General features: G+C 41.2%; 2 protein-coding genes across 2 annotated transcripts in view; both read right to left on the bottom strand.

The window, feature by feature from the left end:
- Window positions 1–7,477, bottom strand: part of sptlc2b (serine palmitoyltransferase, long chain base subunit 2b) — a 35,624-nt gene extending 28,147 nt beyond the window's left edge. The window contains exon 1 of the mRNA XM_072444792.1: window positions 7,202–7,477. Coding sequence (XP_072300893.1) covers window positions 7,202–7,354 — 153 coding nt within the window. The 5' untranslated portion in view covers window positions 7,355–7,477. The remainder of the gene's footprint in view (window positions 1–7,201) is intronic.
- An 18,125-nt stretch (window positions 7,478–25,602) lies between these two features.
- Window positions 25,603–31,887, bottom strand: snw1 (SNW domain containing 1). The gene is made up of 13 exons (XM_072450322.1): window positions 31,874–31,887; window positions 31,335–31,512; window positions 30,664–30,921; window positions 30,468–30,574; window positions 30,254–30,358; window positions 30,082–30,151; window positions 29,932–29,997; window positions 29,734–29,850; window positions 29,519–29,663; window positions 28,652–28,754; window positions 27,483–27,600; window positions 27,212–27,369; window positions 25,603–25,833 (listed from the first exon to the last, which is right to left on the bottom strand). The coding sequence occupies exons 1-13, from the start codon at window positions 31,885–31,887 to the stop codon at window positions 25,641–25,643; spliced, it is 1,632 nt and encodes a 543-aa protein (XP_072306423.1). The 3' UTR covers window positions 25,603–25,640.
- Between the last annotated feature and the right edge of the window lie 40,202 nt (window positions 31,888–72,089).

The raw sequence follows: 72,089 nt of genomic DNA, 5'->3' as shown, positions 1-72,089 counted from the left end.
AGCTACAGTTAGGCTCTTTGACAATGCCACTGAATTCCACTCCTTAAAGGATGCACTATCCTGTGCAAGCTTTATGATCACCTTACAGTCTCTGCTCTCACCCCGGATATCAATAGCTTCAGCCTCATCCTGCTGCTCATTCCCAGACCTTTTTACGTTTCCGGGCACGTGCAGCCAGAAAAGGCTGCTCCTCCACGCCGTCCAGAACGTCTTCGACCACCGATCCACTCTCCTCCGCCATTTTTGTCTCTACTAAGCCATGATAGTAATCACAAAGCAGAGCGTACAGCATTCCACTGATGATAATGTCAAAGACGACGATGTCACCGGTCGCCAACGTTACGTTCTTTACGATAGGGAAAAATTGCAAATTTGACAATGCATCCCAGAAAAAGACAAGACCGAGGGATACAAAAAGTAACGCCAAGAATCAAACAAAGATCATCTACAAAACAAACTTTAAATGCTTAAAATCGGACAAGAGATACAACCTAACGCATGCCAAAACGAGTTGGTATAAAAAGAGATAAGATCTACAAGAACTGAAAGCTTATTCTCTCTTTTTTTTTTCTTCCTGGTATAGCGTAAAACACATACTTTCATGATGTGAAAAGTATGTGACACATGACACAGTCACTCAATAAGAGATAATAAAGACAAGGACAAACTACAGTTGGTGAATGCACCTTTTCAGTTGGCTGCCAACCGCCATCAAAAGCAACACAACAAGAAATAATAAAGAGAAGAAAAAAAAACAGTAACTAAGAGTTATCAACCAAATACAGGTTAAAATATGGATATACAGATTTTTTACAAATAATTCATTTTTAATAATGTATTTTCGACATCTTGATTTAATAATGCCATGGTGTTTTTATAAAAGGTCTTATCATACGTGTTTTAAAGTCTGTATGGTCCAGATAACGATTACATTTATCAAAATGCCATTACAGTTATTCTTATTATCGACTACTCCGCCCTGAAGGAGATGATATTGCTTTGTCTGGAAAGTTCCACAGTACAGCAATAAACAGGTCCGATCTGTGGAGAGGCGACCTCACTCACAGTAGCAATGCATATATTTTCATAGGTATGTTTGAGCAATAAAAACACCTGTAATTAAATAAATCAAATACAATTTATTTATAAAGCACAATTCATACAAACCGCAATTCAAAGTGCTTTACAATGTTTAAAACATAATTGAAAAAATAAAAACATAATGCAATTTATAAAAATATAAAACAATGTACATCAGAGTGAATAAATAAAATAAAATTAATGTGGTATTTTAAAATATTTAAAACCAGGTAAAATCATGTCAGTCATAGGCGCGGCTAAACAAAACAGTCTTTAGCTTAGATTTAAACACAGCCGGGGTGGGGGCCTGTCTCACAACTTTGGGAAGGCTATTCCAGACGTTTAATGGTACGTTTAATGCCATACTAAGGGATATTCCGGGCAAATACAAGTGATGAGCTCCAGACAAAATGACATGACGTACCTTTAGATGTAGAAACAGCTGATTTTGCAATAACAACAACAGCCCGATGTGGCACCGCCCAGGCTTTAAAAGGTTTTGGGGTAAATTATGAAAGAGCCAACTTCTCACGGTTTATTTTCGGCTTCGTACACACACACACTTTGAATTGAAGAAGGAGGCTCTTTGAACACTTTTGAAAGACGCATTCATGCTCGAACTACCACAGCGGCTAAAAACAACTCTCCTGACGTCATTTGCATCCTTTCCTACCTGCACACAAACCAGACTCGCAGGGTAAAGGACTTGTTGCTATGTGTTTTGGTCATCCGATAGCTGGAAATCTGCCTCCGGCCTCTGCTCTTGAGAACTGAGACGACCTCGCGACGATGATTTTCGTTTGTATTTGCAGACAATCAAGTGGTTTGTAAAAAGGTGCTGAGCTGAGACAAAAAGGAACTCGTTTTCTTAGTCCAGTCGCCGCGGAAACAACCGTGGCGACAAATCTGTAACTTAATAGGCAAGTTTAAACACAGTTCCCACTATGAAGAAGCAGAGACTTTGCAGAAAAAAATGACTTCTTTCAAACAAATCATGCCATAACTGCACAAAGGTCTTAAAAGTATGTAGTACAGAGCAGATTTTAGACTTTATGTGTGTTAAATGGCACTGATAATAAAATAAAAGCTATAATTTATGCTTTATAATACCTGATAATTTATGCTTTATAATACCTGAAAATGCTTTATAATACCTGAAAATATATCAAATCAAAGACGATGACTTTTTAATGCTTCATCTTGGTCTTTTACACTGCAACAGTTCAAATAAAGCTACACAGATATGTTCTAAAAGCGCGGAGGCAACAATAGAGGGGACGACTCGCTGTGCGGAGCCACTCCTCTGTGATTAAATTTCATTTGTGGTTAAACAGCCACATTTACCTGAGCACTGAAAAAGACCTGGGTGTAACTTGCCTCAGTGAACTATACATCAACAAACAACTGACACAATACTAAATCAAGTCATTTTTAAACACCGTGTTCCATTGAAATGTCTTTTCAGTTGGAAAAAGAAAAGCCACAGATACCATTGAATAGTGTATATTTACAGTTGTAGTATTATCGAGAGTACACGCTTGATATAACTGTGCTAAATTCATTCCCGTTTGGAAAACTCTCATGCCTCTTGTGTGTTTGAGTGAACCAGGTTAAACATTGACAGACGCTATAGGTTTAGAACTTTTAGATAGTTGGCCTTTACATTCCGTCTGTCAAAAGTATACTTGTCTTTTTCATTGATGTTTTGCAACCTTGAAAGTTGAATTTATTTTGTTTCCGCCAATGACAGCTACAAACAAGTGCAACATGTTCAAAAGGGACAAGGAAGAAGCACCAGTTTATGCCGCCCCCATTTACAAACCATATGTGTATGTAAACTCATCACCAAAGTATTTCTACACAGCGGTTTTACACAACAGAAAACATGTTTTGTTTGTGCCATTTTAAATGATGAATGTTACAACGTTCATTGCTTTTCTGTAACCACACATCACTGACTGATACACTAAAGCTTGTTTTATTGTTACTAGGGCTGGGCAACGATTACAATTTTTAATTGTGATTAATCACATTATTTCCCTGATTAATCATTAATCGCATTTTTACGTGCAAAATTCAAAATTAATTCAAAAGAAGTGTAAAGTGCATTGGCATTTTTATTCAGTAGCTAGCAGTTAAATAAAATATTAGTGAGTATTCACTTGCCACAAAATCCTGAGCCACAATCATTAAAGATGAACAGGCCACTTCAGAGGTAACGTCAGAAACATTGTAATCTCATTAAACATTAGACACTCAAAACACATTTTAGGAGCAGCAGAACCAGTCTAGTACCAAATGTCCCTAAACCAGAAAACACTTCAGCACAAATTGTAGAATTTGACACTAAAGCACCATAACATTAGTTGTGCAAACAAACACTTAACCAGTTAAATACTAATAAATACATTGTGTACATTTTAACTTAAACAATGTTATCAAACACAAAACTGAAGCTTATTGCCACTGCCAGGGCATTGAAAAGAACCAGAAAAGTTTGTAGATTCCTAAAACTGGGTGTTTTTTTACTCCTCTGCACTAAGCCAGTTGCTAAGGCACCAGATTACTCACGTTTTCATCTGATAAACTGCGCGCCGGGCCCTTCTCGCGGATCTCCCCAGCTACGACGCCCCCGGCGGGACCTGCTCACCAGGGCCCCCGGCGGGACCTGCTCACGCGGGCCCCCGGCGGGACCTGCTCACGCGGGCCGGTGGGTTGCCTCGGCTGGCGCCTATAGCCGCTGACTTTGTAAAGTTAATAAACCAAAGCCATGGTCCAACATTAAAATCCATTTACACCACGAGAAAAGCAGCACAGCACAACTCCTCCACTGAGCATGTGCAGGACGACTCAGACGCACGTCTGCTGCTGATTGTATTCTGCGCGTCCGGTGCGTTTGTCTTTCTAATGTACACGCGCTCAAATTCTGCGTCGGGCGCAGCGGTTTGTACGAGGCTTTAGAACTGGTGCGGACCAGGGGAATCCGACCTGCGTTAATGCGCGTTAAAATAATTGATCGCGTTAAATAAGTGATGAGTTAACGCGATAATAACGCGTTAACTTGCCCAGCCCTAATTGTTACACATTGCATTTTGAAATGTCATTTTCCTCAGGTATTTTCCTTTCTGTCCGAGAAATGTTTAAGATGACAACAAAGTATTTCTCTCTTTGGACAGGACTTAGGCTGTTGTAATATTGCTACTACACATGACTTGTTCTTTATTCTATTATTCTATATTCTATATTGAGTTAACTGTCTGTAATAAAAACTGAAAATTACCTCAAAAATAGACAGAAACATTAAGTGTAATCTCCAAAACAAAGTGATATTTCTGCTCTTTATGGTTAATTTTATGGTCCATTCAAGTTCCATGCGACACATAAACCTATAACTACTACGAGTACCAAATACAAGGTTTACGATTACAAGTCCTCGTACTTCTATTATCCTGTCGCTACCACCACCACTACAACTACTACTACTACAACCGTCACTATAGTTCTATTCCTTATTATAGGGGACCACACCCTAAACAGCCTGGAGACATTCCTTTCCCGCTGAAGTGTTATCATCTCCTCCTCCTCCTCCTCCTCCTCCTCCTCCTCCTCCTCCTCCTCCTCCTCCTCCTCCTCCTCCTCCTCCTCCTCCTCCTCCTCCTCCTCCTCCTCCTCCTCCTCCTCCTCCTCCTCCTCCTCCTCCTCCTCCTCCTCCTCCTCCTCCTCCCAGGAGACAGAGCCTTCCCATTAAAATCACACAAGTGACAATTGATGGCTGGTGCTCCTCCTCAAACTTAAGTCAGTGTAAACAGAGACCGGTCTTACAACCCATTCACACAAACACACGAACACGAGTAAGCAAAGGCCGTGAGGGACGGCAACAGGGTTTAGGGTTACAAGTCAAAAAAGAAAAAAAAACTAAACTAGTCATAACAGGGAACTATAAAAGCAGCAATAACAAGGGCTGCAAACAGTGAATAAAGTAGTGAACCAGTGGATTAATTTTACAAAATGATTTGACATTTTTGTAATTGACCAATACGTTGAAGAATACTTTTTTACTTTGTTGACATTTTGATCCAATAGGGCCACTATATGTGACTGTACAGTCCAGATATAATGATAGCAATTTACTTAAATAGTCGAATAGTCACAATTATTCCGTTAATTTCTGCAGTCCTATTGACCTGCCCACTTTTCCCTCTTTTCCCACGTGATTGTCACTTCTGTTGCAATCGCACATCCGGTCCAGCGGGAATTTGGTTTGAATGGAAAAGTCTTGCCGCTAAAACATGCTATAAAGTAAATATATTTGTGTAAAATTTCCAATGTTCATGTGAAAGTCAACAATACACTGATTCCCTGGGCGGCCCGAAAACGGCTTTTTAGTCTGTGTAGAACTTATTTTCTCTCTAGGTCGGCAGCTCTATATTAGCTAATACAACCAGAAGAAGGGTTAGACTGTAGGGCAGACGTGCTTTCGGAATAAGGTGAATAATGAACCACAACATAAACATGGGTGGTGGCTGTAAAAATTGTGTTGTTTACAATGAGCTTAAGGACAAATCTTCCTAAAATGACTCTAATTCTAACTCCTCTTCTAACTCTAACCTAACTCCTCTTCTAACTCTAACCTAACTCCTCTTCTAACCTAACTCTAATCCTAACCCTGGTAACAAGCTCTGCACAGAGGAATATCAGGGACATCAAGGTCTTAAATCCCTCTTTAGTAAATATCATGAGGAGTAAAGCTGATGGTCTGACACCGGTTTGGACATTAAGTGTTGTTTGAGTTTGTTAAAACATTTAAAAGGAATATTCATGGTTTATAATGTATGGTATTTTTTTTATTTGTGGGTTAGGAGTACAAATTACCCCGATTTTTCCCAGAACAGTTGATTTGACCGAAAATAAGAAGGTTAGAGCTTTCTTTTCATATGTGACATGCCCAGCAGCTTGATAGTTTCCCTTTATCAGATGGTGGACAAAAAGGAATTAATTAACACAAAGTCCACAGGCCCAATAAGACATGTTGTATATTTTCAAAAAACAAATAAAAGTAAACAGATTATTGTCCTCTCATTCATATTAGATTGATTGGTTTTTTTCGAGTTTATAACATAGTGTAGGACACATGGTTTACAGTAATGACATATTTGCATTACCCCTACAACATAAAGAAGAAAGTAGATTTGCAGTTGGCTGCCAGCCGCCATTAATAACACAACAACAAACAGGTGAACAAACAAGTTCATATGAAATACACATATACAATATCCATCATGTGTCCATGATGTGTCCGTGATTCGAGTCAATGAGAGAGAGAAACTAATAATAGCCAATAACAGCTCGAAAGGGAGAAGGAAGTAGAAAAACATATTAGAATCAGTATTTGGATTAGAGGCAGCAAGAATACAGAAGTGCCACACAATCAGCAGAGCAAGTTCCTCTCTCTTTCTCACTCTCCTTAATTATTATCATTCATTAACGTTATAGCGTAAAACACATACTTTGAAGACATACAACTACAGCAGGTGGTGATAAATGCACCTTTTCAGTTGGGTGCCAACCTCCATTAAAAGTAACACCACAACAACAACAACAACAACATAAAGCTAATTGAAGACATGGATTAATTAACTCTACCAATGATCAAATGGAATAAGTGCGACTGGATGAAATTCATTGACTATTTAAATAGTCACTAGTGGGACGATACAGACTCAACAAAAAATAAACAACATTTTAACAAATAGATAGAAATATCATAAAACAATTTGTAATTTTAATCAATAATCCAAAAATAATCTCTATCTAGCAACCTTTAATTGGCATGTAATTGTTAAAAAAAAATAAAAAAAATAGAAATAATCGCAGACTAACGGAAAATAATGACAAATAGTAGATAATTAATCATTAGTTACAGTCCTACATTGAATTAAACTCGTCTCCTCCTCCACTAGTCAAAGCAGAGATCAGCCAGTCAAATTTAGCGCTAGAATATGAAAATAAACCGACGAAGATTATCGTAGTAAACAATGACACGTTTTGTTCGGCTTCGGCCACAACTTTCGCGTTCTGTCACGGCCGTGTCGCGCAGCGGGTTTGACGGATGGGCCTGTACCTTATCCCCGGGGCGACGATACTTCTTGGGAGCATGTTGTTGGCAGAAGCAGTGGGTTTTCTTCAAGAAGCCATTTTTGGTCATTGGTTTCCCGTTCGACGCGCGATGGCAGGCGTCCCCGTTTAATAATTTGTTCGGCGAGCCTTCCGTCATGTCCGAAAGTGTGTGGAGGATGCTCAGGAGGAATTGAACTGAGCCAACTTAATAGTGAAGTCATGTATGAGGAGAAGACGGCTCGCGACGCCTCCTTCACCCGCGTCCAATTTCAGCTCGTGTGCCTCCTCGCGGCGTCGCCTCCTCGATTCCTCGTGTATAAACCCCACCCATAGACAAAAAAAAAAAACAGCCAATCGTGCACAAGATAAAGAACTTTCCATTGGTCTACCTCATCTGTGGGCGTGGTGTACAGCTGAGGGATCGAGGAGCTACAGCGACGAGGAGCTAAGTCTTCAGAAATGGGACGCAGCTCAACAGCGGTGCCAGTACGATCGTACCGGAAGCACACGCCTAGCTTGAATTTGATTGGTCAATACCTTTTTTTTTTAAACATAGATCGCTTCTGTTAACACAACCTCAGGCTCTCAGTCATCTCTGTGTCTTCTTGTGCCCCGTAGTTGTTTTGTTTATCATCGCAAACTGTTTACAACCACTTATTAATCTGTATAAACACAAAATACGGTTTTTAATATGGGATATTTTCTGTTGTTCCGTCAAATTTTCTTATCGGGACTGATGTATACAGTGTCATCACTCTGTCTGGACACCTTCTCTGTTGGACGTCACTCCCTTCTCGGCATGGGACGTCCTACAGACCATACCATGGAAATAACCTGTAATAACCTTTGCACAGGCGTTAGTTGACTGCCCCTATCCGGTGACGCAGTTTCTCACCTGTGTGAGGCGAACCAGGGGTCAAGGCAAGGGTTGTTTCTACTACAAACATTCATTGTACAACCTTATAGGCATTTCCATGACATAAACATGGAAAGTGGTAAGGCAACGCTGCCATTATATATTTGTGCCTCACGCTGTTATATTTTTTCTGTAAAGGAAAAGCCAAAACAAACGGGCTTGTTGTGGCCTCTTGGGAGCTGTGCCTGACTCACCTGGGGAGGGGAGGGGGCTGAAACCACTGATGCAGCCATAGTGACATCACAGTGTTATCTGATAGCAGCCAGCTCATGTAAACACACCTCTTCTTTATTGACATGGGAAACCTTGCTGTCTGCTCATATAGTATGCAACGTGTTTATTGCTTTCAACAAGGATGTAGCCTTTTGATAAAGGATGATTTATTGAGAATAAGCAAGGGGCTTACTCAAAAACACACTACCGAGTATCTGAAATATTAGATTATTTTAGAGCAATTGAATAATTATTAGCTAATTCGTTAATCTTTCAATTAATCAATTAGTTGTTTAGATTGTGAAAGCCTGTGAATGCTGTGAATGAGATTGTTTTTCCTAAATTTGCCCCTGATGAAGTGAAGCAAGTTAACAGTAAGTACCTTAAACCTAATGTATTTGATTCAATGGCAGAAAGTCACAATGCTGTATTAATATTTAATTCAAGTCTACTCCTTTAATAAGAAGCTTGTGCGTTTAGTAGAACAGGACAGTAATGTAGCAGCAGCTGTCAATTGTCTATTTTACAGCAAGATTCAAATCATTTTACATTAATCTGAGCAGTACGTATGCTTTTTGAATTTGCTTTTTCTCCTGCCACTGCTAGCCTGTGTTTTTATAAGCAAAAAGAACATTCAATAATTGTAATCCAACATGCAAGGCCAGTTTGGAAAAGTCTACGTAGAGGCCAAACATATTTACTGTATTTCCTTAGTCATTTAGAACATTGGCTTCGATGCTGGAATGTACTGTACTATGTCTTGTGTTGTGTAATATTTTTCCTTCTTTTTAAAAGAAAGAACTATCAATCAGCTGCTACTGAAAATACTACAACTGCATATGAGGAAAAAAGGAAGTCGGACAAACAATGGTGGAGTTTCCTGGAGCGGCGGCTGGTACTTCTCAGCAGCCCTTGTTCTTCCTGTTCATGTAGTGTGCACTCTAGGGGGACGTGCTTCTTCACACATGGATCTACTACAATGTCAGGCAGAGGTGGAGTAAATCTTACAGGGAACATTGCAAACTTCCCTTTTCACTGGTTTGAATGAAGCCTAATGGGGTGTTGCAGAGGTTCAGTTCAAGTTCAACCTCCTAGATGGCACTGTTGAGCTTTGAAAGGGTGAGGCCCTCTCACACTAACAGAATGAGATCTACAAAAAACACTGACCAAATTATCATTATGTTTTAGTCTATACTTGTTATCCTGTGAATTAGTCAATTGTTGTTGGGTTTCTTTTTTCATAATTGCTCAAACAAACGTTACCTCAAAGAACAACGTTTGTGTTTGAAAACCTCATAAGTTTTATTTTATTTTAACATTTTGTTTGTTTTTGTGTTTGCTGGTTTTAATTATATTTTGGAATATGAAAAAATCACAAGTATATTTTGAACACAAAATAGTCTCATTTTTCTCCTTTTTTCACTCTGTTTTGTATAATATTAGGGTTCCTTTTCTGCTTAACAAAGTCCTTTCAAACAATCCACACAAAAAGATCATTGTTAAATTAACTGTTTACATTTGATCACTCTACAGGCTTAATTTAGTGGTGATTATGTATTTCTTATACATCATGGCATACAAATGATGAGGATTTTGAAGGGCAAGCCCAACTTTCCTTTAGAGTTTGAAATAAGGAAACATGGGCCCCAACCCATGTGCAGCGATGCCACTAAGTTCCCTTCTTTTTCAGACCAGATCGAGCGATAAGGATCCAGTCTTAATGGGATCACAAGCCGGGTCACAGAGAAAGAGGAGCTGCTCCCATTGGAACTGTGAAAAAGCAACACTTTAAACTCAGGCATTTGAGTGGAAGCTATATTCTATATTGTTTAAAGGTACTAACCAAGATCCTGACCCACGTTCTGTGGAAGGGTCACCAATTGAAGAATGGGGTCAAGTGCAGAGGACACTTTTCCTTAAGAACTTTACCAAACATCATAAGTATTCAGATCATCAATGATATTCAGTCACATTATATTCAGTGTTGCTTTCTACAGTGTGTAGAGCAGATTAAACTCATATAAACCTTACTCTACCGCCCCCTGGTGGTGCTCCCATGTTTTCAGTTCAGTTCCAAAGAAAGCATTGAAGAGATGTTTAGCTCTCAGAAGTCACATCTGCAGCCTTAGAGACATACACATGTTTTCAATGGACAAACGGCGTCCAGCAATGCAATGCAACCAAATAGTTCAGTATTTTCCAAAACACTTAGCAAGTTCAGCGTGTTGTGCACTGGATTCACTGACATTCACTCCTCCTGAAGAGAATAATTGAAGACCATAACAGTGCAGCTATAAATATTTTCATATTACCAATCTTTAGCAATATTTGGCCTATCGATTTGCTAATGTATTTATTCATTAACTTTTATTTACAGGTTAAAAAAGACAAACGATGAGATTGAAAGAACTTTTTCTTGGGTGACAAGTGTTGCAGCACACAAATCATAAACAACATTTAAGAACAATTAAAACTACATTTAAACGCACGGACAGTTTTGATAAGATTCTTGCTCTTTGTCTTTTTAAACTCACAGATCTCTGCACAATCACAATTAGTTTTATAGATCAGTTAACGCAGTTTATTTACCTTGCACCATAAATCAAGTACAATATGCTAGTTGCTATAACAAGCAGTTACAGGACACCGGTCTTCTTCATCATTCATCCAGTATAAGTGGATATTCACAACCACAGCTCTCTGCTCCAACTTCCCCACAATAATGTAATTTTAAAAAGTTATCATATATCTCTGACAGAATATCAAAACACAGAGAGGAAGTCAGTCCAAGCAAGCAGCCTTATTTCTGTTCAGCCGTGTCTAAACATAGTAGAAGACATTACAGGACGTAAACATCCACATTGGTATGAATGAGCTTAGATAAATTAAATTACTACATTGACACATTTCAAAAGTGAAAAATAATGACCACTGTTGTCATAGAAATGAACAATTCAAAACAAATATCATTTGAATGGTGAAAAGTACTCAAAGCGCACCGAGTATAAACAGGAAGCTGAAACCATCAATAGGGAACTTTGAACAAAGGGTGAGATGAGAAAGAACCCAGTTGTTATGTAAACTGGGTGTGTTCTTTATAACTTATAGTAACTGTGTTGTTTCCTGTCTTTGCTACAGGCATGTGTCAGGTTATGTTCTTCATAACTTATAGTAACTGTGTTGTTTCCTGTCGTTGTTAAAGGCATGTGTGAGGTTATGTTCTTTATAACTTATAGTAACTGTGTTGTTTCCTGTCGTTGCTAAAGGCATGTGTCAGGTTATGTTCTTTATAACTTATAGTAACTGTGTTGTTTCCTGTCGTTGCTAAAGGCATGTGTCAGGTTATGTTCTTTATAACTTATAGTAACTGTGTTGTTTCCTGTCGTTGTTAAAGGCATGTGTGAGGTTATGTTCTTTATAACTTATAGTAACTGTGTTGTTTCCTGTCGTTGTTAAAGGCATGTGTCAGGTTATGTTCTTTATAACTTATAGTAACTGTGTTGTTTCCTGTCGTTGTTAAAGGCATGTGTCAGGTTATGTTCTTTATAACTTATAGTAACTGTGTTGTTTCCTGTCGTTGTTAAAGGCATGTGTCAGGTTATGTTCTTCATAACTTATAGTAACTGTGTTGTTTCCTGTCGTTGTTAAAGGCATGTGTCAGGTTATGTTCTTTATAACTTATAGTAACTGTGTTGTTTCCTGTCGTTGTTAAAGGCATGTGTCAGGTTATGTTCTTTATAACTTATAGTAACTGTGTTGTTTCCTGTCGTTGTTAAAGGCATGTGTCAGGTTATGTTCTTTATAACTTATAGTAACTGTGTTGTTTCCTGTCGTTGTTAAAGGCATGTGTCAGGTTATGTTCTTTATAACTTATAGTAACTGTGTTGTTTCCTGTCGTTGCTAAAGGCATGTGTCAGGTTATGTTCTTTATAACTTATAGTAACTGTGTTGTTTCCTGTCGTTGTTAAAGGCATGTGTCAGGTTATGTTCTTTACAACTTATAGTAACTGTGTTGTTTCCTGTCGTTGTTAAAGGCATGTGTCAGGTTATGTTCTTTACAACTTATAGTAACTGTGTTGTTTCCTGTCGTTGTTAAAGGCATGTGTCAGGTTATGTTCTTTATAACTTATAGTAACTGTGTTGTTTCCTGTCGTTGTTAAAGGCATGTGTCAGGTTATGTTCTTTATAACTTATAGTAACTGTGTTGTTTCCTGTCGTTGTTAAAGGCATGTGTCAGGTTATGTTCTTTACAACTTATAGTAACTGTGTTGTTTCCTGTCGTTGTTAAAGGCATGTGTCAGGTTATGTTCTTTATAACTTATAGTAACTGTGTTGTTTCCTGTCGTTGTTAAAGGCATGTGTGAGGTTATGTTCTTTATAACTTATAGTAACTGTGTTGTTTCCTGTCGTTGTTAAAGGCATGTGTCAGGTTATGTTCTTTATAACTTATAGTAACTGTGTTGTTTCCTGTCGTTGCTAAAGGCATGTGTCAGGTTATGTTCTTTATAACTTATAGTAACTGTGTTGTTTCCTGTCGTTGTTAAAGGCATGTGTCAGGTTATGTTCTTTACAACTTATAGTAACTGTGTTGTTTCCTGTCGTTGTTAAAGGCATGTGTCAGGTTATGTTCTTTACAACTTATAGTAACTGTGTTGTTTCCTGTCGTTGTTAAAGGCATGTGTCAGGTTATGTTCTTTACAACTTATAGTAACTGTGTTGTTTCCTGTCGTTGTTAAAGGCATGTGTCAGGTTATGTTCTTTATAACTTATAGTAACTGTGTTGTTTCCTGTCGTTGCTAAAGGCATGTGTCAGGTTATGTTCTTCATAACTTATATTAACTGTGTTGTTTCTTGTCGTTGTTAAAGGCATGTGTCAGGTTATGTTCTTTACAACTTATAGTAACTGTGTTGTTTCCTGTCGTTGTTAAAGGCATGTGTCAGGTTATGTTCTTTATAACTTATAGTAACTGTGTTGTTTCCTGTCGTTGTTAAAGGCATGTGTCAGGTTATGTTCTTTACAACTTATAGTAACTGTGTTGTTTCCTGTCGTTGTTAAAGGCATGTGTCAGGTTATGTTCTTTATAACTTATAGTAACTGTGTTGTTTCCTGTCGTTGTTAAAGGCATGTGTCAGGTTATGTTCTTTATAACTTATAGTAACTGTGTTGTTTCCTGTCGTTGTTAAAGGCATGTGTCAGGTTATGTTCTTTACAACTTATAGTAAATGTGTTGTTTCCTGTCTTTGCTACAGGCATGTGTCAGGTTATGTTCTTTATAACTTATAGTAACTGTGTTGTTTCCTGTCGTTGCTAAAGGCATGTGTCAGGTTATGTTCTTTATAACTTATAGTAACTGTGTTGTTTCCTGTCGTTGCTAAAGGCATGTGTCAGGTTATGTTCTTTATAACTTATAGTAACTGTGTTGTTTCCTGTCGTTGTTAAAGGCATGTGTCAGGTTATGTTCTTTATAACTTATAGTAACTGTGTTGTTTCCTGTCGTTGCTAAAGGCATGTGTCAGGTTATGTTCTTTATAACTTATAGTAACTGTGTTGTTTCTTGTCGTTGCTAAAGGCATGTGTCAGGTTATGTTCTTTATAACTTATAGTAACTGTGTTGTTTCCTGTCGTTGTTAAAGGCATGTGTCAGGTTATGTTCTTTATAACTTATAGTAACTGTGTTTCCTGTCGTTGTTAAAGGCATGTGTCAGGTTATGTTCTTTATAACTTATAGTAACTGTGTTGTTTCCTGTCGTTGCTAAAGGCATGTGTCAGGTTATTAGGCCCGAGCCCCAGCAGGGCCGAAGGCAGCGTTGCAACTGTCTTACCAAACATGCGGGCGCAGCCCGCATGTTTGGTGCCCCGTCGCCCCTGGCAAGTAGCCCATTCACTAATTGTTGACAACAGCAGCGCGAAGCGCTGCATTCCTTCAAAAACCCTCCTGGCATCGTCCCGTATGCGAGAATCCATGCCGAAGGCATGGGCCATGCTTGTATCTGCTCAAATCAATGGAAGTCTATGGGGAGTGGGCGGGGCATCCCGACGGAATAGGGAGTGACGAGCGCGTAAGCGCTCGTAATGATGATTCCACCCCATGGCGGCATCGGGAAGGCTTAGAGCTTTCAAACGATGTATAATTTGTTGTTATAGTGGAAACGGCTATATTGTTTTTGCTAAAAATATTATTATTATTTTTATTATTTTTCTTGTTCTTCTTCAGCGCTTTGATCTCTAATTTGACCCCCTGAACATGCTCAAAAACTCACCACACTTTGCCCAAAATTCAGAATCGGCGAAAAATTTTATTTTTTCTGGGCCATTTTTTTATGGTTTGGCCTTGGCTGAAATGGTTATGTTTATGTGACACTGTGTAACTTTCTGATTCCACCAAAATAGAAAGTTGAAACGATATCGTGGAACATTCTTCGTGACATTCACACAATTTATGTCATATACTGTGTAATATTATATCTGGCTGTACAACATATCCATAGAAACAAGCAGGAGGAGCGTATTTTGGCTTGAAATCATAATTCATCATCATTCACATTATTTTGGACACTTACTCGGTCCATAGAGTAAAGATAAAAGACAGCACACGGACAAACAAAACAACAAAGATAAGAGGTGCATTATATTCTGTAGAGGCTCAGACGTCAGTGAGTCCGCATACTGGAAAAGTACCGCACTGAACTTAGTGTCGGATTAGTCAGTGTAAAGATAATACTGATTGTAGATTCTGTACGTGCAGCTGTGCATGAGTCACTGCAGGACGGTGGGCACATCCACATTCACACACATTTGGCTTACACGGCTCCATTCTGGGATGGGACATAAAAATGGTGGTATAACTGTCACGTTCAGTAGATTTCTCATACATTAAATTCACACTCACAATTGGGATCCTAATTTACACTTTCAAACATTTTAGTTTTCTTTTTACACTTTTTAAATTTAGATTCATCCACATTTATCACTTAACCGTTCTAATAACACAACTAGAATACACAATTTTACTCAAATGTTTTAAACTATAGCTCAATTGTTATATACCTTTTGAATTTCATCACATGTTTGTTACTTATTTTTGTATTTTGTATAGGCAATCTGCTTTTTGAATTATGTCTTTGGACTTTGTACATAGTTTGTCGTATATAAAAACAGACAATAGGCAGCTTTATGTAAGTGTAGACTTTGCAATTTTTTTCTTTAAACTGTTTTAGAGCTCCGATCAGTTTTGTAAATGTTAATAGCTGACAAAACTAAAATTGTACTAAACATTTTATCATGCCCCCCCCCCCCCCCCCCCCCCAAAAAAAAAAAATGGTGGTATTTTGGCTGTAATGCAACTCTAACAGTTCTTTCAGAGCAAATATGCTCATGTCTGTTCCATGTCTGGGTTTAAAGCCAAACTGATTGTCAGAAGTCAGATGAAATCTTTTATTGGGAAAAAGTTTGGTTTAGATAATCAGCAAAGACGCAGTAAGCCGTGGCTTCAGCCCACATCTCGTGCTTGACTTAGTTTTATGTAACAATTATGTGTGAATATATTCCCCCACTGCCGTGTAAAATAAAAAAGTATGAGAAACAACTGAAACTGGAACCCTCTTGCTATGAGGCACAAGGCTAACCATATTGCAGCATGTCATGATGATATGTAATAATACATTTTGTACAAACCATATAACAAACCAATGGCGCTAAACCATCAAAATCCTATTTTTTTTCTTCAAAACGTTGTGAAAAAAACATTGAAAGGCTTCAAGACTAATCAGCTTTGTGGTAACTAATGAGCATACGACACATCATTTAATAAACAGTATATTTATCAAACACACTGCAAAATTAGAATGACATTTAGACAATTTTGTATGTTCTAAATTGCCAGGGTCTTTGTTTGGACTAAAACCAACAGCATTTTGGATATTAGAGCGTTACCACATCGCGGCTTGGCTTTTAAATGAGCTTTTCAAAGACGCTATGGGAAAAATGAATGAGAAATGACTTCTGGAACCTGACGGTTGAGCTCCATACTACTTTCTTTCCCCAACATTTCTATCGATGAAGCTGTCAGTTTGTTCGTCCAGTCCGTTTCTGTCACAACAGATCCACTGCTCTCTCCCCGCACAGACGGTCAGGTCGGCGGTGCTCGAGTGCAGCCGCGGTCCCTGCTCGCTGCCTCCTGACTGACACCACCATTAGAGATAGTTATGCCTGTCTACATTCTCACTCGGCATAATGCATCATCTGGTGAGCGGCGAGACGGAATCTACACTTAGGGATCCAGGTATGGAGGGACAGCTAAGACAGTTTGACAGGGACGCCATTTTCCATAGTAGCTGTCTTCCATATCTGGTATAATTGATGATTGGCCTAAATATGCACACACGAGGAACTGATGATAAGAAAGAGAATGAGCGATCGTCTGCGCATCGGTGATGGATGTTACGACGGCGTGTGCGATTTACAACGGCGCTAACTTGTATTCAAGACTTATTTGCGCCGTAAATTTGGCCGTCTTGGCCGTCCGTCACTGACATAAACTGTGTCGTGAGTGACTCGTGAGTTTGAAGTCAAAGTCTGATTTACAACGTCGCAGGGTTTAGTCCATAACCATCGCTGGAATGAACTGTTGTTAAAAGTGTATTAGCGTTTATGAGAGGCTCTTAATTTAGACAGGCCCGTAATAGGCTGTTATAGGCTTGGGTATGATTTATTATTAGACTGTATAAAAGTAGGAATTCTGTTTCATTAAAGAGCGCTGAAAGATTTATTGCAATCGGGGCAAATTTGTCATTTGAACGGTCGCAATTGGCAAAGACTGCAATTATTTCGCTCACATTAGCACCAGTAACAAAATATTACATCTTGTATGGTATAAAACTCACTGACGCTGTAGTTTCGACCTCTACAAGCTTGTTCTCAAATGCATGGGATTCTTATATATATATATATATATATGTCAGTATAAATACAGTTTCTCAATGCACCAATAGAACCTCAACATTTACCTAAAAACAAACCTAACATTCCTTCTGCAAGCAAACCCGTCCTCCATCAGCCCCTCGCTCCTATCAAAACAAATCTCCTGCCGTCTGATAACATCTCTGCGGCCACATCGTAGACAGGTCAACAGTGGCCAGTGTTTATCACCAAACTTATTGCTTTTCTCCCACTGCCGAAAAAAGGAAGGAAGCAAAAATCACATGACAAAAAACAAACCAAGGTCTGGCCCCCAAAGTCCGAGCGGTCGGGAAAAAATCCACACAAACAACTCAATTGTTTATTATTTCTAGTGTATTTTTTCCTCGCGGCGCTAAGATAAGGCGCCGTGTGACCTGCAGATTCCATTACACCGCTGCACAATGTGGTCAGCGTTTACATTGAGCGGGAACACAAAAGCGATGCCAAGGAACCAATTTCCTTTTCCACCTTCATGAATAAGAATCTCGTACATCTTGTGCACATTCATAAAGGGAGACACAGCAAGAGCGGAGCGCCATTATCCAAGTGTCTTTTACACTTTGACAAGAGAGTGGGCCAAAACACAAGCCCTCCTTTCTGTTGTCTCGCTGGACAAGAACGGTTTGCATTGATTGAACTGTTTAAAAAAGAACTGGGTGCGCTTTTTGGAAGGACTTTGTGTGCCTGACGGTGACCTGCTTGGTGTCCCGAAAACAACCTTATGTAGCAGGACGGTCTATTGTCCGCCTGCAGGTAGTGACGGGGGTGAGGGCGCCCTATAAAAGGAGGGTCTGTTACGTTGCCCGACCTCTCACCTCTGACGTCAAACAAAGATGGCAGCTCGCGGAGTCGCAGACTGGGCAGACGAAGGATAGTGGCAAACTAGTGCTACTTTCAGCGTAAAGTGTCGTGGCCTCGAGGTAGTTTAGCTCACACCTGGCTCAGGTGTCGGCTTGTGGTGTCGCTCTGGTCCTAAACTCAGGAGCCTAACATGCCTTTCTCTTCGGGCATAGGACAACATCATGTGGTCCTCCCCTTCTTCTTCTTCTTCTTCTTCTTCTTCTTCTTCTTCTTCTTCTTCTTCTTCTTCTTCTTCTTCTTCTTCTTCTTCTTCTTCTTCTTCTTCTTCTTCTTCTTCTTCTTCTTCTTCTTCTTCTTCTTCTTCTTCTTCTTCTTCTTCTTCTTCTTCTTCTTCTTCTTCTTCTTCTTCTTCTTCTTCTTCTCTCTTCTCTCTTCTCTCTTCTTCTTCTCTTCTTCTCTCTTCTTCTTTTCTTCTTCTCTCTTCTTCTTCTCTCTTCTTCTTTTCTTCTTCTCTCTTCTTCTTCTCTCTTCTTCTTCTTCTCTCTTCTTCTTCTTCTCTCTTCTTCTTCTTCTCTCTTCTTCTTCTCTCTTCTTCTTCTCTCTTCTCTCTTCTTCTTCTCTCTTCTTCTTCTTCTCTCTTCTTCTTCTTCTTCTCTCTTCTTCTTCTCTCTTCTTCTTCTTCTCTCTTCTTCTTCCTCTTCTCTCTTCTTCTTCCTCTTCTCTCTTCTTCTTCTCTCTTCTCTCTTCTCTCTTCTTCTTCTCTCTTCTCTCTTCTTCTTCTTCTTCTTCTTCTTCTTCTTCTTCTTCTTCTTCTTCTTCTTCTTCTTCTTCTTCTTCTCTCTTCTTCTTCTTCTTCGTCTTCTCCTTCCATCTAAGAGTATGTGATTAACAACTGATCTGGGACTATTTAAGTGTCACGTTACAGTGAAGTGGGGACAACGCTGGATGCGAGTGAATTGTCAAAATCTGAAATGTAACGTGCAGCTTAATAAATGTAAACCCTTTTGCATATCGGTCTCTGTCCAATTATTACAGTCCTAACTTACCTGTGTGACCTTTTATGAAGCGGGATTAATTTCATCAATTTGAGGGTTCCCTGTCCCTTGCTCTAAAAACAGGGTGGCGTTGTAATGCCACACTTATAATTCAAATTGATACTGGACTCGTTACTACTACGATGGACAATGGGCAGTTACAGCGCACATCAAAGCCGGGGTACATGAAGAACACGCCATGGAACTGGAAGGAGGTATTTAAGTCTGTCTGGTTCCTAACTCTCCAAAACCCATCGGCAAATTGGTATTATTCACAAGCATTTCACTAGCAAGGACCACGCCACAACAATGAAATACAAAATAATGTTTATTGATAAGTCATGATGGGTCGATGAGATCGATGAGAGAGATCGATGAGGGAGCTCGATGAGGGAGCTCGATGAGGGAGATCTATGAGGGAGATCGATGAGAGCTCGATGAGAGAGCTCGATGAGGGAGATCGATGAGATGACAGAGATAGATGAGAGATCGATGAGATGAGAGAGATCGATGGGATGAGAGAGATCGATGAGAGATCGATGAGATGGCTGGGTAGAGACTCAGGATGGGGGCTCTGTCTCGGGTAATCAGCCCAGCCGATTCAGAACCCCCCCTCCATGGATGGTGATGTGTTAAGGTGACGATGATAGAGACATGGGGTGGGAGGGCGGGGTCGAGAGAGCAGAGACAACAAGAGATGCTGGGATTGGCCTCTGCATATATAGGCCTTCTGGGTAATAAGAGGCGTGGTTAAAGAGTGGAGGTGTGGTTGCTGGGGAAGTAAGAGGTTGAAGCGTGGTCCTGCTCCCGAATCTAAGTTAGCGATTACATCTCCAACTACACTCATTTCAAACGGTGAAGTGAAATGCGGGTGGACCTCCCAAGTACAGCCAATCAGAACGCCCCTTTCGGTTCTTACTGTCTGGCTTGACGAGAAATAGAATGCTTTAGTTATAACCGCACTCAACTCGCGGTGGAGTAATTTTGTCACAAAGTGCTGCTACTTTTACAAGATACTCTTTGGAAAGCACAAAATGTACTCATGCATTAAAACAAAATGTCAGGTTCCCCAACTTTAAAGCTCCACGATAATAATGCCTGGCTCTGTGCTGGTCTCTGCGTTGTGAGCAGGGCCGGCCCAAGCCTTCAGGGGGCCCTAAGCGAAAATAAATTTGGGGGCCCCTCACCACGTCATCAGAATCAGTTTTATTGCCATTGTCAGTAAACAATTCACATATGGGAACTTTCTTCAACGCAAACAAAGTTCACCAAAACTCCAGGGCATCTGTTTACCAGTTAGTTTATTCTCAGCACCTCAACAGCTCAAATATTGCTAACCTAAATCCCACAATGCAACTTGGTATTCCGCTGACATCACCTCTACTCCCTGTACAAATAACACACATCCCAGATATGTTTTTGGGCATATTTGTGGGCGTTAAGGGTCGACAGCCACATTAGCACATTAGCAGTTTAAACTAATGAACAGGGGGGGTCTGGGGGCCCTCCCCCAGAGATTTTCAGACCTTTTTCGTGTATTCTGTTGCATTTTAATGTGGTCCAGCCGGCTAAAGTAAGAGTAAAATGTTGAGGTTGTAATGCTATAAAATGATGATGTGATGAAACTGTGCCAGGAGAAAATGACTAAAGCCAGTTATTAATACAGTAGTGTACTTAATTACTCAATACAATATTGGCTATGAAAAATAATTATGTCAAATTGATTCATTTTAACTGAAAATGTAAAACTAATAGTTATCCTTACTAATTTATCTTTTACAGCTCCCAACTGTTCCTTCTTGCCAAAGTGACAAAACAAGTTATATTAAATTAAACAAATGGCATAAGCATTGCTTGATTAACAATTAACACTGATAAAACAGTGCAAACATGTTATTCCCAGAGAATGAACAGAACGAGAAGTGAAGGTCCAAACCTCGCTTTAGTGAAGAGACTGCGTTTCTGCAACTTTGCCACTTTTGTATAAAAATATATAGTATTATTCTATAACAGACATAATTATAATATGTCTGGTTATTTTTCACTATCAATTTATTATAATTTATAACAAATAGTCTAATGATGCTTTTTAAATAAATTTAAATGTTTTATTGCTCTATCAAAAGTTAATTACAATATAAATGTTTGATCTGATCAGAACATCACACACTGGACTCCTGCATGAAACAATGCTGCGATGTGATTGGCTGATGGACCTTACGTGCATAAACCTTTACGTTCCTCTCATTCCACGTTAAGAAGTAAAACAGACATCACGAGTCACGATTGATCTCACACATGGTGATGTGAGAGAGAGGGACGCAAACTCAAACCCGCTCATCTCTAACTGAGGCTGCACAGGGGCCCGGGACAGGGGCCCGGGACAGGGGCCCGGGACAGGGGCCCGGGACAGGGGCCGCACACTGTTCACTCCAAAGTCTCACGTCAGAGGTTCTGGACGAGACGGCGCTCGTCCGGACCGGATCTCCGCCTCTTAGTGACCCGGGGCATAGACGCCCCTCACCGGCCTCACCTGCAGCTAACACTCCCGGGCTGGTGTAAATGTGAAGCTTATTATCTTTCATTCAGACATATTATTTTGCGCGGGGCAGAGCTCTCGTCGCCTCCAGCCTGAGCGAACTAACGTGACAGAATCGTGTTGTTTCAAACAGCAGCATTAACCGTCTCTTTGTAAGAGAAGTTCAATACCTGGAGAGTGTTGTTGAGTTTGCAGTTTCTTTACATCGTCAAGAAGTTTCTTCTTTCGTTTTTCGGCACCAGGAGATATATTCCTCTGGACATGAGGACCACGCAGGGACCACGTTCTGTTGTGTTTATGTTTTGCTCTCGTTCTGCTCGCGCCCAATCAGCGCAGGTTTGGTGTCTCGGTTGCCAGATTGTCATTACAAATAAATGCAGTTTGTGTGTTATGTGTTTCCGCTGTGTGCGCTGTCGCGCCAGCAGCGCTACTACACTAGTGGCGCACGCTGCGCTTGCACTTCGCATAAAACGGGTTGCCAGATTGGGGGCCCTATTTACGCCTCGGGGCCCTACGCGGCTGCTTAGTTCGCTTATAGGCTGGGCCGGCCCTGGTTGTGAGTCTGATTTGCTGAATGTCGCTCCTAGTCTTCATCCTCTTAAAAACCTAATTTAATTGAATTTTTTTTTACAAATGGATTCAATGGTTAATTGTGTGGTTGCTTTTGAATCAAGTTTAATCAACCGAACATCATTTGCACCAGTGGTTCTCGAACTACAGTTGTTCTGGTGGAACGTGGGCTCTTCTTAAGCTCAAGTCAGCGTTAAACCTTTTCCCCTCCTTTTGAGTTTGACGTTTAGAAACTTCTGATGGAGCTAAAGTGAAAATTCAGAGTGGTAGACTTGAATCGGGTTCTGCAGCGGGCGCTTGTCTCACCTGTTCACGTTTCACAGATGTGTCAACCCTCCTCGTCCCCTTCAATGCCCTAGTTTGGGTTGGGCATAGACTTGGTTTACATGGTGGTACTCGGGGTCTTTCTGTGTAGACTTTGCACATTCTTCTCTTGTTTAGGGGTGGGTCTCTGAGCGCTGCATTGCGGTCCTCCACTGCTCCTGAAGGCTTTGAAGGACCATGAATTGACCATGTTTTAAATGAAAGCGTCTAGGCCCATGTTCTGTAACACAAATGATGCTGCGTGATGTCACGGTTGTGCTTAGTCTGTCCGTTGAGGACACGCTGCTGGGCGACCTGTGTGTGTTTATGGTGTTGGATCAGATTAGAGTGAATGACATTAAGCTCTGCCTGACTGAGCCTAATGTCATTAACTCCATGACTCCGGTGTGTGTGCGGTGAGCGGCTGAAGACTTCACAATGTTCCATTCTCACACTGCAGGATCGGCATCGACTCAGGGATCAATAGCAAAAAGGTCAGAAGCTACTCAGCACTTTTGTGAGGTTAGAATTGTGCAGAAAATTTACTTCAAACAAGTGGATATTCAGGCTATTTGTTTGGATACAATTTACATATAGTAATATGTGTTAAAAGTGTTTTAAATTAAAAATCAATATGAAATACAGCTCAAATATTTGAATATTCAACAGACTCTTCGGGGTTTCTGTCACCTCTCATGATTATAGTATAGTATGAACGTTTAGAAGCATTCTTTTGTCTCAGTTTTGTAATTTACTAGTTTCCTGTTTTGTTTTACCTATACGTCCGGCTGTGAATATGTTTAATTTTTTTTTGTCAAATGCCCATGATCCTTTACTAATTTCCAACCTTGCAAAGTATCAATACCCTGCTCCTAAAACCAAGCATGTAAAAATGTTTAGTAGTCCCTTATAATTGATTATTCAATCTGATAATGAGTAACTGCCATGATTTTCCAATGGTGAAAAAAGAACCAAAATGTGTTACTTAAGTAAAATTATAAGTAAAAGCTTTGAAGTACCTGTTTAAAAATTTTGTTTTTCACACAGATTTGAGTGTTAAAAGTGTTAAATGTGGCGATTTTGATCTTCGGTCAACAACTGTCGATTCGGATAAACGTGGTTTCAAACTTTAAGTGAATTTTATATTTTGTTCGATCAATTCCTAGAATGTCGCCATGAACGTGCTAAAACACCGTTCAACACCGTTCAAACGCGTAACAACCTCAAACCATTAGAAAAGTACTTTCTACCTTTCAGTCCAGTTAAAAAAGATAATAAGAGTATAAAGTACAGATACCAGCTCTCAAATGTAGTGAATTCTAAATAAAGTATCCACTGTACAAGACTTAAGTACAGACTAACATTACAGAACAGTTCTTTGCTCATTTCCAGCACTAGTGAATTCTCTAAACTACAAGCACTCAACACAATCAGAAATTATAATATAATCATCCACGAATCAAGCTCTTTCAGCAGATGTCGCTCTCCTAATCAAACTCAAATCAAAGACGGCTCTCAGTGAATCATTCTGAGTGCTGGGCTGTTTATGATTTTGTTGATGTTTTTTCAACAGAGGCAAATAAAAGTGTCAGCCTGAATTTACCTCTATTAATTGTAATGAATGGAACCACTTTTGTTGCAATCATGGCATTAATCGCGGCGCCTGTTTGGGTTGAAAATGTCACCGCTCACAATGTGGAATTGTTGGCTTGAGCGTTCTAGGGCTCTTTCTCATCTGTGGAAATGAAATACAGCGAGCGATTCTTAACGAGGGGGAACTGGCCTGCTAATGAAGTGCAAAGGGAATCAATCACTGCCACTAGTCGTACTGTGACAAAAATCAGACCCGCAAATACTCGAAATGTGTGTAATAATTCAGAAAATAAAAATCCTGGAGAATAAAAAGTGGAGATATTATTGCATTTCCTGAAACATTTCATAACACGGTGTAACATACAACTGCAGTTGACTGGACTTTTGATGTGCATGAATTAATCCACTAAGAACTATGACGAATCTGTATCTATGGCGATCTGAGTCACAAGATCACAGGATGCAAAAACCATTTATACAGAAACATACTCAAACTAAATACCGTATTTCCTGGACTACAAGGCGCACCTTTTTTCATTGTTTTGGCCAGGGTGCGACTTATACTTATGTGATATTTATTGTCACACTTGCAACCACATTTCATACTCCAGTGCAACTTGTTTTTTCTTCTCTATTATGCATTTTTTGGCTGGAAAATATGGTAATTACATGCAATAGACTCACAATTTACTCCCAAATCTTTATACCACTAAAATAATGACTTAAAATATACAGCCCTTGTTTTAAATGTATCCATATTGCATTTTTTTTAAAGACAGTCATTTTTTACACTTCTACCAATCTGATCTGTAACTTTGCTTATTGGCGTCGGCCGGTCGTCTCTATGAAGATATGAAAATACAAAAGACATGACATGATGTTTATTCCACTGGTGATATTGTACGAGTATCATAAAGCGTGTGATCTTTCGTCTGTTACAGGGGAGAATGCACACATTCAGGAATAATTACAGAAAACTTAGAATCCATGCAGTAGTGGCATAATTTGTCCAATCGATTTCAAATCAAGAATGCAACAATTTGTGAAGAAAACCTCAATTGTTATTAACTTAATGGGTAGAAAGAAGGCGGCGTCGACAACAGCGTCTTAAGTTTTGTGCCTGGTAGAAACATTGAATTTACTTGAGAGGTAGTTAAAGTTGCATTTGACCGTTTATCTCCAATGTAAGTGTGACAAAGGACTTCAATTACTTTAATTTATAGAGCAAATCAAGCCGCTTATTCTCAATTCAAAATCCAATGAACAAATCAAAGACGACACCAGTGGTTTCATATCTACATTTTACATTTACTGTCTGCATCCTTAACACATGTACCGGGAATGACACAAGGAAAAAAAATACTAAATGAAAAAGGTAAAATAGGCTTCACAAATGACAATAAGAGGACTCATTTCTGATGAGAATATTAAAACTTTTCCAGAGTGGAGAGAGAACGCCTCCCGTCTTCTCACGGCCCCCCCACAGGCCGAACAGGACCCCGAGTGTGGAGGTCCTCACTCCTTCCGGCGTTTTTTGTCGTGGTAGTCGTCTTTGGAGCGGCCGCTGGTGGAGGGCCTCTTGGAGCCTCCGTGCTGCTTGGCCTCCTCCAAGAACTTGTCCAGACCGAAGGGATCCTCCTCGAACTGGACCGGCCCCCCCGGTCGGCTCTGGCTGTCCGCTCCGGTGAAGCCTCTGTCTGGTACAAACCTGAGGAGACAACGGTCCCATTTTAATGACTAAATCACTTTCAGATTTTCATGTCTAAAACAATGATGTGAATGCTAACTGGTAAGAGCCGCGTTAGCACTGCCTGTTAAACAGTTCCAATTTTCATTTATTAATTTCCGATAGATTTTTATGTCATGAACTACAAGTCCCAGAATCCTTTGCAGCAGCAAAATTACTGACATCTCTGCTCTACTTCAATATCAAAATGGTGATAAAAATATTTATGTCAATAGAATGCAACTTTCAAGACAAAGTATTTGTAGTTTCTTCGGATTACGCTAAAACTACCAATATTCAGGAAAGGCCCATACTTTTCAGGATCAAGACCTGTTCAAATCAGTATCTAGTTTAGTATCACGATATCCATTTTTTGATAAACATACAACACATTGAAGTGAAGAAAAGCCCCGGGTGACTCCAAAATGGTGAGTTTAGGATATGTGGTGATTAGCTTTAGTTTGCTCAGACAGTTCAGTTCTGACATTAAATTCTTGTTTTTACAGTTTGAGTCCTGGGTTTGTATAACAGAGGTTATAACCTGCAGCAGAGTGGCTTAAACATATGGGACAGGCCTGCTCTGCTGCTAGAGCACAGGAGCTCCTGCTGGGACCTGCTGTGTCCCAAAAAGCTGGAGTGACCTAAAATCTTTCAGGATATACAAGTAGTTCAACAAAAGGTTCGAACAAGGGCATTTTTATTATTATATTCGTCATTTGTTTTAATGTTTTTATAGTCAATATAGTGTCCAGATTCAAGAGCAGCATACTCTCAAAAGTTCTGACATTTTGGGGAAATCTTGTCAAATTTACACAATGTGATCTAAAAGAGTACATTTAATTCTAATTCTGCAGAAAACATCTTTGGAAATGTATCTGAACCCCAGCGAAGGCATCTGTAGGTGTGACTGACACGTTAGAGTTTAGATTCTTGGCCCAAGCCCGATATAACGCGTTTCCTTGCTCTGGGTGCAAAGCCGTACTGAGCAGGTGTATTTGCATGTGTGTTTTGCGCGGGCTCTTCCTCTCTATACAAAACCTTTAACTCCCAAGTCAATGAAGTGACCAAATATGTGACATGAGAGCGGGGCTGATACACTGAGCAAGGAGACACACAGATGCCCTCCCCGAAAGAGCAAAAGGAAGGGACGAGAAACACAACACGCCCTCTCAGAATGTAAAACTCTGCATACAGACTCGGTTTAGCCAAATAACATAACTCCAGGTCTGTGTGTGTGTGTAAGTCAGGCTGTGCCCAGTCATGCAGGGAATGAAGCAGGTTCTGGGTCTAACAGTACGTGCAGGGGCAATCCAAACTAATACACAAATTCTAGTGAGCACAGGGTATTGAAAAGTGTTACCTGTTGCTGCGCATGAGTGAGTCCAGGTCATCTGCGTACGCATCCTTGTCGATGTTCTTGCTCGGCCTGTAGATGTTGGACGCCATGTTTTTGTTGCTGCGGAATGGCTGGTCGTAAACATTGTTCGCGTCATCCTCGCCAAAACCACTGTCCATGCCCTGCAATTATATGTGAATAAAACGAGTTACAAATACAGTAAAGGGATAGCAGGCAGTCAAATGTTTAGTCCCGACTTGATTATGCTTAAGTTGAGCGTTTGAAGTGTTCTGACCTTGCTCTGGTTGAAGAGGCGCTGGTCGTACTGGACGTCATTGGTGGTGCGCGGGTTGGGAACTCCCAGAGCGATGAGCTCACTGATGTCTCTTTCCTGGTCTCGCTGAAGCTTTGACCTGATTAAAACAAAATCAAATGTAATTAGCCTTGACCAAAAATGATAAAGAATAGTACATTTCTTTACTGCACTTCTTGCCCTCGCTGGCCAGGACACTGGTAAGAGCCGCGTTAGCACTGCCTCTAACCTCTTTCAAACACTACTTCTCAAAGCTGAGCACAGTTGGAAAAAAGACCAGATTTTAAGAAGCCCGTAATGTCCCCATTTCAAAACGATATCAGTACAAACAAAGGGAAAAAAATATTTCAGGAGAACTGCAGATTTGGGGCATTCTCAGCAGAGTAACAATCTAAAGTACATTTGAGTTATATTTAAATAAATAAAAAAAATCTCCACAACAACATAAAGTTATACAAGTCAGGATTGCAACCGTAGTTTTTATTTTGTAGTAGTCTGGGAATCATCCAATTTCTGGACCGTAAAAGATTATAATTGCAAAACGGCAAAATCATCAAAGACTTCTTTCTCAATCCTTCAGTTAACACCAGTGCTTTAATTAAATACTTTTAAGTGCTGCATGTAACCGCCACCAGTGACACTTTTTAAATCACATTATAAACCAAAAAAGTTTGAACTATGAGGACAAAACGGTTCTAGATAGAGAATATTTACAGATAGTGTATTATTGAGGAAAATCAGAAATGGTCTGTTATTATTTGTAATAAAGTGTCTTTTTAATATGAGTTTTAGAGTGTGTATTTTGCAGATTACCAAAATACGACGATTACTTTTTATACTCACAATCAGTCAAGAATTGTTGCAGCCCTAATATAAGTGCTGTGTTACTACTAGTTCTTTAATTGTTTGAGCCATAGTTCTATAGCGCTGATACAGCACTGCTCAGGCCTTCTTGAAGACATTTTGTTATTGTAAGCCACATTCTTTTTTTAAACATCTTGGTTCCCTTTTCTCCAGGCACACACAAGTTCTCTCAGAAGAATTTCTGCCAGCAGCACCTGGATCAGAGCAGACTCCTGCTGGGTTTGTTGAGCATTAATGTGAATTATTCAGCAGGGAGTGGTGGGTAAGATCAGTGCGTGTGCGGGCACCTCTTATCGGGCGCTGCTCTGGAGATGTTCCTGTCGTGCTGCCTCTCCTTTCGTCTGTCGTAGCGGATCTCGTCACGGTCTCTGGCCTCACCGTCTTCCCCACCTGCCACAAAAGAAAAAATGTGTTTGCATAAGGCAGAGGAGAGGCAAGAATGGATACAACAAAGTTTCAGCTGAAGAGAACACATGACATCAAACAGAAGACAAAAAAGTGATAGCCCCAGAAGAGCAGTTTGAGAATATTTTGAGAGCATTTAATACAGTTCTGAGCTATGCCAGCCATGATATGCCAGATAAACCGATACAGAGCAAACTGTCACTGCTCTGCATTTACTTTTGTAGCGATAAAGTAGTTTAATGACACGTACAGTAAAAAACTTGTATGGCTAATTAATATTTTCTTTATTCAACAGCAGATTTTATTTTCAACTTATATTAGGTTATTTTATCATTGTTCATTGTTTTATGTTGCACCGAATCATCAAAGCAAGTTACCATCTTTGTGAATTCTGATCATTGACAATGGCAATAAACATTTTCTGATTTACTATGCAGAGCAGTGCAATGTATAGATGCTTATGTTAATAGTGGTTTAAAATCATGTATTTGGTGAAAATGGTCCCAAAAATAACGGCATGTTTCCCGTGTTTAACTGCTCAAAGATTACTCCGCTGCTTTTCATTCATTATTGTAGATCATGATGCAGCCTTTGTCTTTTATAATTGAAAGATACAGCACTAAATATACTCTCGACAGTCGAAGTGTAGAAAAGGTTGATCACAACGGTTTCATTGCCGGTATGATTTTAAATAAAAGAGGTGATTAATTGTGGAAAATGTGTCTGGTTCACATTGAAAAAGCCTTTACCTCCTTTGTCTCCGTGACTCTTAATGCCGGCTCTGCGATCTCGGGCCATCTGAGCGAGCTCCCTGAGTTTCTCCTCCTTCTTCTCCTTCTCTTTTTGAGCCATCTTCTTCTCCACCTGCGCTCTCATCTCCACCGCTTCTCTGGCCTGTAGACACACAACACAAACACATTTTTTTGGGAAAAGTTCTTGCAGTTGATCAAACGCGTTGCGTTACCTTTCGATCCGCAATGTAAAGGGCCTCAGCCAATTTAGCAAAGTTTTCGTTAATATGTACAGTTTGAAGCCCTCGGCCATCAGCTGCCAGACGTTTGTCCAGGGGAATTGTGTAACCCTACGAATGAGATCATTAAAAAGGTTATTGTTTTTTGAAAATAAATATCACTTCATTAAGTAAATGCCAATAATTCCATACCTTTGCGTTCTTCCAGTTTGAAATACATGGAGGAATTTTCCACTCCTGCTGTTCCTTTACTGTCATCTATAAAAAAAAATCATATATAGTTAAAATAAATTAGTGTGGCATAACAATCAAAAGGAAGAGTGACACAAAAATCTATGATACCTTTCTGCTTGGAGAGTGCATGACTGGGGCAGGAGGTGACGGTGGTCCTCTGGGAATCTTTTTATTAATCCTAAACCACAAAAGATGATATATGAAGATTAATGCCATCTTCAAATGAAGATAGAAAATAACACAAAAGTCATACATAACAAAACACGGTTTATTTACATACTTGAATCGCGGCGGCTCCATTGGATCCTTCTGCATCTCCACCATTCGAATCACGCGTTGTTTGGCCCCTGAATTAAAGGCCACACCTTGCTGAGATGGGGTGTATCTATTGAAACACACACAAAACTCATCAAAGGGACAATTGACAATCTAGATAAATGAAAAGTGCAATACGGTGGCAGTGAGAGCCAACTCTACTAATAATGACACAATACCTGATGTACTGTGCGGGCGCTAGCTTGTCCGCTGCCCTCACTGGCATGGCGGCAGCAATCTTTTGGGACACAGTTTTGCTCAAGGCGTCGCGGGTCTTTTCTGTCAACTGCATAACAGATAATATAATAAAACTAAATTGATACAGAAAATTCAGACGATGCAACAATCAACACAAAACACTGATTCGCGTCTTACCTCTTGTACGACCTCCTCTTCTGGTTTCTGTAATTCTGCAGCCTCCTCATTTAGGACTTCTTTTGGGAGGAGGTCTGTGTATTTACTGAACACCACTTTGTCTTTGCTCTGTCCTTGTCTGGCAATGGCGTCGTATTTAATCTTCCCCTCTGCGTCCACTTGCACGGCGAGGGCGTTAGATGTCTTTTGCTCGCGGCCCATCTCCATGGGAAACTGGGCCATGTGAATCTCGGGGAAAGCACCTCCATCTCCGAAATCCTAAAGACACAAGATAATTTATTGTTCTTCTGTATTCAATGACATGTTTAAGATGTCATCACATTATTCTACAGGCCTGTACAGTGTTGCTTGAAAAGGGACTAGTGTCAATCAATCTGCATAATCAATATAAAGCAGTAAAATTAAACTTAAGACACTAGTATGAGGTATATTTTTTCAATAAGTCAATTAGTCAAACAACCAAATATAGAACTGAAGGATTCTAGAGAGAGAATATTTAAGAATCAAGAGTATTATTGATGAAAATAGTTTATTCTCTCAAGGCATATTGATTTAATAACACTACTACAATATGTATTATAAAAAAGGTATTTTGCCATGCGTTTCATAGTTTGGATTCCATGGGATTTGACTCATACCACATTGAAAAACGTGACATAACATCAAGTTACCTCCTGAGCCCGGGGGACCCAGCCCTTCCTCAGCCTGTAAGAAGGCGGCTCTCTACGGGACGAAACCAGGGCCGTGGAGTAGGACTTCTGAGCCCGCTGCCTCTCCTCGGCCTCCAGCTGGTCCTGGGACAGCTGCGTGGGAGCCGGCAAGAAGCTAAGCAAGGCAAGGATAAGATGTTAGCATCACAGTTAGCAGCCAACACGTTTGCCAATTGTGATTTGTAAGTTTACTGTGGTACGCTTGATACTTGGGTTATTCAAATTAACCCGCTAAACAATGAGCCCACAAATACTAGTGTGACATGACAATATAACTGTGAATAGTGAGCATCGATGACGCGATCACGGCGATTGTGGTGCTAAGCTAACTTGCTATTGCTAAGTCTCTAGCTTTGAACGCAGAAATAGGATATATCTAACCCATGTACAGGTTGAAGGTAAAACAATACGGTCACCGTCACACCAGAATCACAATGTAAGATCACACTAGGAAGAACAATCATTTAAGAAATAAACAAAGGCCTCGCGGTGGGACTTACTTTGCCAGCGACATCTTTGCTTTTTTTCGTATAAGCTGGACTGAGCATGCGCAGTTGTGAGCTTTTGGCAACGGCGTCACTAAGTATAAAGTCTCGCGTTATTACAGCGGCAAGTTTGTATTTTGAAGGTGCGATACGTGTTTGCGTTTAAGATAAGATAAGATAAGCCTTTATTTGTCCCACAATGGGGAAATTCTAGTGTTGCAACACAAAGTAGGTACAGAAGTAATTCATAAAAAACAGATAACTTATTAAAAAAACATAAAAAACACTTATAGAAACGCTCTTATAAAACTCTTATAAAAACCTCTTATACTATATAATAATAGCAATAGTGACACTCTTATTTACAGCTGTTATATGGACAGAGAATATTGCACCAAGATGATTGACATGTCTATTAATGGTAGTTGTGGGTGTGAGGTTCCAATCAGAGACAGCGCAGACAGAAAAAGCAGTTTGACTGCAGGTACTTTTCCTGAAGGAGATAATGCAGTCCCCTCTCTGCTTCTCTGGTTCTTCTGCGGCTGCTGGTTCTGATGTTAATAAACTGTGGTGGGGATGACAGACCATGAATGATTTTATACTAAAAACAGACATTTGCATATTTGTTCTCCAAGCTGAGTAGACTGTGTTTGTTTAGTGTGGGGCAATGGTGAGTGTGGTTTGTTTTTTTGTCCAGGATTTTGACAGTTTGTGAAGTGATTGCAGAGGTTTCAGTGTTGTGGCATTAGCCAGTGACCAGGTGGGTAAGCAGTATGTGATGTGAGATAGAATCATTGAGTACATGAACATTTTAGCTAGCGCCTTGTGTGGACATTTGGTGGTGGATGAGTTTGAAATTGCAGGGATACAATTTTATTTTGTTACAGATTTTATTGATGTGTAATTTGACCATTTTTAATCTATTGTAATGCCAAGATATTTGAATTCTGGAACAATCTGCGGTCGTTCTCTTGAAACAAATACTGTTATGGCTGGGTCAGTATGGGGAGTGTTGGATTTGGTGAAAACCATGCTACTGTTTTTGCAGTATTTCATTTGAGAGTGTTCTAACCAGGATGAGACTTGAGTCATGGAGTTTGTGAGTGCTTCTGAGACCTTAGAGATGTTATTGCTGTGTGTGTAGATTACGGTTTCATCAGCGTACATCAGAATGACGACATTATTGCAAACAGAGGGGAGATCATTAAGACAGAGGAGGGACAGAGGTGAAACAGAGGAGGGACAGAGGAGGGACAGAGGAGAAACAGAGGAGAAACAGAGGCTGGAAAGAAGAGAAACAGCGGAGGGACAGAGGAGAAACAGAGGAGGGACAGAGGAGAAACAGAGGAGAACAGGGGAGGGACAGAGGAGAAACAGTGGAGGGACAGATAAGAAACAGAGAAACGGAGGAGGGACAGAGGAGAGACGGAGGAGGGACAGAGGAGAGACAGAGGAGAGATGGAGGAGGGACAGAGGAGAGACGGAGGAGGGACAGAGGAGAGACAGAGGAGAGACGGAGAAGGGACAGAGGAGAGACAGAGGAGAGACGGAGAAGGGACAGAGGAAAGACAGAGGAGAGACAGATGAGAAACAGATGAGAAACAGATGAGAAACAGAGGGAAGACAGATGAGAAAAAGAGGAGAGACAGAGGAGGGACGGATGAGAAACAGATGAGAGACAGAGGAAAGACAGATGAGAAACAGAAGAGAGACAGAGGAGGGACAGAGGAGAGACAGTGGAGGGACAGATGAGAAACAGAGGAGAGACAGAGGAGGGACAGAGGGAAACATGTGAGAGGGACACAGAGGACATGTGAGAGGGGCACAGAGGACATGTGAGAGGGACACAGAGGACATGTGAGAGGGACACAGAGGACATGTGAGAGGGACACAGAGGACATGTGAGAGGGGCACAGAGGACATGTGAGAGGGGCACAGGGGAAATGTGAGAGGGACACAGAGGACATGTGAGAGGGACACAGAGGACATGTGAGAGGGACACAGAGGACATGTGAGAGGGGCACAGAGGCAGGCTGACCCAATCCTCCGCAGCTCTTTAAAATGTATTTATACATACTACACACATTATAAATTAGACATAGGCAATGCTAAAAAGATGAGTTTTTCATTTAGACTTCAAAACATTGGCCTCATTTCAAAACGTATATCTTCTGGAAGGGAGTTCCACATCTTGGAGTTATAAAAAGAAAAAGAGGCTTCACCATGTTTGGTATATACATGAGGCTTCACCATGTCTTCCAGACATACAGAGTCCTAACCAAATCAAATGTTGCAGCTACAATTTTACAAACAAAAAATAAATATTATGGGTATTACATCAAATTGTAGAAAGATATTCGGTTCAACAGAAATTTTTTCTACAATGGAACTCTCTTGAACTAATGAGGGATTACACCGATTTATCAGGTGAAATTATTTTATTTATTTATTTGATGTGGACAATCACATTGGTTGACCCAAAATGCTGTGTTAGTGTTATAGCAGTGTTTCCATAGGGGGCTTTTAAACAGATTTAGTCCAATCTCTCATGCATCAGTGGATATATTTACACACACACATAAATCTGATCATTATCAGAGTCCTGGAGTTATCAGATTATTGGAATGGAATGTGAACAATTACATCTCATGAGAATAATCTTCTTTTGGAGTTCTTTCGGATTGTTCACAACTGTGCAGGTTTAACAAGGAAAATTAAAGCCGCAAGCGGCATCCAACGGCCCTCGCGGGCCGCCGGCCTTCCGACTCTGCTCTCTGCATTTTACAGAGATGGCGCTAACGCAATTGTCTAAGAACTAAGACAGTGACACATTGGACATGTACAATGCTGTGCTTAACCAGTGCAAATGAACACAAATGTCGGTCAAATGTGCAGCTCCAGCGCACAGAGACCGTGACACTTGGAATAAAAATATGGATAACTTTTGATGCTCCGCTTGTGTAGATTATTTTCCCCAAATATGAGCTTGATCGAGCTATTGCCCACAGAGGAGTTCATTAAAGTGTGAAGCATAAATGTGAACATTTCAAGGATTTGGCGTTTTTCCCATTTGTGACATATATTTGCGGGTCCGCCACACAAAGACCGTAGCACTTAGAATCAAAATATGGATAAGTTTTGATGCCCCGCTTGTGTAGATGATTTTCCCCAAATATGAGTTTGATCGGACAATCGCCCTAGGAGGAGTTTGTTAAAGTGTGAAGCGTAAAAATGTGGTGATTTGAGCGATGTTGCGAATTTCCCATAAGGATAACATGGGATGTTTCTGTCATCGCTACGGTTACGCCGTACAAAATATGACTTTGGCTCTCATACTTGTATGATCAGGATGGCAAATTAGAATTTTGTGCAAAATATCATGTCATTTGGAAAAACTCTATTGTTTATAGGCTACTCTGAAGGCCAAATAGTCAGAATTCTGGGAAACGTTTGCGGCTCCGTCGCACAGAGACCGTAAAAGTTATCCTTAAAATTTGGATAACTTTAGATGCCCCACTTGTCTAGAGGACGTACACCGATTTTGAGGTTGGTGGGCAAAACGCACTAGGAGGAGTTCGTTAAAGTGTGAAACATAAAAATGTGGTGATTTGAGAGATTTTGTGGTTTTCCCATAGGGATAACATGGGAGGTTTCTGTCATCGCTACGACTACGCCGTAAAAATTAAGGCATTTGTCTGATTGGCTTTTGTGATCGGGATGGCAAAATAGAATTTTGGGTAAAGTTTAGACAATTTTGGTAAAACTAATTTTTGACCTTCAATGTTAATTTAAAGGTCACTCTGTAGGGGCCGCTATCGCGGCCATTTCAATTTTGTCAGCCTAAACTGGTCCAAACTAGAAAGTTTAACAACTGATTCAAATTTGGTCCTAATCGAACTTGTTTTGATCAAATGGGAGCAATTTTTAGATCTGCAATATTCCAAAATAAGTTGTCCAACTTTGCGGCTGCGCCGCACACAGACCGTAAAAGGTATCTCAAAAAATTGGATAACTTTAGATGCCCCACTTGTCCAGAGGACGTCCGCCGATTTTGAAGTCGGTGGGCAAAACGCCCTAGGAGGAGTTCGTCAAAGTTTGACGTGAACAAAATGGCTAACACAGCGTGTTTTCATTTTCAAAGGAAGATGGCGGCCATAGGGTAAGTCTGGGGGCGTGGCCACAATAATATTTTTTTTTTGTCCTCACAAGAGGAATGCGTGTTCCGAATTTCGTAGCTCTACGACAAAGTTGACCTCGGGGCGTCTCCCATAGGCGCAATGTATTTTGACTTTTGTCGGTGGCGCTGTCGCGCCATTTTTTTACGAAAAAAAAAATGGCCCAGAAAAAACAAAATTTTTCGCCGATTTTGAATTTTGGGTAAAGTTTGGTGAGTTTTTGAGCATGTTCAGGGGGTCAAATTAGAGCTCAAAAAGCAGAAGAACAAGAAAAATAATAAAAAATATAGCCGCAAGCGGCAATGATCGGCCCTCGCCACGCCGCCGCCACACCGCCGCCACGCCGCAAGAGGAGGGGGCGCTAACGCGCCCCAATTGTCCTTTTATTACGCCTACTGCTGAATCTGTGACGCTGTCACATCTTCTCCCCTTTGTTTTACCATCAAAAAGCTATTTTATTTTGAATTCTTGGCAAAATGTGCGGCTTTGCCGCACAGACACCGTGACTCTTTGAATGAAAATGTGGATAACTTTTGATGGTCCACCCCTGAAGATGAGTCCCACCAAATTTCAGGTTAATAGGGCTGACGCCCTGGGAGGAGTTTGTGAAAGTCTAAAGTGTAAACATGTTCTGGCGATTTCCCCATTGGAATAACATGAAAGGTTTCGGTCATCGTTGGGCAACGCCATAACAATTATGACATGGGTCTCATTGACTTTTTTGATGGGGATGCTAAAATTGAGTTGTGTGTCAAATTTCATATAATTTCGCAAAACTAAACATTTAACCTCCATATAAAATCTGTAGGGGGCGCTGTGGCGCCAAATGAATTTATTTCACTTCAAGTAGGTTTAGGGCAAAGAGTTTAACAACTGATTCTAATTTGATGCAATTCGGACTTTATCTGCGCAAACGGCAGAAATTTTAAATATGGGAGATTTCTGAAATTTTAGTTACAGTTTGCGGCTTCGCCGCACAGAGACCGTGAGAGGTATCAATGTAATTTGGATAACTTTTGATGTCCCACTCCTCAGTAGCATTTTCACCAAATTTCAGCTTTTTAGGGCCAACGCCCTGGGAGGAGTTCGTAAAAGTACGACGTTTGGAAAAACTCCAAAATCATGTTTAGCCATTTTTGAAGCAATATGGCCGACATTTGGTTGGGCGGACGGCGTTGCCGTAATAATATTTTTTACTTCTCTTGTCACCATCTACCTCTGCGCCAAATTTCATGATTCTACGATCAGATTTTTTTTGGGTCATTTCCCATCTCTCAATGCATTTTTGGTACATTTGGGGGCGCTGACGCGCCAATTTTTTTAATTTTAGAAAAGGGAAATAGCCAGAATGTAGAGAGGCACGATTTTTAGAGGTGTGCAAATTTTTGTGACTTTTCGTCAATGTTCACTGGGTGAAAAATAGGGGGGTTGGTCCCGAGAAGAAGAAGAAGAAGAAGAAGAAGAAGAAGAAGAAGAAGAAGAAGAAGAAGAAGAAGAAGAAGAAGAATACAGCCGCAAGCGGCAATGATCGGCCCTCGCCACGCCGCCGCCACGCCGCCGCCACACCGCCGCCACGCCGCAAGAGGAGGGGGCGCTAACGCGCCCCAATTGTCCTTTTATTACGCCTACTGCTGAATCTGTGACGCTGTCACATCTTCTCCCCTTTGTTTTACCATCAAAAAGCAATTTTATTTTGAATTCTTGGCAAAATGTGCGGCTTTGCCGCACAGACACCGTGACTCTTTGAATGAAAATGTGGATAACTTTTGATGGTCTTGAAGATGAGTCTCACCAAATTTCAGGTTAATAGGGCTGACGCCCTGGGAGGAGTTTGTGAAAGTCTAAAGTGTAAACATGTTCTGGCGATTTCCCCATTGGAATAACATGAAAGGTTTCGGTCATCGTTACGGCAACGCCATAACAATTATGACATGAGTCATTGACTTTTTTGATGGGGATGCTAAAATTGAGTTGTGTGTCAAATTTCATATAATTTCGCAAAACTAAACATTTAACCTCCATATAAAATCTGTAGGGGGCGCTGTGGCGCCAAATGAATTTATTTCACTTCAAGTAGGTTTAGGGCAAAGAGTTTAACAACTGATTCTAATTTGACGCAATTCGGACTTTATCTGCGCAAACGGCAGAAATTTTAAATATGGGAGATTTCTGAAATTCTAGCTACAGTTTGCGGCTTCGCCGCACAGAGACCGTGAGAGGTATCAATGTAATTTGGATAACTTTTGATGTCCCACTCCTCAGTAGCATTTTCACCAAATTTCAGCTTTTTAGGGCCAACGCCCTGGGAGGAGTTCGTAAAAGTACGACGTTTGGAAAAACTCCGAAGTCATGTTTAGCCATTTTTGAAGCAATATGGCCGACATTTGGTTGGGCGGACGGCGTTGCCGTAATAATATTTTTTACTTCTCTTGTCACCATCTACCTCTGCGCCAAATTTCATGATTCTACGATCAGATTTTTTTTGGGTCATTTCCCATCTCTCAATGCATTTTTGGTACATTTGGGGGCGCTGACGCGCCAATTTTTTAATTTTAGAAAAGGGAAATAGCCAGAATGTAGAGAGGCACGATTTTTAGAGGCGTGCAAATTTTTGTGACTTTTCGTCAATGTTCACTGGGTGAAAAATAGGGGGGTTGGTCCCGAGAAGAAGAAGAAAGAAAGAAAGAATAATATTCCGATGCGAAAACAATGTTTCCCATTTTTCAAATATCATAAACTATACATTTTCGGAAATCGCTCGCGCTTTCCTACCTCATGGTGTGGGTCCCTGGTCACTGACGGGTACTTTCGATAATTTTGAGTGGGCTCCGCCCACTTTGTGTTTTTGGCCCTCTATACAGTAATAATGTTCAATTTTTGCCTTACATGCTTATATGCACGGAACATGCAAGAGATGGGGAACGTATTCGTGAGCTACTTAGCGCAAATGAGTGCTTTATATGGGGATGTCGCGGTCGTCATCCCAATGTAAAGTGCTCGTTTAGTGCGAACTTTTGCACGGGCTTCGCCCGTTTACAACGGTAATGTTCCATTTTCCTACAACTAATTAGTATGCACGGGGCGTGCATGAGTGGAGGAGTGCGTTAGTGAGTGTTTGGAAGTGGGCGAGCGCTTCGCGCTCGATTTTGTGCGCACTACGTGCGCACTTTCTCAGCCGTGCTTCGCACAGCCTTACGAGATTAATAGGCCTCTCGCCAGCTTGTGGCGCTCGGGCCTAATTAAAGCCGCAAGCGGCATCCAACGGCCCTCGCGGGCCGCCGGCCTTCCGACTCTGCTCTCTGCATTTTACAGAGTTTGCGCTAACGCAATTGTCTAAGAACTAAGACAGCGACACATTGTACATGTACAATGCTGTTCTTAACCAGTGCAAATGAACACAAATGTCGGTCAAATGTGCAGCTCCAGCGCACAGAGACCGTGACACTTGGAATAAAAATATGGATAACTTTTGATGCCCCGCTTGTGTAGATTATTTTCCCAAAATATGAGCTTGATCGAGCTATTGCCCACAGAGGAGTTCATTAAAGTGTGAAGCATAAATGTGAACATTTCAAGGATTTGGCGTTTTTCCCATTTGTGACATATATTTGCGGCTCTACCGCACAGAGACCCTAGTACTTAAAATCAAAATATGGATAACTTTTGATGCCCCGCTTGTGTAGATGATTCTCCCCAAATATGAACTCGATCGGGCAATCGCCCTAGGAGGAGTTTGTGAAAGTGTGAAGTGTAAAAATGTGGTCATTTTAGAGATTTTGCGGTTTCCCCATAGGGATAACATGGGATGTTTCTGTAATCGCTACGGCTACGCTTTACCAAATATGACTTTGGCTCCCATACTTTTAATTTGGGGATGGCAAATGAGAATTGTGTGCAAAATGTCATGTCATTTGGAAAAACTATTGTTTATAGGCCACTCTGAAGGCCAAATAGTCAGAATTCTGCGAAAAGTTTGCGGCTCAGCTGCACAGAGACCGTAAATGTTATCCATAAAATTTGAATAACTTTAGATTCCCCACTTGTCTAGAGGAGGTACACCGATTTTGAGATCGGTGGGCCAAACGCACTAGGAGGAGTTTGTTAAAGTGTGATGCGTAAATGTGCCCCGCCGCCGCAATTGTCGGACCATGTCGGCCTCGGTGAAACTGAGAAAAACAGCATTTTACTTTTTTTTCCCCCAAATTTGTGATTTTCATTTTTTTGCAGAATGTGCTAGTTGAAGTTATGAATAAGCCCCTGTGTGCTTCAGATAACACTATTGGTTGTCTTAAACATATACATTAAGCCGTTAAAAATGTGGAGTTTTGGGGTCTTTTTCCTGCTCTCCTGGGGGGCCTCACCTTTTTCTAGCCAACGTATTTTTTACATTTTCCACCAATCAGCTGTGATCCGCATGGCAGCTGCGTGCTCTGCGTGCTCCGTGTTTTCCTCTCATTACTCCAGACCGTCTGCAGAGCACAGTCTTCAGAGCTTACATTTCCTGGACTACATTGCAACGGAACTGTTTACTCAGGTACACTTTTACTTTACTACTAAATTATTGCTTTAACGCTGTGTTTTAAGGCGGTCTCGTGATCACTTTAGAATCTTACTTGTCTGCTCCGGTGGAGCTAATGCTAAGCTAACATGTTGCTTCAGTGCACTCTGCAATACGGGCTTAATGTGACTACTTGCTGTTATCACCATGTTATCGGGTTATTTTTCGGCGTGGGTTGGCCCGTGGGTTGTGTGGGTCGTGCTTTGTGTCTATTTTATGGTGCTAAACCGGCTGTTAGCGCCACAGCCTGGAGCTAAACGCAGCTATTCGGAGCTAAGTTGTAAGCTAAACTTTGCTATGTTATCGTGTTATTTTTCGGCGAGGGAAGAGAAAAAAACTACAACTCCCGATACCACTTCTGGTCACGTGGCTTACGTACGTTGCACGTCACGCACGCACTGCGTCACTCGAACCAATCACGCGCTTGCCTGGCCATTATCAGCTTCCTGTGTGTCTCTCTGTGCACGGTGTTGGAAGAGACAACAGGACGGCTGAACCAGGTAAGCTTTGCGACTAAAACACCCGCTTTTAATCACTTTAATGTGCGCCGGTTTTAAACTCGAGTGTATGTTTATGTTTTGGTGTGCTGTTCTGCAAGTGTTTTGCTTTTACGAGCCGTGTTATCTCAAGTGAGCTAGCTAGCCCCGCTAGCCGAGGGCAGATGTCCCAATAACTCCGCGTTTTGCATCTTAAATACACCGTTAACGTCACAATGTGAACTGTTATCTGTGAAGCGTGTTATTCCCATATTACTGTTAACCCTAATCCTTTTTTTCCCCTTTTCAGAATTGGCAAAGACACCCTGACTGACATGACCTGTCTCTACGTGAAGTCTGCTAAGGAGCGTGGTAAGTGTAAAACATTATTTTGGTGATTTTCATGTTTTAATGATTAGAGTATAATTAACCATAAGTAACATCTGTTTTTCAGGTGAGCCTGCAGTTTGTACATCAAACTTCAAATCACTGTGGAAACAGCTTCTCCCACACATCAGAAGCTGCAGGCCACGCACAGATCTCTACAACAGAATCTAATGTGCTGTCTTTCGGACCCTCACCGCCAACGTCTCACTTCAATATCCCACAGCTTGTTGGAATGGCGGATGGCAAAGTGTTTGTCAAGAACTTCGACTGGCAGAAGCATCTGAGTCCCTTCTTCAGACGGCTTCCAAAGATCAAGAGTTATCAGCACTTCAGGTATTTAGATTGAAACTCTCACATTGTGTTAAAAAAATAGTTAATGAGTGTTTTATGTGAAATAGTTAGCCATATCTTAAATGTCCTGTTATTGGTTTACAGCTTTGATGCCAAGAGCCGAGAGTCACAGCACAGAAGAGTGCACGAAGAAGAGGATGAGGATGTGATCTCTGATGTAATTGGACTCTTGTGGTGTACATATCATATCGATTATCTCATATATTCAAAGCCATGGACCCGTTGCAGTTCGTATACCTGGCATCTGTTTATAAGAGTTCTTCTATTAAGAGTGTTTTTTAAACTTCCTATAAGTTACTGTCCTTTCCCCCTGTATCTACTGCGTTGTAACATTAAAGGCTATCTTATCTTATCTTATCTTTTGTTGTTTGTGTTGAATCATTCAGTGCACCATTGCTGGCACTGAATCACCTGTGAATTATGTTTATCGACAAATGCAATGAACCCTATTCTGATTCTGATTCTTTGATTCTATTCAGGGCCTTTTGTAATCCAAGTATTTCCATTTTAATATAGTAACTTCTAATTCTGATTCAAGTCCAGTTACCATCAATAACAACACTCCTCTTGAGTCTTCAGTGACAGCTGTAGGGGGAAGGTGGTGTCAGTGTGACAGGGGGGAGGGCTTATCTCAATGAGATGCAAATGAGCCCCGCCCCCTGTGACTCTGGGCTCACTCAGGTGAGAAACTTTGAGCCCCGTTTTTTCAGTGAATGGGTTTGAGAGTTGTATACATTCAAATGACCACAACTTACTCAAATATGATCAGATCTACATGAGTGAGACATCATTGGAAAGCTTTGAATTCACACTTTCAGAATAACTTGTAACTGGTTTAGCCACGGTCAGTCACAAATGTGAACATTTCAAGGATTTGGCGTTTTTCCCATCTGTGACAGTATATTTGCAGCTCCACGGCACAGAGACCGTAGCACTTAAAATCAAAATATGGATAACTTTTGATGCCCCGTTTGTGTAGATGATTTCCCAAAATATGAACTTGATCGAGCTATCGCCCTGGGAGGAGTTCGTTAAAGTGTGAAGCGTAAAAATGTGGTCATTTTAGAGATTTCGCTGTTTTCCCATTTCTGACATATATTTGCGGGTCCGCCACACAGAGACCGTAGCACTTAGAATCAAAATATGGGTAAGTTTTGATGCCCCGCTTGTGTAGATGATATTCTCCAAATATGAACTTGATCGGGCTATCGCGTGAAGTGTGAAGCGTAAATTTGTGGTGATTTGAGCGATTCTACGATTGTCCCATAAGGATAACATGGGATGTTTCTGTCAACGCTACGGTTACGCCGTACAAAATATGACTTTGGCTCTCATACTTTTATGATCAGGATGGCAAATTAGAATTTTGTTCAAAATATCATGTCATTTGGAAAAACTCTATTGTTTATAGGCCACTCTGAAGGCCAAATAGTCAGAATTCTGGGAAACGTTTGTGGCTCTGTCGCACAGAGACCGTAAAAGTTATCCTTAAAATTTGGATAACTTTAGATGCCCCACATGTCTAGAGGACGTACACCGATTTTGAAGTCGGTGGGCAAAACGCACTAGGAGGAGTTCGTTAAAGTGTAAAATATAAAAATGTGGTAATTTGAGAGATTTTGTGGTTTTCCCATAGGGATAACATGGGAGGTTTCTGTCATCGCTACGACTACGCCGTAAAAAATCAGGCATTTTTGTGATTGGCTTTTGTGATTGGGACGGCAAAATAGAATTTTGGGTAAAGTTTAGACAATTTTGGTAAAACTAATTTTTGACCTTCAATGTTAATTTAAAGGTCACTCTGTAGGGGGCGCTATCGCGCCCATTTCAATTTTGTCATCCTAAACTGGTCCAAACTAGAAAGTTTAACAACTGATTCAAATTTGGTCCTAATCGGACTGGTTTTGATCAAATGGGAGCAATTTTTAGATCTGCAATATTCCAAAATAAGTTGTCCAACTTTGCGGCTGCGCCGCACACAGACCGTAAAAGGTAACTCAAAAAATTGGATAACTTTAGATGCCCCACTTGTCCAGAGGACGTCCGCCGATTTTGAAGTCGGTGGGCAAAACGCCCTAGGAGGAGTTCGTCAAAGTTTCACGTGAACAAAATGGCTAACACAGCGTGTTTTCATTTTCAAAGGAAGATGGCGGCCATAGGGTAAGTCTGGGGGCGTGGCCACAATAATATTTTTTTTTTGTCCTCACGAGAGGAATGCGTGTCCCTAATTTCGTAGCTTTACGCCCAAGTTGACCTCGGGGCGTCTCCCATAGGCGCAATGTATTTTGACTTTTGTCGGTGGCGCTGTCGCGCCATTTTTTAACAAAAAAAAAAATGGCCCAGAAAAAATCAAATTTTTCGCCGATTCAGAATTTTGGGCAAAGTTTGGTGAGTTTTTGAGCATGTTCAGGGGGTCAAATTAGAGCTAAAAAAGCAGAAGAACAAGAAAAATAAATATAGCCGCAAGCGGCAATGATCGGCCCTCGCCACGCCGCCGCCACGCCGCCGCCACGCCGCAAGAGGAGCCCCAATTGTCCTTTTATTACGCCTACTGCTGAATCTGTGACGCTGTCACATCTTCTCCCCTTTGTTTTACCATCAAAAAGCTATTTTATTTTGAATTCTTGGCAAAATGTGCGGCTTTGCCGCACAGACACCGTGACTCTTTGAATGAAAATGTGGATAACTTTTGATGGTCTTGAAGATGAGTCTCACCAAATTTCAGGTTAATAGGGCTGACGCCCTGGGAGGAGTTTGTGAAAGTCTAAAGTGTAAACATGAAAGGTTTCGGTCATCGTTACGGCAACGCCATAACAATTATGACATGAGTCATTGACTTTTTTGATGGGGATGCTAAAATTGAGTTGTGTGTCAAATTTCATATAATTTCGCAAAACTAAACATTTAACCTCCATATAAAATCTGTAGGGGGCGCTGTGGCGCCAAATGAATTTATTTCACTTCAAGTAGGTTTAGGGCAAAGAGTTTAACAACTGATTCTAATTTGACGCAATTCGGACTTTATCTGCGCAAACGGCAGAAATTTTAAATATGGGAGATTTCTGAAATTCTAGCTACAGTTTGCGGCTTCGCCGCTCAGAGACCGTGAGAGGTATCAATGTAATTTGGATAACTTTTGATGTCCCACTCCTCAGTAGCATTTTCACCAAATTTCAGCTTTTTAGGGCCAACGCCCTGGGAGGAGTTCGTAAAAGTACGACGTTTGGAAAAACTCCGAAGTCATGTTTAGCCATTTTTGAAGCAATATGGCCGACATTTGGTTGGGCGGACGGCATTGCCGTAATAATATTTTTTACTTCTCTTGTCACCATCTACCTCTGCGCCAAATTTCATGATTCTACGATCAGATTTTTTTTGGGTCATTTCCCATCTCTCAATGCATTTTTGGTACATTTGGTGGCGCTGACGCGCCAATTTTTTTATTTTAGAAAAGGGAAATAGCCAGAATGTAGAGAGGCACGATTTTTAGAGGTGTGCAAATTTTTGTGACTTTTCGTCAATGTTCACTGGGTGAAAAATAGGGGGGTTGGTCCCGAGAAGAAGAAAGAAAGAAAGAAAGAAAGAATAATATTCCGATGCGAAAACAATGTTTCCCATTTTTCAAATATCATAAACTATACATTTTCGGAAAGCGCTCGCGCTTTCCTACCTCATGGTGTGGGTCCCTGGTCACTGACGGGTACTTTCGATAATTTTGAGTGGGCTCCGCCCACTTTGTGTTTTTGGCCCTCTATACAGTAATAATGTTAAATTTTTGCATTACATGCTTATATGCACGGAACATGCAAGAGATGGGGAACGTATTCGTGAGCTACTTAGCGCAAATGAGTGCTTTATATGGGGATGACGACCGCTTCGCGGTCGTCATCCCAATGTAAAGTGCTCGTTTAGTGCGAACTTTTGCACGGGCTTCGCCCGTTTACAACGGTAATGTTCCATTTTCCTACAACTAATTAGTATGCACGGGGCGTGCATGAGTGGAGGAGTGCGTTAGTGAGTGTTTGGAAGTGGGCGAGCACTTCGCGCTCGATTTCGTGCGCACTACGTGCGCACTTTCGCAGCCGTGCTTCGCACGGCCTTACGAGATTAATAGGCCTCTCGCCAGCTTGTGGCGCTCGGGCCTAATTAAAGCCGCAAGCGGCATCCAACGGCCCTCGCGGGCCGCCGGCCTTCCGACTCTGCGCTTTTGACTTGATAAAGATGGCGCCCTTATTGTGTCTTGAATAAAAAAAGAACTTGACAGACGGCGACACATTGGACATGGCCAATCCAGTGCAAATGAACACAAGTGTCAGTCAAATTTGCTGCGCCGCCGCACAGAGACCGTAGCACTTGGAATAAAAATATGGATACCTTTTGATGCCCCGCTTGTGTAGATGATTTTTCCCAAAGTAAAGCTTGATCGAGCTATTGCCCACGGAGGAGTTTGTTAAAGTGTGAAGCGTAAATGTGAACATTTCAAGGATTTGGCGTTTTTCCCATTTGTGACAGTATATTTGCAGCTCCACGGCACAGAGACCGTACCACTTAAAATCAAAATATGGATAACTTTTGATGCCCCGTTTGTGTAGATGATTTTCCCCAAATATGAGCTTGATCGGGCAATCGGCCTAGGAGGAGTTCGTTAAAGTGTGAAGCGTAAAAATGTGGTGATTTTAGAGATTTCGCTGTTTTCCCATTTCTGACATATATTTGCGGGTCCGCCACACAGAGACCGTAGCACTTAGAATCAAAATATGGGTAAGTTTTGATGCCCCGCTTGTGTAGATGATATTCTCCAAATATGAACTTGATCGGACAATCGCCCTAGGAGGAGTTCATTAAAGTGTGAAGCGTAAAAATGTGGTGATTTGAGCGATTCTACGATTTTCCCATAAGGATAACATGGGATGTTTCTGTCAACGCTACGGTTACGCCGTACAAAATATGACTTTGGCTCTCATACTTTTATGATCAGGATGGCAAATTAGAATTTTGTTCAAAATATCATGTCATTTGGAAAAACTCTATTGTTTATAGGCCACTCTGAAGGCCAAATAGTCAGAATTCTGGGAAACGTTTGCGGCTCCGTCGCACAAAGACCGTAAAAGTTATCCTTAAAATTTGGATAACTTTAGATACACCACTTGTCTAGAGGACGTACACCGATTTTGAGGTTGGTGGGCAAAACGCACTAGGAGGACTTCGTTAAAGTGTAAAACATAAAAATGTGGTAATTTGAGAGATTTTGTGGTTTTCCCATAGGGATAACATGGGAGGTTTCTGTCATCGCTACGACTACGGCGTAAAAATTTACGCATTTTTGTGATTGGCTTTTGTGATCGGGACGGCAAAATAGAATTTTGGGTAAAGTTTAGACAATTTTGGTAAAACTAATTTTTGACCTTCAATGTTAATTTAAAGGTCACTCTGTAGGGGGCGCTATCACTGCCATTTCAATTTTGTCAGCCTAAACTGGTCCAAACTAGAAAGTTTAACAAATGATTCAAATTTGGTCCTAATCGGACTGGTTTTGATCAAATGGGAGCAATTTTTAGACCTGCAATATTCCAAAATAAGTTGTCCAACTTTGCGGCTGCGCCGCACACAGACCGTAAAAGGTATCTCAAAAAATTGAATAACTTTAGATGCCCCACTTGTCCAGAGGACGTACGCCGATTTTGAAGTCGGTGGGCAAAACGCCCTAGGAGGAGTTCGTCAAAGTTTGACGTGAACAAAATGGCTAACACAGCGTGTTTTCATTTTCAAAGGAAGATGGTGGCCATAGGGTAAGTCTGGGGGCGTGGCCACAATAATATGTTTTTTTTGTCCTCACAAGAGGAATGCGTGTCCCGAATTTCGTAGCTCTACGACAAAGTTGACCTCGGGGCGTCTTCCATAGGCGCAATGTATTTTGACTTTTGTCGGAGGCGCTGTCGCGCCATTTTTTAACGCAAAAAAAAATGGCCCAGAAAAAACTAAATTTTTCGCCGATTCTGAATTTTGGGCAAAGTTTGGTGAGTTTTTGAGCATGTTCAGGGGGTCAAATTAGAGATCAAAGCGCTGAAGAAGAACAAGAAAAATAATAATAATAATAATATTTTTAGCAAAAACAATATAGCCGTTTTTACTATAACAACAAATGATACATCGTTTGAAAGCTCTAAGCCTTCCCGATGCCGCCATGGGGTGGAATTATCATTACGAGCGCTTACGCGCTCGTCACTCCCTATTCCGTCGGGATGCCCCGCCCACTCCCCATAGACTTCCATTGATTTGAGCAGATACAAGCATGGCCCATGCCTGCGGCATGGATTCTCGCATACGGGACGATGCCAGGAGGGTTTTTGGAGGAATGCAGCGCTTCGCGCTGCTGTTGTCAACAATTAGTGAATGGGCTACGCCCATTCACTAATTGTTGACTATTTCTGTCATAGCAGGAGTAAGTATGCATGATCCATGCCTTCGGCATGGGCTAGTTCACTGTACTTGCCAGGGGCAAGTACTTGACAGTTGCAAGTACTTGACAGTTGCAAGTACTTGACAGGGCAAGTACTTGACAGTTGCAACGCTGCCTTCGGCAGCGTTGCGGGAGCAATAGGCCCTCCCCCTGCTGGGGCTCGGGCCTAATAATAAAAATTAAAGCCGCAAGCGGCATCCAACGGCCCTCGCGGGCCGCCGGCCTTCCGACTCTGCGCTTTTGTTGTTGTTGTTGTTGTTGTTGTTGTTTTATGGCGGTTGACATCCGAGTGTTGCATTACCGCCAGACTTTATTCCTTAGACTTTGTCGTAGTCCTAAAAGTTCTTCCAGTGCCTTGACTTCCAGTGCTTTGTCCTCAGACTCTGTCGTAGTCCGTAAAGTAGTCCTCAGACTCTGCGCTTTTGACTTGATAAAGATGGCGCCCTTATTGTGTTTTGAATTAAAAAAGAACTTGACAGACGGCGACACATTGGACATGGCCAATCCAGTGCAAATCAACACAAGTGTCAGTCAAATTTGCTGCACCGCCGCACAGAGACCGTAGCACTTGGAATAAAAATATTACTATTTCTGTCATAGCAGGAGTAAGTATGCATGATCCATGCCTTCGGCATGGGCTAGTTCACTGTACTTGCCAGGGGCGACGGGGTACCAAACATGTGGGCTGCGCCCGCATGTTTGATCAGACAGTTGCAACGCTGCCTTCGGCAGCGTTGCGGGAGCAATAGGCCCTCCGCCCTGCTGGGGCTCGGGCCTAAAAATAATAATATTTTTAGCAAAAACAATATAGCCGTTTCCACTATAACAACAAATGATACATCGTTTGAAAGCTCTAAGCCTTCCCGATGCCGCCATGGGGTGGAATCATCATTACGAGCGCTTACGCGCTCGTCACTCCCTATTCCGTCGGGATGCCCCGCCCACTCCCCATAGACTTCCATTGATTTGAGCAGATACAAGCATGGTCCATGCCTGCGGCATGGATTCTCGCGTACGGGACGATGCCAGGAGGGTTTTTGGAGGAATGCTGTTGTCAACAATTAGTGAATGGGCTACGCCCATTCACTAATTGTTGACTATTTCTGTCATAGCAGGAGTAAGTATGCATGATCCATGCCTTCGGCATGGGCTAGTTCACTGTACTTGCCAGGGGCGAGTACAGTGAACTAGCGACGGGGTCAGACAGTTGCAACGCTGCCTTCGGCAGCGTTGCGGGAGCAATAGGCCCTCCGCCCTGCTGGGGCTCGGGCCTAATGATGCCAAACGTGGAAAAACCAATGTAATCTAACAAAGACAAAAATGAAAGAGAAAATGTTAAAGCTTTTTAAATACAGTGTTTTGGATGATCAGGTTTCTTTTGTGCACATAAACACACACCAACATCCTAATGCTTGAGTTATCAGATTATTCTAGTTATGTGCTTTTATCTGACCATGTAAATGTACCCACTGTCTGCCATGCTTGCACCCTTTCAAGATCAAACCACAGATATTGAATTCACTAGAGATGTTCTTCTCTTCTCTTCTTTCATCTATTGAGCAACACAAGCTTGATTATGACTGAAAATGTGATTCTGTCATTAAACATGATTTTATGTATTATGTATTCTCATTTCTTTTTTCTCTAACAAAGTGAAAAGTATAGAGACCTTTCACACTATGGCAATTAATTAGGCCTCACGGTACAATACATTTACATACCTTTGGAATGACAAACCAGAACCATTGTTAAGGGATGTGAAGGGTGTAATGTAGCAAAAAAGTACAAAAATAATTGCATTGTATTATGTAACTGTGCAAGTATATAAAATACACGATAAATGAATACATACTTGATCACAAAGAAAGAAAGCCTAAAAACTCACTAACTCTTTGTCTAACCTCTGTCTTTTCTTTCTCTCTTTGTGTCCATGTCTCTCATAGGGTTTATTTTAGTCTATTATTCTCTCTCTCACCCCCTTCCCCTTGTCTCTCTCCTCTCTCTCATCTTTCTATCGCCCCTCCCTCCCTCTGTCTCTCTCTTTCTCACTTAGTTCCTCCTATTCTCTCCCTCTCTCACCCCTCTTGTTCTATCTCTGTCTTACTCCTCATCTCTTTGTATCGCTCTTCCTCCCTCTGCATTTCTCCCCTTTCTTCTCCTTCTCTCCTGCAACTGCATGTTTCTGTAACAGGAGGCATTCTGTCAGCAGCTCAGAGGAGACTCCATCATTAATGTGACACTGGGTAAAAGGACACGTCAAGTCCCATTCATCACACGGCGCTGGCCCGGGACACACAGCTCTAATAAACCAATCATTCGGCTCTTTTTCACATGTTGTTCGCTCTTTACCTTTGAGTGAAATGTCATGACCCTCATCAGACCTGCCAGTATGAGAAGTAGGTACTGTATGTTCCAATTCAAATAAAGTCCATAAAACATCCCAGTATTTTGAATGTTTTTTTTCCTTCTTTCTGCTTTTCCCCCATAGACGAGTTTATCTAAAGAGCACACTTTTTACACTAAGTAATTCAAAGTGTTAAACAGATCAGGATTTAAATAATTAAAATCATCATAATACATTTACTTGACAGGCCTACAGCACCAAAATGTCAAATCATTTATTCAAACCAAATCAAACTTGACCGGACCTCAGCCGCAACACACACACACGCACACACACACACGCACGCACGCACGCACGCACACACACGGCTGAGTACAGATGCATCAGTTGAGAAAGCACCATCCAAAGAGCTGTCTGCAGAGAGTCGCCCCGTCCACTGGACACTGACACAGGGCGCAGAGGAGGGATGGGACTTTCACTCCATCGTCATCCCTGAGGTCGACTGACAGAAGCGAGGATGCAATTCTGCGCCATCGGCCTCTCCCGCCACCACCAGTCACACCCTCACACTCCACATTCAGAACGAGTGCTCACTGTGTCGCTCTTGTCGAGTATGTCAGCCTAAATGGTTTGAATAATAATGACTATCGACTCTGTGCAAATGGAAACGCGTCAGTCCTGGATGCAGCCACAGCCTAGTCCAACAGGAGTGGATTGAGGTTCATCATTTTCCTATTTCTTTGTGTGTTTTTGGAGACTTTCCTTAAGAAGCAAGGGGGTCTACAGACAGGGGATGCTTTCGGACAGTTTGCTTGTTAATTGGTCAGTTTGCTTGTCTTGTAATAATAATAATAATAATAATAACTTTTATTTTTATAGCGCTTTTCAGTGACCCAAAGACGCTGAACATAATAAAAAAGGGGGGGGGGGGGGGGGGGTATTTACAGACAGGGGGGACAACACGTACAATACACATTAATATACAGATAAAATGAACAAGACAGAAGAAGTAGAGAGAAAAAGATGGGGATGTAACAGGGGGTAGAAGAGTAGGCAATGGGGTAGAGGAGGCTAGGGGTAGGGGAGGTCATAGGCTTGGGTGAAGAAGTATGTTTTTAGGCGGGATTTGAATGTTGTGAGTGAGGGAGAGTGGCGGACAGGTTGGGGGAAGGAGTTCCAGAGTCGGGGTGCTGTTCGGGAGAATGCTCTGTCGCCAAAAATTTTGAGTCGGGATGTTGGTGCAGTCAGGGTGAGAGAGGAGGAGGATCGGAGAGCTCGGGAGGGGCGGTGGGGGATGAGGAGGTCAGACAGGTAGGGAGGGGCAAGGTGGTGAAGAGCTTTGAAGGTGAGGAGGAGTATTTTAAAGTTTATGCGCTGCTTGATGGGGAGCCAGTGGAGAGAGCGGAGAACGGGAGTGATGTGATCACGGGACCGGGTGTGGGTGAGGAGGCGGGCAGCGGAGTTTTGGACCATTTGGAGTCTATGGAGGGAATGGGAGGAGATGCCAGTGAGGAGGGAGTTGCAGTAGTCGAGGCGGGAGGAGATGAAGGCATGGATGAGGGATTCAGCAGCGGGGAGGGTGAGGCAGTGTCGGATTTTGGCGATGCGGCGGAGGTGGAAGTATGAGGTCTTGACGATGTGGCTGACATGGGGAGTGAAGGAGAGGGTGGGGTCCATGATGACACCGAGATTGCGTACCAGGGTAGAGGGGGTGATGGTTGAGGTGTCGATGCTGAGTGAAAAGGGACCAGTTTTATTGAGAGTGGATTTGGTGCCAATGAGGAGGAGCTCTGTTTTGTCACTGTTCAGTTTGAGGAAGTTGAGAGTGAGCCATGATTTTATTGTAGAGATGCAGGTTTCAATGTGGCTGAAGGGAGGGTTTTGGGTGGATTTGGTGGTGAGGTATATCTGGGTGTCGTCAGGTGAAAGTCCAGGTTGAGTTGGCGGAGGATGTGACCAAGGGGGAAGATGTAGCAGATGAAGAGGAGGGTGCCGAGGACTGAGCCCTGGGGGACCCCTGCGTTACTGGGGAGAGGGTGGATGAGTGACCGGAGAGGGAAATGAACTCTTGCCTGTTGGTGAGGTAGGATGTGAGCCAGTCAAGTGCAGAGCCCTCAACACCCAGTTGGCGCAGCCTTTGTAGGAGGATGGAATGGTTTATAGTGTCAAAGGCTGCGCTGAGGTCTAGTAGTAACAGGATGTTGAGGGCCCCGGAGTCTGCAGAGGTGAGGAGATCGTTGAGTACTTTGACCAGGGCTGTTTCAGTGCTGTGAAGTGGGCGGGGGGGAATCATCATTACGAGCGCTTACGCGCTCGTCACTCCCTATTCCGTCGGGATGCCCCGCCCACTCCCCATAGACTTCCATTGATTTGAGCAGATACAAGCCCACTTCACAGCAGTGATTGTTTCTTTGTTTGATTTTGTTTGACCAATTTTCTGTTGGGTTGAATATTAATTCCACAATCTTGTGAAACCCTGTGAGGCGACTGCTGTTGAAATTTTGGACAAATAAATTGAACTTAATTAAGATTGGGCAACATGGTGATGCATAAACAGTTGGAGACTCACACTAACTTGAATTGCTACAAATGCAGTGGACTAACCGGATGGAAAATGTTGTTTGTATGATTGTATTTAATATCTATCATCTAGTACCTCTCATGGCCCCCTTCGAAAATTGTGACAAACAGTATATTTTTAAATGATTTCATACTGACCATGTCTTTATGTTTTCACCATTTCTTTACTATATAAGCTCATGTCGTGCAGTGGACCGTGCCTTCATGTTCTATATGTTAAGGTCATACTAGAATCCTATAACCTCAGGCCTTGCAGCGCTTTAATTCAAGTTGACATGAAGGTGGCAGCACTAGCCGCTAATTCAGTGCTACCGGCCATAAGAAATCTTTAAAACTGCTGCATTTGATTACAAACGGAAGAAATGCAATGTTAGAAGAGCCATTCTGCAACTGTAAAACTTCAAATTCACGGACAAACCCACAGAGGAAAGAATAAATAAGAAGGGGAATGCAGTAGCTCAGTATCGATTTGCTTTCAGAGCTAGGGCGGCTTGTTAGAGGAAGCTGCAGCCTTTAGATTTTTATCATGCAGCGGTCCACTTCTTTAATGTAATGGCCAGAGGATGGGATCGCTCTGTTTACTGTATGTTATAAAACCTAAATCGATTCCATTATGGTCGCTAACTTCAGATCAGACACCGCAGTATCAAGACACAAAGGCTGAACACATGTTTTAATGGCTGTTGGATGATAGTGATTCAAATAGAATGGTGGATGCTCCCAGGTGTAAAAGTAGATTCTATACAGTGCACAGCAAAATTAGTAGGTGTAAATTCTTTATTGACAGGAAACTACAGAGTGAAATGGGGGATGAGAGAGACGGGAGGACATGCAGTGAATTGTGGGAGTCGGGAATCGAAGTCGCAACACTGCACGAGGAGCCTGGCATATGTGTGCTGTGCCTTAACCACTCCACCACTGGGCAGCAACGCAAAATATAAGCGATGTGATCTGTTCTTTTCTTCTGTATCTGCCTCTGTATCTACCTGCGTTGCACCAATGAAATTTCCCCATGTGGGACAATAAAGGATTATCTTATCTTATCTTAAACTGGCAAGTTTATTTGTAGAGCACATTTCAGACACAAGGCAATACAAAGTGCTTCACACAGCAGGGAAAATGCATTCAAATCACAAAGAAATGACAGAAACAGAAATACAATAAAATTAACTAAGTAAATTTATAAATAAAAAACACCAAGCCAAATCCAAATTTATCTGACCACATTGGCAGGCATTCCAGACACTCCTTCCCATATTTATTTGACATTGCAGCATGACAGGTGTCTCCGGGATGGACACATCACTTTTAGATTGATTTGTTCCCATATCTGCGCGCTTTCTGAAATTCTATCTTTTAAAACGTGAAGTTAGTGTCGGACGATGACTACGTTTCAATTGAATCAAATCATGTCAAATTGTCAATGATCAGCTTGAAGGTTTTTAGTCTTTTGTAAGTAAAATATAGTTCATATAATTGAAACGAAAACTGATCAATACAAGGAAAAAAATATATCTCCCAACACCACTCACATTGGCTTCAATACTTAATGTTTACCTCTAGTCATTCTCAAAACAAGTGCCATGGAGCCAGCAACCTTAATCATATTTTATATTTTTCAAAATGTACACAAAATTACAAGCACATTTTCTTCCTCTTACACATCCCACACAGCTTCTATGGGAACGCACTCCTCACATACATGTCGGTGTAATCCCTCATTCGTCCAGGCGTGTTCCATAGTACTTGGATGAGAGTCGAAACGTCTATTTTTTCAAACTGAGTCCAGATGACTACAACTGAAGTTTTTTCTACTATTCCTCACATACATGTTTATTTAGTTTTATGTTGTGGCCTAAGAGATGGATCCTCTATTTGAATTTCCTACATTATTATCAAAACGCTACAAAGGACTGATTCAGTTTATTTGCATGCATCACACAAGCTACAGGAGCTTTATGCAAATGACTGAGTTTATGGCGAGGACATAACCTTTTGTAATCTCTAATAAGAACATGATTGATCCTAGTTAAAAATCCAAGCAACTGCTGAGGCATAAAAAGCTTTTTGAGTTTTCTTTAAGTCTGCATGAGCTGATTCCATCTGGCCCTTGCAGCGATGTAGAAATGCAAGCGTGAAGGTCAATCAATAAGATCTAACGTGGAATGGCCTAAAGGAAGCTACAAAGATGTTCCAGAGCAGACAAAAAAATATTCCTGGAGGGAGACGGGGCCGACTTGCAAATTGGAACACAGGCAATTTGCATGGAGTTTACTTTAGAAGATGAGTGATGTGGGGAGGGGCAGATTTGACTGAGATACACATATCATGGTGAGTCAGCAAAGTGAGTTGTTTACTGCCACTAAATGCAGCAGATAAACCTTAACGTTGCAGTGTTTAAAACAAACATATGTTTCACAGCCTGGTTGCTGTCTGTGGAGCTGTTGTTTTGTTCAAATAAACCTTTTACGTTGAAGTGGAAAATGAAGTAATTTCTCTGTTGTTTCCCTTTCTGTGCAGTTCTTACTTCTGAGCTGTTTGCTGAGAGTAGGCGAAGATAAAAGACACTGCAACTGCCCAACGACAATTCATTTCTCCAACACACAAACTCAGAAACATCTTATTTAACTTTACAAAGTATGAATCAGTTATACATTTGCAGTCTTATTGTTCTTTAACAGTTACATATAAAGTAAGTTTATTAACAAATAAACTGTAGCAGCTCATTACAATTATAGATGTGTTTTGAGCTTTTTCGGGAGAACACTTCAACATTGACACCCAAACAATTTTCCACGCACTGCAAAAATGAGGATCTGGGTGACCTCCATTCATCTGTCACATCGGTGCATTGAATACATTGTCTTATGTGTAAAGTGTTGCTAACCAATTCATGATTAGCATTTTCTGTTCCTCAAGGTGCCGTTGTGAGAGTTGTGACTGTGGCCATTATGGGAATAGGATTCTTTACTTTCAGGCTAATGTTTCCTCAGTGACGGTTGGTTCTTTTGGTCAGTACTAAGCTGCTCTTTGCCCCTAAAGTATTGACCCACATTTGGCTTCTGTCTTGTTAGATGTAATTCCAGTAACTTCCCTGTCACTTTTCTGCTGCATGGTGACATCTGTAGTCTCTGGTGTAAGGTGGTAAGTCTCTCTCTGTCTCGCTGTATAAACCTGAATATAGTGATAAAGTCACAGAGTGTTGTTGAACAGGTCATGTCCAAAAACCCTCTCAGCTCAAGTGCAATATTTAAACTGTTGGGCCCTTTGGTCTAATCCAGCTGTATACACGTTTGTTTGCCGTACAAATAAAGGTGGGCAGTATGTTGAGATGTAGATACTATTATGAATGTTGAACATGGAGTACATTGTTTTTTAAATTTAAGCAGCTCTTAGCTCCTTAAAAAAAAGGTACTTCAAATAAGAGTATGAGGTGATATCACTGCACTTTTGTGATTAAGTACAGACATTTCACTTTTTGTCAGAAACCTCAACTAACATGTTTAAAACTATGTTCAACCCATTTCTATTGGATTGGCATAATATTGTCCACATATCGTTATCAGGATACTCCAAGGAAATATCTACAAACCTCTACGAATGTCCATTTGGGTATTTTTTAAGAAAAGCAAAACTGTAGTGTAATATAGAATGTACGGAACAGACTGTTTTAAGTTTGAACTTAAATTTGAACTTAAAACATAGATAAACATAACAGATTAGAAATATACTAGCGTTATTATTATTAATTTAGAATGTCACAATGTTCTCTTTTGAACAAAGCCCAGCTCCTCCACATTGGAGATAACTCGTATCAATAATGAGCAGGTAAATACAGCGAGGGAGCTGCTGCGGAGGCGAGGAGCTCTGGGAGTGAATGAAACATGCAAACAGCTCAAAGTGGGTCAGGAGCCTGCATTTCCTGCTTTGGTGAATTCATATTGCTCATTTGCTTGTGTAGAATATGAAAATGTTCTCTGAGGGACATTTATTTCTGCTTGTAGTGAGCCAATGCTACTTTGCTTGTTTATGTGTGTAAGTTCTTAATCAGAACATGGACATAATTACCCAATTAGAGGAACTAAGTTATTTTTTATTTCTTTAGGCCAGGGATTGGTACAGTGGTTTTACTTGAACTTGCCCATTTTACTTTGCCTCCACATGCCACATGTAAACTAAAACATACATAATTCAAGATATACTATGTAACTTTGTAAGAGTTTTTGCCACTTTTTTTGTCCCCATGGATATGGAATATTCCACAGTATGACATTAACTTCTGTCAGTCAGCAAAAGTTACGCTCTTTCAAGCGTTCATATGGGGGAAAATACAAAAACTGTCCAACCTGCACCTTTTTTTAATTGCTTCAAAGCAGTTGTCTCCAAATAAATGTTCTCACAAAGGGACATAAAGATCACCCTTTTAAGTTGCACCTACACACACCAAACCTTCCAGTTTTGCACTTAACAACATGTTATGGGTCGTACAGGATTTGTTGATACGTGGATAACCCTGATTTATTGAAGTTTTAACTACAAAAAAATAACATTATAAATCAGCTCTGTTCAGAGAAATATCCATGTTTCATTTATTTGATCTATTTTCAAAGATGACTCATGTGGTGTCATCCACAGGAGGTGTTATAGTGTCTATGCTTTTATCTCCTAAAGTTGCTTTAACTGTCTCCCCTAACCCCACTGGGCAGCTGCGGACTGCAGAGTACACTTGCCTGTCTTTTATGCTTTACAACATGTTGTGATTCCTCAGCAGAATTTTAGTTTTAGTCTAGCCATTTCAGCAAGGAGATGATGTCAGGGCCATTGACTACACTTTTGGGATTCCTGTGGAGATTTGTCAACATGCATCTTTTCGCACAGTGGTCAAATCTAAGATGACGCAACGGGCTGGGGCATGGCTTATATCTTTGGTGTCTGGCTTCCTGTGGTACAAAAACTGCTTGTGTAAACTCCTCATGGCTTGCTCCAAAGTACATGTCTGACATGTTCTGACTTTTAGGAGCCCTCCTGCTGGTCCAGAGCCAGGACTACACAAACTGAAACAATCTTCCTGAGGTCATGAGACGGGTCCCTTGAACACATCTGGGCTCTAAAACACTTCTGTCTGGCTCTACAAATACATTTTGGTTGATTGATTGATTGATTGAGATATTTCCAAATTGCGGGCGTTACACCAATCTAAAGGTCACACAGGGGACACCAAATGAAAGTTGACAGTGGCACAGCATGATGCAGAGGAAATGAGAGCTCTTTCTGAATGCATCTTCACATTAACCCAGTCTTTTTGCAAATGGGACTTGGTTATCTGTCAAGCGAGGAAAAGTAGAAAAATATAAACTGTACATTTCACTGTTTCTTTTCTATTTACCTTGCTATGCCGCATCTGTTTTATAATGAGAACATGGGGACGTATTATTGGGTTAACAATGGAATGAAGTATCGACTGTTTATGCAATCATTTTGTAATTACGGTTTAAACTTAACTCTTAATGTACAGCTATTACAAGCACTTAAAAGATACAGTTTGAATGCGCTGTAAAGGTTTTTGAAACATCTGTGTTCAAATTGAACCATTCCCATTTACCATGAGCCAGCTTCACCTGCTTTTTACATGACAAATCAACTGTCACACATATCAGTAATTTGATTCAACACTAGATGGCAGTACTAGTCAAATTTCCAGCACAAATACATGGCTTGACTGCCAGCAGGTGCGTCAGGGCTTTCACATCTGTTTAGCATGGGAAAGGAAGTAGATGGTGAAGCTGTTCAGTGATGCCTGAAAAAAGTGATGTTTTATTGTTTCTCTTTTTGTTTTTGCTTTATGGGGGGAGGTTGTGAGCCGTTGCCAGAGGAACATTAGCAGACAGAGACAGAGCTCTATCTACATCATCAGGCTGCCTGTCTGAGATTCCACTTCTCACATGGACTTTCTTTCACCTGCTCCCACACTCCCATTTGTGTTTGCAAGCACAGCTTGCCCCACGTTTCACCAGTGCCATAAAGGCAATTGCAGCTTTGAAATTTGGAGAATTTGTATTTGTGGTAAACACAAGACACCAATTTTAAAATTCTCTGATTGATCATAACAGTCCGGTGTAAAATTATTCAAAAAAACTCTTTTAGTGTCATCTCTGCCAAGGCCTGGAATTGCATGGGGCTCAGAGCACACACTTCTCTAATCTTTACAAAGAGTGAGACTGGTCACCACTCTTCTGTTGTGCCTCGAGCAAAGTCAAACAGAATCTAAGTTGCTTATTTCCGTGATGCATGACAAACTGATCCTAATCATTAAGAACAAAATCAAACATCTTTCATCTCAGATTACCAGAGTTTTATGCTACATTCATTGATTCCAACTGAACTCTGACAAGACTTTGTCCCACAAAAACAAAGAGAAAGTGTTAGCAGTCACCTTCAGAGAAAGGCCTCGCTCTAAAATCTTCAAATCAAGTTAGAAATCTGAGGGAATAATGGACTCAGAGTTGAATTTTAACAGCCACGTCAAATCAATAACATCAGCAGCTTTTACCATCTAAAAACATTGCCAAAATCAAAAATATAGTATCTAAACCAGACTTGGAGAGACTTATCCATGCGTTTGTCTCCAGTAGATTAGACTGTAACGGCCGCTCACTGGTCTCTCCAAACGAGCTGTAAAACAGCTGCAGTTCATCCAGAACGCTGCTGCTCGGGTCCTGACCAGAACCAGGAAGTACCATCACATTAGTCCTGTTCTCAGGTCTCTGCACTGGCCCCTGTGGCTCAGAGACGCTCCAAGAGTCAGGACTAAACATGGACCGGCCTCCTGCTGGTGCCAGAGTCAGGACTAAACATGGACCGGCCTCCTGCTGGTGCCAGAGTCAGGACTAAACATGGACCGGCCTCCTGCTGGTGCCAGAGTCAGGACTAAACATGGACCGGCCTCCTACTGGTGCCAGAGTCAGGACTAAACATGGGCCGGCCTCCTGCTGGTGCCAAAGTCAGGACTAAACATGGACCGGCCTCCTACTGGTGCCAGAGTCAGGACTAAACATGGACCGGCCTCCTACTGGTGCCAGAGTCAGGACTAAACATGGACCGGCCTCCTGCTGGTGCCAGAGTCAGGACTAAACATGGACCGGCCTCCTGCTGGTGCCAGAGTCAGGACTAAACATGGACCGGCCTCCTGCTGGTGCCAGAGTCAGGACTAAACATGGACCGGCCTCCTGCTGGTGCCAGAGTCAGGACTAAACATGGACCGACCTCCTGCTGGTGCCAGAGTCAGGACTAAACATGGACCGGCCTCCTGCTGGTGCCAGAGTCAGGACTAAACATGGACCGGCCTCCTGCTGGTGCCAGAGTCAGGACTAAACATGGACCGGCCTCCTGCTGGTGCCAGAGTCAGGACTAAACATGGGGAATCTGCGTTTCAGTTTTATGCAGCTAAAATCTGGAACAGTCTTCCTGAAGATGTGAGACAGGCTTCTACTCTGACAATGTTCAAATCCAAGCAATAAACTGTTTTGTTTAGCTGCATATGACTCAAAGGATTTTATTTTGCACTCTTCTCTTAAACTGTTTTGTGATTTCTTTCATGTCTTTTACTTAAACTATTTGATGGATAGCCTGAAAATAGCACCTTTGAATTTATTTAAATTAGAAGGTCTTTCCTTAGTGAAATTATTTACAATTCTAAAACTATCATTTAGACTCAATCAAAATTGAACATGTAAATAATTCCGACACAATAGTTCATTGTGCCGATGTCCAAGTGCAGCCACATAGCAGGAGCCTGGGGAGAGGGTTAGAACACAGAACACGCTCTGGTCTGATTGTCAGTCGGCACTAAGGCCACTGTAAAGTCCAGGAAGAGCCTGGCGCACCTACCCATTGATCAAGAGAGAGTTTTAACACTTAAAGCTTTGGACGGGTTTTGTCTGGGACAATTAGTTTAGCGGAAGCTAAATCTAAGGAGGAGCAGACGAGACTGTGTCCGTAGCTGACAGATATCTGTAGAAAAATACAGAGACATTATAAAAGCCTTTAGACTGTAATTGTGCCAATATTTTACACAACCCAGATGACCTGAATATATATAAGAAAAAACCTGATCTGAAATCCACCAAAATACTGGAAATTACACATTTTCTGTCAAAAATAAACAATTGGGGAGGATCCACAAACACCCTTTTAACTCTTCTCAAACCCCAAAGTTGCATGATCCCGACTCACTCAAGAGGAACTTGCCTTGATTTCTTGTCTCCTCCTCTTGCGACTTGATTTTATCCCTCAACCAATCACCTCTTTCAAGTCTGGAAATATTTTAGAATTGAATGTGTTGTCTCTTTCCTCCATGTTTGCAGCAGCAGAACCATCGGCCACCTCAACCTCGCCAACATTTCCTCTTCATTGCCACCACCTAATTCCCCCAAGGAAGTTCATTTCCCACTCATTTATAGTAGTGTTTAGGCTAAAGTTGCCTGTCGAGCAGTGATCATGGATTGTAGGAGACAGCTGTTGGACCAATATGCTGATATACCACATTTCTTGCATAATGGCACAATTTAAGTCTGCTAATGTGCAAATAACAGCTGCATTTCAGAATTTCCCCTTGTCGCGCTTGGCTAGCTGCTCACTTCCCGATATTACTTGGCTATTTTCCAACATCTCATTCAGTTTGGACGGCCTCACTCCCTCCAGCTCTGCCCGTCCTATCAGCCGCATTCTAATTTGCCATGGAAGTAATTAATTTTCAAATCGACATGTATTTACTCCATCATTTTTCAAGGGAAGATGTTGTTAGAAGGTCAAAACCAAAGAGTCTGCCTAATTACGATTCTGTCTGCAAAGCACTGAAAAAAACAACAACATATCTAGATGAGTTAAATGAACGGTTTGTCTCAGTTAAGTCTGGATATTGGCTTGATGAAAGGTATAAAACTGTCAAATGTTCTTCATGGAGATATTATTGCATTGCTGTTTACTTTAATGCCATACTGTGGAACATTTCAGGTAAATCAATAAGATCTCTTTGGAGACAAGTAGTTGCAAACCTAACAGAAATTTTGCATAGTGTGTGTAAAAGTACTGTACAAATGTAAAAAAAACAACCTTTCTACTCCTTTTGATCAAGACAAACAAATATAGTACCGCAGAGGAAACACTGGCAAACCTAAAATGACAAAAAGGATGACAATAAAAACTAACCCGATAAAGCATAAATCATAATTAGTCACAATTAGAGTAAAAACCTAACCAATACAAAATAATAAGCCTAAAAATAAGAATAAATAAATATAAATATCTATTCAACTGGCGATAGAAGCATATATCAGCATGTTGGCCCGTGTTGGCCTGAAAGAAAGGGATCGAGGCATATACATTGCCTTTTTTGGGTGTTTTCTGAATTCTTTCAATATTTTTGTTCTGCAAATGTTTTATTCCACTACCAGATAATCTGAATTCAAGTCATTATAAAGATGATTACATATAAATATTTCCCTGTGTCATAAGCTCCCCATCTTAGGGCCACCTCACCGTGCTGTGGTCTTTCATAGAGAGGTGCATGTGGATGTAGTGCATGCTGGTGCGCACAGGCAGCTTTGACCTTGAGGTTTGTGGGAAGGGGAGAGGAGGCAGTTCTGGCTCATCTCTTGTGCATGTCGCTCGATGGAGGGACGGACAGAGCAGCAGAGGACCATGTTCTTATCACTCGTACGAGACACAGCCCTCTGAGTGAAGCAGGGGATTTGAAAGGCAACTGATTTACACTTGAAGGCAACAATTTCAACGAGCTCCTGTATGTATCTTATGTTAATGTTTAAACTTCATTCACACGTTTACGTAATCAACAAAACAAAAGTTAATACCCACTCGCCAGGCTTGTTCTAATTTCAATTCTATGGCTTTAATAATTATCCAGACAACTAAAAATGACATACTGCCACTTCCTTGTAATGGCCATGCTGTTGTTAAGCCATTTCAACATACTCACACACACACACACGCACGCACGCACGCACGCGCGCGCGCACACACACACACACACGTTATTCCAGAATAGTACAGAAACATGTTTCAAGAGTTTTGTTTCAATTATACTGGTCTGGAACTTGCTAACATGCTCCCCGGGCCTCCTCTCATGGGCCTCCCCTCATGGGCCACTTACAGGAGTAGATATGTCGGTGTAATCCCTCATTCGTCCAGGCGTGTTCCATAGTAGAAAAAGCTTCAGTTGTAGTCATCTGGACTCAGTTTGAAAAAATAGACGTTTCGACTCTCATCCAAGAGTCATTGTCAATAACAGAATTTAGGTCGAGAACTCCGATATTAATACTGTTCTGTGGTAAGACCCGCCCATTGGGAGGAGCCTTCCTGAAGTAGAAAGAGTTGTTTGTTTCAACAGAAACTCCCCCTTGTATCTACCGAGCTAGCCTATTCAGAATCTTAATGGGCTATTAGAAACCTCTTTGTCTTTGTGAGACCCTGGCTCAACCACCCTGAGTACCTGATTAGCATCTGAATGTCCTTTACCTTTCCAGGGGTTCAGAATCCCATTATAAATAACAGGAAGATGAAACCTAAGCCCTCCATTTCTGTTTAAAGAAGGTCTTTCTTTTTTAACAAAAATAGCTTCCTTGACTCCTCTTTCAAACCATCTTTTCTCCCTGCTTAAAACCTTCACCTCACCGTCTTCAAACGAGTGATTAGAGGCTTCAAGATGGAGATGCACGGCACTCTGTGGTCCTGAACTAGTATTTCTTCTGTGCTGATAAAGCCTCTTGTGTAGAGGCTGTTTCGTCTCACCTATGTAACGTTCTTTACAACTTTCTTCACTGCATTGGATCGAATAAACTACATTGCTCTGTTTTTGAGTCGGCAACTTGTCCTTTGGGTGAACCAGTTTTTGTCTTAAAGTGTTTCCTGGTTTAAAATAAACAGGGACTTCGTGTTGTCTAAAAATTCTCTGCAGTTTTTCCGACAGGCCAGACACATAAGGGATAGAAACACCCTTCCTTCTCTGTTCAGTTTCCCTTTTGTCCTGCTTCTTGGTTCTCTTCACTCTGTTGAGAGCCCAAGCGGGGTAACCACAGGCTGAGAGGGCATTTCGGACATGTTTTTCCTCTTTCTTCTTGCCCTCTGAGCTGGTGGGCACACCTTGAGCTCTGTGTTGTAAGGTTCTGATCACCCCCAGCTTGTGCTGTAGTGGGTGGTTGGAACCAAAGAGCAGATACTGGTCCGTGTGTGTAGGTTTCCTATATACTTCTATTTGGAGTTTCCCGTCCTCTCCTCTGATCGTGGAACAATCAAGAAAGGCCAAGCGATTCTCCTTAGTGTCTTCTCTTGTAAACCTAATATGTGGGTCCACCGCATTGATGTGATCAGAGAAGTTTGGTCCCTACAGGAAAGGACCAAACTGACACCTGAACACATATGTAAACTGTTGGACATCTGTCTGAACACCACTTACTTTCAATTCCGGGGACAATTTTACAGACAGATTCATGGCTGTGCCATGGGCTCGCCCGTCTCTCCCATAGTGGCCAACCTGTACATGGAGCACTTTGAGAAGAAGGCACTGTCCTCATTCTCAGGCATAGCTCCAAAACTGTGGCTCCGCTATGTCGATGATACTTTTGTAACAATCAAGAAACAAGAGCTGGAAACCTTCTCTGATCACATCAATGCGGTGGACCCACATATTAGGTTTACAAGAGAAGACGCTAAGGAGAATCGCTTGGCCTTTCTTGATTGTTCCACGATCAGAGGAGAGGACGGGAAACTCCAAATAGAAGTATATAGGAAACCTACACACACGGACCAGTATCTGCTCTTTGGTTCCAACCACCCACTACAGCACAAGCTGGGTGTGATCAGAACCTTACAACACAGAGCTCAAGGTGTGCCCACCAGCTCAGAGGGCAAGAAGAAAGAGGAAAAACATGTCCGAAATGCCCTCTCAGCCTGTGGTTACCCCGCTTGGGCTCTCAACAGAGTGAAGAGAACCAAGAAGCAGGACAAAAGGGAAACTGAACAGAGAAGGAAGGGTGTTTCTATCCCTTATGTGTCTGGCCTGTCGGAAAAACTGCAGAGAATTTTTAGACAACACGAAGTCCCTGTTTATTTTAAACCAGGAAACACTTTAAGACAAAAACTGGTTCACCCAAAGGACAAGTTGCCGACTCAAAAACAGAGCAATGTAGTTTATTCGATCCAATGCAGTGAAGAAAGTTGTAAAGAACGTTACATAGGTGAGACGAAACAGCCTCTACACAAGAGGCTTTATCAGCACAGAAGAAATACAAGTTCAGGACCACAGAGCGCCGTGCATCTCCATCTTGAAGCCTCTAATCACTCGTTTGAAGACGGTGAGGTGAAGGTTTTAAGCAGGGAGAAAAGATGGTTTGAAAGAGGAGTCAAGGAAGCTATTTTTGTTAAAAAAGAAAGACCTTCTTTAAACAGAAATGGAGGGCTTAGGTTTCATCTTCCTGTTATTTATAATGGGTTACTGAACCCCTGGAAAGGTAAAGGACATTCAGATGCTAATCAGGTACTCAGGGTGGTTGAGCCAGGGTCTCACAAAGACAAAGAGGTTTCTAATAGCCCATTAAGATTCTGAATAGGCTAGTTCGGTAGATACAAGGGGGAGTTTCTGTTGAAACAAACAACTCTTTCTACTTCAGGAAGGCTCCTCCCAATGGGCGGGTCTTACCACAGAACAGTATTAATATCGGAGTTCTCGACCTAAATTCTGTTATTGACAATGACTCTTGGATGAGAGTCGAAACGTCTATTTTTTCAAACTGAGTCCAGATGACTACAACTGAAGCTTTTTCTACTATATTACAGGAGTAGAGTTCTGGATCTTTATTTGGGACATATTAGTGCCTCCGCTGAGAGGCAACCGGGCCAACACACCCTCCAACCACTCTGTGATTGATTTGTCGGTTCAACATGGTCCCAGCGCTTTCATCTTTATTCATGGCAAGTCCCTAAGGTCAAAATGATCAACCCCACATTTTTACCATCTCCTTCCCTTGATCCAGCACTGACACCACCAGCACCACTGGGGCAGTGCCCTGACATGGACCACATTATCATAATGAGTGTAGTTAGATCCACTGGGGAGAAGCAGCTACATCACCATCAAAATGCTTCAACTAGTCTGACATTACAACTGACTTAAATCAAATATATTAATTTACTACAACATATTAAATTACTATAAAAGGAATTCATTCATTCCAAAAGCTTCTTTTTAAAACCAAAATGAATTTAATCTTGCAGGGTATAAATAAAAATAAATAAAATGCTGATAACTGGATTGGACAGGTGAGATTGAGGAACAGGTGTTGACCAATGATCCTCTGACCTTTTACTCTGGAGGTTCAGAAGGCCTCAGCTGCATGATGTGTCCAAAATGTCAGCAAACTAATCATATGGGGTTTGATTTTTCTGTCCTGAAAATTAAACATGAAAGAAGTTAGGAAATGTATGTGATAGAGCTGCTAGCATCAGGGTAATTGAATTAATTATTAGGTTGAAAACAGAAAGTATACACATGTGCATATATTTGCAATACATTGTATTTGAAATAAAGCTTACAGAAACAGACTCAAAGGGTTAATTTTCACCAAGATGTTTCAGTGATGGTGCATTAAAAGCTCTGTATTACAACATCTTATTTTTTTGTCCCCAACAGTGGGAAAAGAAGAGAAGGAAAGACAAGGTTTAATATTTCTGAAGTTGATATTTATATTCAAACTTGAAAATCCTCTCATTCTTAATAAACATTTCAGAAGTTTTTTTTTTTCCCAGCTACATCTTCCATAACTTTTTTCAGCTGCCAAGTGACTGATTTTAGCATGAGTGAGTAATACTATGTCATTGGCATGAAGTTGTAATTGTATTGGCAGTGCTGTGGAAAGTCATTAATATGAAAGCTGAAATGTTAGGAGCCTAGTACATACCCTTGGGGTACACCCAAATAGATCAAGCAGTCAACAATATCAAGTCACCCATGTCAAAGTTAAAATAAGAATAAATATGATTATCTGAGACAAGCTCTTTAGACAAAACTGAGAAGGAAAAAGAGAACAAGGTGCTCATTTCAGCCCATCAGCCCATACCTCCAGAAACCACATTTACTCATTTATATATTTAACAACAAGAAAATCTTGGCAGGACTTAAAATTTGAATTTCTCTATGCAGAGCTTGTTTCTACATATTCAGACATACATCAGAATCCAAAACTACAGAGTCTCAGCCAATGGTTTGTACCGCAGAGGGTTCAGGAACAGCTTTGGGAGTCATTTTTCAGGCTTTTTTTTTTTTTTTTAAATAGGCAAGAGTTTTAAAACAATAGCACTTTGGAACATTCTTCATGGAGAAATATTTTCTGGAATATTACCACTAAAGGAACAACATTTCCATGGCAACAAGCAAGCCATTAAAGCCATTGAAGTGTAGATTCTGTGGAGATGCAAGCCTGCTCACAGTGAAGACACAGGTTTTTATACAGTTGTGTAAAACATCCAAAACAAAAACATGCTTTTATTTTAATGCTTTATGATTCATATTACTGGTGGTATCAGTGGCATAAGGTTAAACGTATTGACCAAAATAGTGGTTTTTTAGCTTTCTCTGATCACTGTTGCTATATTGGACATGACACATTTGAAAGTAATACTGTACATTTTTAAATCCAAATTACGCATTCTATGTATGTTGTAGCCTGTGGTATTACATTATATATCTGCAGTGGAGAAGGAACAGTGCACAAAGTGGGTGGAAGTCATTTCTATCTGAAATCCAGTGGAGGGTGGTGAACCCAGACGCAGCTGCCAATGTCTGTTACTTGACATTATCACGCGCTCTGTGAATTTACGACGTATCAAAGCAAACTGTGATATGGATTGCAAAGTTTGGCCGTATAGGCTATAGAAGACTCAGAGTGAACGTTTCATCGCCTTCAGAGAATCCATGCATGGCAGAGAATATACAAGGCTTAAAATGAGCCTGCTCTCCTCCTCCTCGGTTACATGCTATGCTTGGAAGTAAACTTCTCCCAGTGGAATAGTGGAATAATGCAGATTACATTAAAGATTAGGGGTCAGTGCAGGAAAGCAATGTGGCTGTCATTGCAGTTGGTAATGATACATTCACTGGTACAACATTTAAATAAGATGAGCCACATTTTAAATTTATGAAATATCGTCTGAAAGCAGCAGAAAAAAATCACTTGGACATAATGTTATAAATCATACATGGAGGAAGTTGCCCCATCCAAATTTGTAACTAGAGATTAAAACTGCAAAATTATCCATCACCCACTTCATTCTGGTTAGTAAAGTAACACATTTTAGTAAAACGTTTGGAAGTCTTTTGGAGAGCGTTTGAACTGATAATCAGTTGTAGTAATATAAGGTAATCATATTGATAAAGTGCTTAAAATAATATGATCAATGGCAGATGAGTAAAAATGCTTTTATCTCTTAATTGTGGTACTGTTAAAAGTGCACTATGTAACTTTGTTGGTGGTTTGCCAGGTCTGCCACCTGCTTGTCTCCTTGGAGATGATATTACTTTGCCTGAAATGTTCCACGGTGCTGCATTAAACTTACTTACAAGCAAGTGACACCCAGGCCAAGTTACAGGTCAGATCTGTGGAGCTGTATAGTCACGGTAAGAGTGCAAGTTTATCAACGGAATTTTCTTAGCAATAAAATAAGATCAAGATTAATGCCTTGCTGTGGAACTTTCCAGGTAAAGGAATAACACCTCAGAGACAAGCTGGTGGTGGACCCTCTACCCAAAAAGTACTGTGCCTTTAACACAAGGCATGAACAAAACTTTATCCACAAAATGTATTCACAGATTCATGACTAAATCTAAAAGTATGAGAGGGACTGCAGCTCTTGTGGCTCCCATCAGTCAGTATCTATCAAAAGTATTCTAAAAAACGACTCTACTCTTCCATCGTCTTATACAAACATTAGGGTGCATACTTATATTCCTCGGTACCTATGTTCCTACTACGCTAATACTAACAAAGGCTATTGGTTCAGGTTCCACATCCCCAATAATTGTGCATAAATGTATGGTTTTACTGCATAAAATATAGCAGCATACAACCCAAACCCAGGTCTCGGGGACATAGGTACCATGGTACATAGGGCTGACCCCTAAACATTATATAAGTACAGTACAAACTATAAGAACTATAAGACTGAAATGGAAAATCAGAGATTAGTCAATGCTGAAGTTTTGCCTCTGGGTCATCACAGCATGTGGTCAGAATATTCACTCTTCTGCCTGGGTCAATAAAGCCTCAAAATGCTACGAGCGTTTGATCCTACCTTCTTTATGTTTGTTATTTTCAGCAAGAAGTTTTTATTGCCTCCTTTGGTCACATTGCTGTTAAAAGCATATATTAGAAAAAAAAAATCATACTAAGTTTAATTACCTAAACATGTTATAACCTTATTATAATGGTCTACCCTCATCAAAATATGCCAGGTCACCTTTGAAAAAGAGGTTACTATATGTTTACCTGGTTAAATAAGGTTAGTGAATAAGTAAATAAATAAATAAATAAAACATATCTGAGCAGTATGTTTTTATTAGCTTATGTTTAATGTTTAGTCCGTTTAGCTTATGTTTCAGTAATAATGTTTCCTGTGATCAGGCCAGCATATGCGTTGACAGATTTGACACTTTGACACATTCACACATATAAATTAATCTACAAGAAGGCAAACACTTAATAAAGCCACTTAATAAAGACAGATATGTCGATTATGTTTCAAGAGTCATTCTCAATCTGAGAGTTGACTATAATGAATATGTACTGTATTATAAATTTGTACAATTATTCTAAATAGATCCTCAGGAAGAACAGTGGCTGCAAGTAGACCTGGCATCACCTGTTGGTCTCCATGCTGTACTACAAAATCCAGGCAAAGTGATTACATCTCCATGGAGACAATACCATAAACCAGAAAAGTTACAAAATGCACCTTTTATGTAGGACAGGTTTATTTTTATACACGTTAGCCCCAGATTTGCTCACCTGCCTTTAGATCAATGCATTTCTCATGTTCTATACTTCCCCATGTGACCTATTCTTCACACGCCTGCCCAACCTGAAATGTCAACCGCTCTGGCTTTTCCAAATAAGGAGTCACTTGACATTGACTCCATTGGCCTGGCTCTCCCTCTGGACCCCAGCGTATGTGGCTGAGTGAACATTGTTTCAAGGTTATGGAGAAAAGGGAGCACTCAAACGAACTGCCAGCCCTGTAATGACTGTGTTCCTGGGGGATGGACCCTGACTTTGCACGCAGCAGGTGAATCCCGGCCTGGGGGAGACGGGATTAAACACTCCGCCGCCATCTCCGACTTCAAACTAATTTAGAGCGATAAAGCGGCCAGGTCTAACGCCTGCATTTAGATTGGAGTCTCGTTATCGCAGTGGAGCTGAGGTATTTGGGCTGTGGAAGTTCCCTCCTTAATGTAACCTAGTAATTTCTTGCCTTTCAGTTCATCAGTTTGACAACCTCTCTATCCCCTGCTTAAAAGTGTATTGATGTTGGTAAATCTGTGATTGTTTTGGAGCTAATAACAATCTGTCATTTTCAACTGGCTTTTCAGAAGAAAACTGCTATCACCAGTTTCTTGATGGTGCCAATAAAGTGTAATGTTTTAGTATTCACTTGTTTATTTAGTCTGGTATTTCCAGTAGTATAAGCTAAAGCATGAGTAACTGACTTTATTTGTTTAAATGTTCAGTTTTCCCCCCAAAAGTATATTTTAACATCAGAAAAGCAGGAAATTTGGACAAAAATTGGGCCACTGCACACTCTCTGCATGCAATAAAAGTATTTCATTTCTCATCAAGCTGAAAGTGATAGCCAAAAGCAGTGCTCTGATTGGCTGGTCTTGGGTGGTCCAGCCCAATTTCACTTAAACTGTGCATGTGACAAAAATGAATACATGTCGATATTAGTGATGTGCTTAAGGGTTTGTGAGAGCCAGGAACGAGTTAAGCAGATTACTACTTCCTCCTTTTGCGGTGTGAAAATCAGGTGCCCCAGATTCTTTAATCTTTATTTAACCAGAAAAGTCCTGTTGAGATGACTACGGTAATCTCTTTTTCAAGGGAATCCTGGTCAAGGCACTGATCATTCATAACAGCAACACACCTTTAGACAAAATAAGTGTTCCCTAAAAACACTTACAAACCATAGATCTAATTACCAGACCTTTCAAAATAGATTTAAACTGACTTATTCAGATCAGTTCTTTTAGTTTCCTGACCTGCTCTTTGTTGTGGGAAATATTGAAATGCCTTTTTACCAGTTTATGTGTAAACGAAAAGCAACACCGAGTCCTGAGGCTGCAGAGGAGACTGTACACTTTTGGTTGAATATTTGCACAAACAAGTTCTAATAGAATGTGACTTCGAAATACTACCTCAAAGCTGTGAGGCCACTCTAGACCAATGCAATTTTTGACAGTTGGATGATGTTGTATGTCGCAGAAGCACACAGTTCTGTGTGCACATGACTGCCCATATTCACATATCAAAAATCTCTATCCTCCACAAGTGAAGAGTCCACTCACGCTCACTGTGAATGCACTGCCATCTCTCATTACTTTCTCCATAGCTATGAAAATACATTTGCGCTGCATAGTAAATGGTTATATAAGTACTCTCTGAGCTCAGATGATCCCCCCCCATCAGCCGAGGTCATTTTGAATGGGCGGCGGTGGCATCAGTCTCCTCTCTGCGTGCCAGACATATGTCGCGGCAGTAAATGGTGTAGAATACAAGTTATGGGTCCAATGTGGCAGAAATAAGTGATAAATCATGGGCCTGTGGGATGCTGGGGGTCTGC

This window comes from Eucyclogobius newberryi, unplaced genomic scaffold, assembly GCF_026437365.1.
Source record: "Eucyclogobius newberryi isolate DKJ021-1_F unplaced genomic scaffold, fEucNew1.0.hap1 SCAF_1, whole genome shotgun sequence".
In the NCBI taxonomy this organism is placed as follows: domain Eukaryota; kingdom Metazoa; phylum Chordata; class Actinopteri; order Gobiiformes; family Gobiidae; genus Eucyclogobius; species Eucyclogobius newberryi.
Note: the sequence above shows the minus strand (reverse complement) of the source record. Positions and strands in the feature narration are given on the sequence as shown.

What these genes read in the sequence shown, in the direction of transcription:
- snw1 (XM_072450322.1), bottom strand. An exon ending in TGCACTCTCCAAGCAGAAAG is followed by an intron (nt 29,998 to 30,081) that starts GTATCATAGATT and finishes TTTTTTTTATAG; the next exon opens with ATGACAGTAAAGGAACAGCA. An exon ending in GCCTCTTCAACCAGAGCAAG is followed by an intron (nt 27,370 to 27,482) that starts GTCAGAACACTT and finishes ATATAATTGCAG; the next exon opens with GGCATGGACAGTGGTTTTGG.